The sequence below is a fragment of the Amblyomma americanum genome, chromosome 7 (genome assembly GCF_052857255.1).
Source record: "Amblyomma americanum isolate KBUSLIRL-KWMA chromosome 7, ASM5285725v1, whole genome shotgun sequence".
NCBI lineage: Eukaryota > Metazoa > Arthropoda > Arachnida > Ixodida > Ixodidae > Amblyomma > Amblyomma americanum.
This window is the reverse complement of record NC_135503.1, coordinates 65,141,557-65,213,645: the sequence shown is the minus strand read 5'-3', so window position 1 is coordinate 65,213,645 and position 72,089 is coordinate 65,141,557. Positions and strand designations below refer to the sequence as shown.

Below are 72,089 nucleotides of genomic sequence, written 5' to 3'. Positions count from 1 at the left end.
AGTGCTGAAAATAAAATCGACCGGTTTACAAGAGATGCAGGAATATGCCTACACAAACGTCCGCAAACGAAGGGAATGTGCTGATATAGGAGGAGCTATAGGATCTCCTGAATTTTTCAGGAGTTTTAAGAGCTTGGTAACATGCTTATCAATGCATTGGAGCTAAACTAGCTGCGTGATATGTTGTTTTATATCTTTAACACATGCCTAATATCTGCGCTTTAGGGCAGGCAGTAACCGCTGACCCGAAATACGGGAATGAAGTCACTAGGAATACAAGAATGGGGTGCACTGTATTTGGCAGGCACGGAAAGTTATCGCAGTTTGAATGTCATGGCGTATGAATTTGTTGAGGAAATTAATTTTTAACAGTTCTGCGTATAGTGACACTTACTATGTTAACCGATGCACGCGAAATGAAAATAATAACGACTTCCATTGAAAAAGCCACTGTATTAACGGCGCCGTTTTCCCGCTTGGAGACACCGAATCGAGGCGATTCCTGTACCCACTAATGTATCCAAGAACACGCACAAGTGAGCCAATTTGCGGAATATTGTCGTTGGAAAAAACACTGCTAAATTGTACCTTTCATTTCGTTTTTTTTCTGGTGTGGAGAAATGGGAGGACGATGGTGTCTACCTCAGAAAACTCGTTCAATGAATTACAACCATTTGTACACGAGTTACCGGCTGTCGCTTAGTTCGCCCAGCTTTGAAATTTAAAATTATTTCTACTTTTTATTTGGCACCTCCAGTTGACGCATTCGTTCACCACATTCGTTTAGATGCAGCTCATACGCTTGAGGAATTGTATTTGCTGACCCTGAAATGTGTGCATGTGAATGTTTGTGACAGAGTGACGTGAACGTCTTAAATGAAAGTCGCAGATATGATGTTGAGCTGCTCGACTTTCAAGAGCATCTTCGTCGCCTTCAAAGTCTTGTTTTAGCTACTTGGAAACTCCTTGGGTAATGATGCAATGCTCGAACGTAGACCCTAGGCTTCTATGTAAGCTTAAAGAGTCTGTAGGGAAGGCAAATTTTGCAAAAAATATTTTTTGAATTGTAGATTGCATGTGCATTCGAGCTACGTACGGAGGACATTCCGTATGTTTATTGTCTTACGAGTTTTCCGCGGGCTATATTCGTATGGTGTGGAAGAGTTCAAAGCGTCAAAATTCTACACGATGTATACGGCCTTAATATTGCTTTAGCGCGATTTTATTTACTTCTGTTTGAATTGCCGTTGTGTCTTTCTAAAAATTTTTTGTTGGATTAAGCATGGAAAGCCTTTGTAACGTTCGCCACCATTCCTAGGCGAAGTGCATTTTTTAAAAGTATTTTTTCCGTTCACCAGCAACCATAAATGGCATTTTTTCCTTTTATTATTGAAAAGTATTGCCGTTTTCATCCGCATTTCTGACTTATAGTTGATTTGTGCCTGTGCACGTCATAACGCCCAGATGTTCTTTGCTATTTGCAGGTATATAAACCAAAGCCCGAATCCAGCGATTGCTTCTCATCATGGATTCCAGCCGTTGTAGCTCTTGCTCAGAAATTAATGCAATGCCCGAAGGATCATAAAAGGCTTGAGTATCATGAACTAGCTCTTGCTCAGAAATTAAATCAGTGCCCGAAGGACCATAAAAGGCTTGAGTATCATGAACATTCCAAACATTTGGCAAATATGCTTAACGTGTTATTCGTGATCACCAGAAATAAAACCAGCATGTTTTCCTTTTCCCCCATTTTCTTCTGGTCGTATATGTGGAAGGGAAAGGGAAGGATGGAGCAATATTGCAATCGCAACTGCCTGGACCTACCAGTGAAGACAAACATCAGCAGATAATGGGCTGCAAAAATGAATATGCGGCTATCCGGCTGCTCATATTATCCACGCAAACAGTGGCAGTAGCTGGTTCCTCATCGCAACGTTCTACCTGTGCCTTATTTGGGAACTTTTTCTTCTTTTAAGTATCACCCAGGATGGCATAAAATTCTCTCATAGCCAGAGTCATCATTACGAATATGAATAGCCGCGAACCCACGATTTGGAAACCCACGTCTGGGTTGCACAGGTTCAAAAAAGGTGTTAATGCTTAATGCTAACACTAAGCTCAAAACCTCTAGCCTGCATGCAGTGAAATCTAGGCAACGCGTAAACGAGATAAGGGAACGAAAGCTAACCATACAGGAGCATTTTTGGTATTTAGTGTGCAGAAGATGCAATGAATAATTTAGAGTCCTAATGATGTCGCATGAGTGTAAGCTTTAAAGGCGCTTCAAAGTATATTTCGCCAGCCTGAGAATACCGCCTCTTATTTCGAGGCTATGGTGCTCGATCTAGTTTCGTTCCATGACTATACAACAAACTTCTGCTACGAAATTATTTGTTGCCTCTGTCAAAAGAAGAACAGCGCTTTGTTCTCTCAATATCGCGGTTTCTAAGGCAGCATTAGACGAGCAGCCAGTGAGTGGCATGTCTGTATCTTGGATGTTATCGTAGCTTCTATGGCTGGTGAGCTCGTTCCAGGGAGGCTTTTCTTAATGGGCGCCATTTGTATACGTGAAAATACTTCTTATATGATGTTAGCTTCAAATAATGAAGCAGCTTTGTGGCTTCATATAATAACCTTCCCACCTCTTGGGCTGCCTCGTGCACCCATGTAGGGATGGAAAATAAACCAAGTAAAACCCAGCAATTTAGTTTCACATGTTGTGTGCCTGGCTGGCTCCTTGTAAACTCTGAATAAACAAACAAGCTCAAGAAAAAACGATAAGCCCTAGCGATTATCAGAGGTTTAGTCCTTGTCACTGCACCAAAAAATGTTTTTAACTATGAATCACGGTCTGTACATAACAGAGAATTTTATTGCGCGCTGGGCGCTCCTGAAATTTTTTTCGCGCCACGTGATGCCGGGTGTTGTGTTCGAATTGGCACGGTTAATGTCGTCGAGCCCTATTACAAGTTCAAAAAGAATTCCAACTCCTCGTAAACAAATTCATCTATGGGACCTTCTGGTGAAACATTATGATAAGTTAACTTTACAGGGGTTCCGCAGAAAGTGACCCAAAGATGGCCGCTTCAGAGACGTCAGAACGTGCTTGTTTAGCGATTTATTGTGCCCAATGGACTACTCCGGGCTAGCGGATGCGCGCCCTGATCGTCCAGCACCGGAAATAAAGGCTGCCTGCCTCATACATAAGACAACAATTCATTTGGTATAAGGAAATCAAAAAGGGACAGCTTCGCCGTTCTGCTTGCAGAGCATCTGCTGTTTGTAGCTGAGGTGGCCGCATTCATTACAGCGGTAGGCCTTTACTCTCTTTCTCTCTCTCTCTCTCTCACACACACACACACACACACACACACACACACACACACACACACACACACACACACACACACACACACACACACACGCACGCACGCACGCGCGCACACGCACGCACGCACGCACGCGCACGCACGCGCGCGCGCGCGCGCGCGCACACACACACACACACACACACACACACACACACACACACACACACACACACACACACACACACACACACACACACACACACACACACACACACACACACACACACACACACACACACACACACACACACACACACACACACACACACACACACACACACACACACACACACACACACACACACACACACACACACACACACACACACACACACACACACACACACACACACACACACACACACACACACACACACACACACACACACACACACACACACACACACACACACACACACACACACACACACACACACACACACACACACACACACACACACACACACACACACACACACACACACACACACACACACACACACACACACACACACACACACACACACACACACACACACACACACACACACACACACACACACACACACACACACACACACACACACACACACACACACACACACACACACACACACACACACACACACACACACACACACACACACACACACACACACACACACACACACACACACACACACACACACACACACACACACACACACACACACACACACACACACACACACACACACACACACACACACACACACACACACACACACACACACACACACACACACACACACACACACACACACACACACACACACACACACACACACACACACACACACACACACACACACACACACACACACACACACACACACACACACACACACACACACACACACACACACACACACACACACACACACACAGAGTAAAAGTAAAAGCGGTCATTTAAAAAAAAAGTGGCATCTGGCGGATCGCTGTAAAGATGAGTATACATCTTTCTAGCCATTACATCGAGCTAACCAGGCACGTTTTAGTTAGACAACGTATAAACATGCGCTGTGGTTTGCGCTCCAAATAAAAAATTTCTTCTTTATAAGGTTCCAAAAAGGTGTTTGGGGTCGGCACAGTTCCCCTTTCTGTGCAATATGCAGGTATATAAGGAATGTTCCCGTATTGCTGTTCCTGATAATGCGCGATGGCCACAATGAACTTGAGTGGTCACAGATTCGCTATTTAATGACCTTTTAAAATTTCTTTGCCTTCTTCACTATCACATTCCAATTGTGCGTACTGCTTGTGCTATCGTTTCTTGCTCCCACCTTATGTAATTCGTTACTGAATGGCGCTTGAGGGAAAATAAATGCTTATTTTGAAGTTCACATTATTCTACAAGTTTACATTATTTAGAATGTCAGCCCTCTGTAATATATTAATACATATAGGAGAATTTTGAAGATTTAAGACTATAATCCTAGAACAAGGTTTAAGAGAATTTGCGGCACATAGTGCATCATAGCGTGTAGTTCTTTCGTCGTTGCGGAAAGTTGCAATCTTCTGCATTGGTGGAATGTAGTTAGAAGATTTACTTATTATTCTATTGTGCTAGCGTTTCTTCTGAAATACTGAGGTCGCAATGAAGCGATTTATATGCCTTTCCTAGGTGGTTGATCTCAGGACAAAATATGGACGTATAATTCTTTTCGTCATCCTGGTGGTTTCTGAAAAGTTGTCGCGCTCCTCAGCGCTACGTCTGTCTCCAAGCAGCCTTCAGAGCATGTGCATGAGAAAAGTACGCCTGATTTAGCTTACTTTGCCTAGCACATCGTGTCTCATTTCGCATTCGGTTCAAGGGGTCCAAGGTCAGCCTTCGTGCAAATATCAGCGAAATGGGTGATTGGGAAGGTTAGTGGTAGCGCGCCATAAAATTTTGGGACCGCTTAACACACTTGAGGAGGCAACTGTGATAGCGATGCGTTCTGGATGCATTGCGCACGGAGACGACGACATGAAATGCACAGCGCCAGGGAGTGGCATTTAACACGGCAGGCAATCGTTTGCGCCGGTAGAGTATTGCTGTCTTGCAGCAGTCATCGGAGCTGATGTGTCCGCGTCGCCGCGGGTTCAAAACCCAGGCGCGGCACAGTCGAGGGCATATATATATATATATATATATATATATATATATATATATATATATATATATATATATATATATATATATATATATATATATATATATATATATATATATTCTATTTCGGCGAGCCTAGCTGGCTGCAGAGAAACAGACAACTGGTTTTTGTGAAATTGGAAGCGATATTGCTACCGCACTTAAAACGCACCTCGGTTTTCGCAGTCTTACTATTAGAGAGATAAAGGCGATGAAGTATTGCTTACAGAAGTCCTGGGCATGTGTACAGTGCAAGAAATCCTTGGATTTTATTTATTTAGCAAGGCATTAACGCTAGGATTGAAAAAACTTCACGATGGGTACAGGCTACCCGGCTGGCAGGTCGTATAGTTCAATCCGTCGCATGCTGCAATCCAACTCCGCGTTGAGATTCTTGGAATCTCACGGCTGCGTTAGAAAGAGGTGTGTTTGATTAATCCAAGTGAGCAAATGCGCTAAAAAATGAGGTATAACTCGTGCTGCGACCATTTAATTCAGGTTTCGGCCTATCATTCGGAACACAGCCCCGCGCATGACCTTATTTGTCGCGGCTGCGCTATAGCGCCCTTCGCTGCTCGCTGCTCCAGTCAGAAAGAGAGAAAGTCACTTAACTATTCCGCGACGATGTGATGTAAGTTGGTGGCGTTGCTTTGTGCGCGGGCGCAGTGCGCCGCTTTTGGCTATAGATCGACAACTTTGTTCACCGCGCCGAGGTTAATCACGTTTTCGATATTCAAAAATTGCTATTGCCATCACTAACTCCTGGCTACAAGTCTCTAATGGCAAAGTCACAATTCTTCCCTCTCGACCTATCTATTAGGTCATGGTGTTCGCTCGAAGTGGCGGCGGGTAAGTCTCGTGAGTGCCTCAGGGGACGTGCTTCGCAGCCGGAGACGTTAGATGTACTCTCAGACATTCTGTCGGAGAGACAGTTTAAAGGCTTTCCTCGGGAAGTTATTTATTCCACTATGCACAGTACTGCTTTATATCTGCCGAAACGCGGTGGACACTCTGCTTGAAATCAAAACATTTGAAAATTGCACGGCTCCAGACGACCGCCGGACACCACACGACCACTGTCCGCCACTTCGCGGCCCCGGGACCACCTAACCATCTGCCGCTCTGACACGCGCTCGGCCGTCCCGTTGAATTCACGCCAAAACCGCCTTCTGAACCCATACATGATTCTCCGGCCATTTTTCAGAAATAAAATGCTGCAATGAAAAAGAAAAGCACACAATATCAAACACACGCACCGCTGTTAGCCGCTCAGGATAGCTAGCCAGAAAGAATAAAGAAGCGCATGGTGCCAGTCTAACCGAGCCGCCCTGTCGTCGATGCATGTTTGGACCCACTTCGAAAAATAATCCATTGCTCGCTAGCTTCAGCCGAAGAACACAAAACTCACCTGATGCGTCGTTCTGAGTCTTGAAGTATGCCGGGAACGGAATCGTACTAAAGACCGCAAGCGGAAGAAGGCTGAGTACGCGCGTGAGCGTAGAGACCCCAACAGGCTTTTTAGGCGCCAAGCTAGGCAATCGTAAGAGAAACATCGAAACGGGCCTGCCAATCAAGGCCTTTCGTTCAGTAATGCCAATCAGCTTTCGATGATACATGCGGTAGTCATGGAAATTGTATGCAATAATTATTTTGTTTTTGTAGTTAAGGTGATTTGGTGCATCTTCCTGGCTTCTTTGTAGGTATTTCTTGTAAAAATAATGCTGCACAGTAAGAAATGGTATGCAGGAAATAATGAAGTGCCGAGGTGGTGTTAGCCTGTTCAGCCGGAGATCATATGAAGATGACCTGTAACAAGATGGTAATTTTCTCTTTATACTTTTGTTTAATTTTTTTAGCACATGGCTGACAGCGTTTGTGCAGCTCTTGGCGCTTTTAACTAGTTCGATATGCACCAGCGCCTCACCGGGCTGCATAATAGGGGACGGCACTATGACGTTAATCTCCGTCGACGTTGGTTTTAAGATAGGGCTACGAACTAGTATAAAATTCGAATTTTACCTACCTTTCTCTTGCCTTCAAAACGTGCACTATTTATCTTCATTCATGTTAGTTGCCAGTTTCTCGTCCTTTCTATTCCCTATTGTAAGAGAGCACCGTCTCTTATTAAATTTTATCTTATTTTATTGTCCTGTATTGTACTGTGCTACATTGTAAGCTTAGTCCTATTGTATTGCAATCACAAAACGTGTACGGTTCTATTTTGCTCTCAATTATTCGACCGTATAGTTTTCCGTCCAAACTTTAGCCTACTGTCTCCCCAAGCTTGCAAGCTATCTCGCAATGCTATACTTAAAAAAGAAGACAGGCTAGTCGTACCAGCCTTCAGAACTTGTAGCTGCTAATGGCAGACAAAGATATGTCACACACACATACACGCACACACAAAGTTATTTCGCCAAACTTTTGATCTACTTCGGCTTCTGGTAGTATTAGGGAGAAGCCGTTTACCCGAACGTAGAATATAGAAATAGTCTATCTCCATATTAGCCTTGATGCTCACACTGCTCGAACCTTATGTTTTCATCATCATTTACATGACATAGAGGGGGGAATCTGAAATTCAATGAGAAACCTGTCTCGCTTACATTAAAAGATTAGAAGAGACGAGGAGGCGCCAATCTTCCTAATGCAGATATAATGGGCTCGCTTAGGAGCCGGGGGGTTAAGGCAACGAGCACCTGGAAGGAGGAAACAGCAGACTATCTCCTTGTTTATATCCGACACGTGTGGGCCACTAGAGGTGACCCCCTTGCAATAGATGTGTGCAGTGGCAATACGCGCGTATTACTCGCTGGTATTTCGCACCGGTTGTCTGACTAGACACGTCACCTCCTGACTTGCGGCGTGGTTGCATTTATGTCTTTTATTTTCGTACTGTCGCGGAAGGTAAGCGCAAAAAGGCGTTACCTAGTAGGCAATATTCTCTTCCTTTTTCGTGCGTGTTAACGCTGCCACGGGGCACAACCGGACAGCGCATGCGCCGTCGGAATATCTGGTACTTGAAATAAAAACACGGCGAATCTTTCTTTGAACCGATGCGGTCCCGCTGTGTCACGACATACACCGCAATCCTCAGCACTGCAAGAACTCAGCAATCCTACTCCCTGTGCTTCTGCTTTCAGCAGGTGAATATCAAAGTATTATTCACCCGTGGAATCAAAATAGTCCCGGGCGATTTTCTTTCTGGGAGTCACTCTTGTCTGAAGAAATGTTTAAAAAAAAGGAGCTGGTTTAAAAAATCAGGTAATACGGGGAGTAGTATGCCTTCTTTATGAGTAGAAGTACTCGTCAAATTGTGCACCTTACAAAAACAAGTCTCGAGGAAAGGGGGATCAACGTGCGGAACTTTTTCTTGGAAATTACGGGTGCCACTCACTCGCTGCCGCAGATAAATTCATTGTTCGCATAGGCTACGTGAATATGTTTGCGTAGGTAAGGCTGATTCTCACGCTGAAGATTTGGTTGCTGCTTCTACAGGCATTTTAAGAAGTGCAGAGCTTGAAATGAACAGTAATTGAAAGTTGTTACTGCATTAGATATTGCAGCTTCGTAGAGGAAAAGAAAAATCTAAATCATAGGTTTCTGGGGGAGAAAACGATTAATAGGGACGAAATTCGTGACGCGATCTCTTCTATGAGGGTATACATGCATTTGCTGAATGATATTTGACTAATTTCGTGTGCTGAAGTAAGCGACTTTCTTTTCTCTCTAAATGGTCTTGCATTATTCGCATTCAGAGTAATTAGCAATTGACGAATTATTATTTTATAGGTGGCAGCTGGAAGCAATCGCAGCCCTGATACATTGTACAAGTGGAAAGAGCAGAAACATGTGTCACCTTTGGCCACGGCGGCAGTGCGTATCATCTTTGAAGGTGCACCAATTAGTTTCTCGGCCGTTGCTCTCCTAACCCATGACAACGTAGAGCTGCACACGGCGTTAGACACGTTAACAGCTTCTGGAGCGAGTACAATAACCAATTTGCTCTGTCGGTGTTTTCTCATATTATCGTGTTGAAGAAAGCGTTCAGTAGTGATTAAAGAATTCCTAAAAAGCTGTTAACGTTTTTCACAGCTTCAGTCGATTAACAAGGATGCAATTTTCTTTCGAGAGATGCGCACCAATAGACCACTTTCTTTTAACATTTGCTGCTGTTCTTTACCTGATATACTGATCTGCCGCGATGGCTCAGTGTTTACGTTGCATTGATATAGCCGGAGGACCCGGGCTGAATCTCGGTAACCGCAAAAAGAAACGCAAGAGTCACGTGAGTGCTGAGCGATGTCACCGTGTGTTAACGAACCCAAAGCAGTCTAAGTTCATCCGGAGTTCTTATGCTACGGCCGTCCCTCTTAGTTCATATGTCGATCCGGGACGTTAAACATATTAATTTACAATTCACAACTTTTTCCAAGATAATAACGGTAGATCCAGCTATAAACTTGCAAAATATCTGAAAGTTTTATGTTAATAATTATTTCTTGGTCTAAAGAAATAAACTAGAGTTAACTGTTTTAGGCTGAAGTCTTTTCGACTGAGACAGATTATGGTGTTTTTACGGATTAAGGCCAAGTACGCGCCCTGACAGACATATGCACGGGTTGGTACTATGCAGAAACAAGCCAGCGATAGGCGCCACATATCAGAATCAGGGTGCGATTATCTATTTGCAGAGAATGGCCTTGTTTGAAAGATCGCATATGGCCTGCAACTTGTAAATTATTCCTAGCAGCCAGAAAGAAAAACAATAAGTCTACAGTTGGAAATATTACAGAGTGCTTGAAGAAAATTACTGTTGCTAAATTAACTGCACTGATGTTTCTAATGAGATGTTTGTGCAACTAAAAAATAGGAAAATGAAATGAAAATTGGTTTGACTATGACTATGGGTAATGACTAATGACTATGACTATACCTATTAGTAATGACGAATGCCTATGACTATGACCATTACTAATGACTAATTGCTATGACTAATGACCGGTTACGACTAATGACTATGACTCTGACCAATGACATTTAGTCATAAGTGGTTGAAGAGACTGACACCGGACGGACAGGTGTCATGGCCACGAGTATGAGCCATTAAAGGCTTTCGCCTTAGTATCAAACACACGCATCGCTGCTATCCGCTCTGGGTAGGTAGCCAGAAAGAATAAATGTGTGGTGCCACTCTACCCAAGCCGTCCTGTCGTCGACGCATGCTTGGACCGACTTCGAAGAACAAACCATTGCTCCCTAGCTTCGGCTGAGGAACACGAAACTCTCGTGCAGTGACGTTTTCAGGCTTTTCCTCATTTTCAGCGCATTACATTGCTCTCCTCCGGCGGCACTCCTCGTGTTTTGCGCGACGTGCCCTAGCTGCGTCGTGACAAGCAACCAAGCGCCTAACTCTAATAGTGAAGAAGTTAATTATCACAAATTATTTAACCAGCTTACTAGCTACCATTTTTCATGTTTCATGATGTCCGCCAAGACTTGCACATATCAGTTGGCCCCAGAAGTCGTCTTCATAGATAAAAAAAGCTTATTTTAATATTTTGTGCCGGGCTTCCAAGGCACAGCTGGTATAGACCTTGCGCTCGAGTTTACTGCGTCGTTTCAATATATATGTCCTTGATTCTTTGGCCTACCCCCATATCGTTTAAAGCAATGAAACATTTGCTTTTAGTTTGCGCAATTACAGTACCATTTTAATCATACAGCGCCTCCCACGCGGTCCGTATAGTGTGTTGTACTAAAACAGCACTTATTAGATGGTATATCAAGTGACTTACACAGCACGATGTCCACCGTTCTATCACCGATATTTCAAATAAACAGTGCGTATGAATTCCACGAAGCTATTGCTTTGTATAATGTATTTGTTTTTAGAAAAAATGGAGTGCAAATATGCAATACCTTTCAAAAGAAAATCGGTTTGCACAAATGATATTGACAGTAACCTCTGTTCCCTCTCATATGATAAAAGTTACGTGGTGATCTACTGTAGGTATTCGCAATATGCTTCAACTTTTTTTTTGCCACTTTTCCTGCGTGAGGCGAAAAAGTATTTATTCTACTATAAAGCTGGTAAAATTAGCTAATAGGCTGAAGAACACAGTCTTAAGAATCACCTCAACAGTTTTCAGATTCTCATTGTGCATTTTAGTATACGTTATACATGAATACGATTAATGACATTTAAGGATCAGCACTGCATTAGCACTCATTACTTTGGGGAAGAAACAGGTCTGCTTAGGAGCCTATCAGAGCACTATCATAAGTTCCTCTGTTGTTACCACGCAGTGGATAAGTTGTTGCACTTTCAATAGCTGAGTTATGTGTATCCAGGCTTAGTTTCTCTATATTACCGGCTTCAGTCGTTCAGTGAATCTTTAAACAAATATAAACAAAAATTTGTGAGCAGCTTAAATATTGTCTAAATTTAAATATAAATTTCCTTTACATCCGTTGATCGTAGTCAGTATAAGCATTGAGCTTCTTTGAATACTCGGTGAATCCACAAATTGGCCGCAGTTCGGGAACAAAAGTGTAACGGTCAATTTTGTAAGGAGTTCCGCAAATTTCCTGCAATAGCTATGTTGCTTTCGGGTGCTCGCAGCGTTGAAATTACCGACAAACAACGTTTCTGAGTATCCAGGCAGCGACGATTAGACAGAGTCTTCGCGGACGCGAAGTCATTGGCCCTACAACCTATAGTTTAGTTTAGTTTATGGGGGTTTAACGTCCGAAAGCTACTCAGGCTATGAGGGACGCTGTAGTGAAGCTTCTCCGAGAATTTCAACCACCTGGGGTTCTTTAACGTGCTCTGACATCACACAGTACACGGGCCTCTAGAATTTCGCCGCCATCTAAATTCGACCACCGCGGCCGGGATCGAACCCGCGTCTTTCGGGCCAGGAGCCGAGCGCCATAACCACTCAGGCACCGCGGCGGCTCCTACAACTGTTGATCCCATTCAAAATACGGTCATGTGCTGGCTTTCTCCACTGGCTATTCGTCTAATGCTCAGTCGCAGGAGTAGAGATGTCGAGAAAAAAGAGCGCTAGGCTGATCGCGGTACTATTCGTATACATTTGTGGAGACAAAATATGTCCAGAGCCATAGCCCAACAATCATAAATGACTTTCTGCGTTTTTTTAAACGCACTGTAAGGCACCTTCTAAGATTTAAGTCGTTCCAGAGCAGTATGATGTTAAATGACTGATCGCATCGTCTGCATACTCGGCAACAACAGTGCCGTCTGGTGCACCCCACTCCGTTATGCCGTCGCTGCTGTGCTTTGATTGACTGCGCGCTGTCTTTTACGAGCGTGTTGGCAACGTGCTAAACACCGTTCGCACATTTTGCACACCTACGGGACACAGACGAAACCAAATAAAAGGTTCTCGATTTTCCTATGCCCATGGTAATAAAAAAAATTGTTGCAATCGTGGACTGGTACTATAATAATTTAAGAAAATGTTGAATGTCCTGGCAGTTGCAATTAAAGCAATATTCAACCTTGCCCTTTTCTCGCCTTACGGATAACGTCAGTGAAAGGAAAACTTGAATGCGGCTTCCATCTCCCGCCATCTCGACGAATAAGCTAGACATTTATCAAGAAAGTAATGCATATTACGATCCTTCTGGGATTTTATTCAGCAATCAACAGCAGTCACAACGGCTGGAATCCATTATGCGATAGGATTGTCGGTATCAGGCTCCGGAGGAACACCTGCAAATAATAAAGAATTTCAAGGCGTTAAGTTGTCTACGGAAAGCAAGTAAAAGTAAGACGGCAATAAGGATTCAGAAAATAATAGTTTTGGATTCAGAAAATATTAGTCTTTGATACTGATGAGAACAATCGTTTTTGTCTCTTCAATGGGAAGGTAAAAGAGTTTATAAAAAGGTCGATAACTTGTCTCGAAAAATGAACGAACGTTCTAAAGTATTTGTACACTTGATGAAATGAACATGGCTGGAACTAAATCAGGAGAATAAAAATGAGAACTAAATAAAACTGACACCGAAAACAATATAACGCCATTTACATCGCGTGCGGCATTAAGACTGTTGAGCCTTTGTTGGCTACGCGATCACAGCCCAACGAAAATGTCATCTGTTTCCACTGCAAAAGCCGCCACCCACCAGAAGCCCAAGAGTGAAGTACACAACCAATCCGCAGATCTACTACCACTGCACCTCCAAATCTAAATTACTAAACAGGTCACCCAACAGAACCACGCAGCGGCAGTTAGGAATCCGCTTCGGCCCTCCAGAGTTCATCCACCGACACGAAGCCCATGAGAGGAGCCCACCATACGCAAACTCTCACCTGCTCTCTGCACGTCAGTCCCGCTGCGGCGCAGACGTGTCAGAAGAAAGGAATGAAACTTTGTCCTTCCAGAACAGCTGCTGTAGTCTCATGGCCGACGTATTAAGTAGTGTATCCATTTAGGACGTAGGGGCCTAATACGTAGTACACCAGGGTGGGAATATTCTGTACTGTACTGGCGAGTGTGGGGGCCCGCTGTCGGTTATGGCAGCCTAGGAATGCATATAAGGAATGCATCATAGGCCTGATTATTCAATTATACTGGAGCTCGAATTTATTTTTAATTTCTGATCAGCACTAGTGTCTCAATGCAAAACTGACGGCGTCTGTCTGTCGACAGTGATGCCTTCAAACCACCGGGAAGCCCATTCACCAACCACCTACCCACTGTATTCTGTCTACTGGAGGGCTTCCCACACACTCATCTCCACTCTTGTTCTCCAGAAGAGAAATTGAAAATTAGTTTTTGGGGTAAGGAAATGGCACAGTATCTGTCTCACATATCGGCTGACACCTGAGCCGCGCCGTAAGGGAAGGGATAAAGGAGGGAGCAAAAGAAGAAAGGAAGAAGGAGGCGCCGTAATGGAGGTCTCCGGAAGAGTTTCGACCCCCTGGGGATAGTTAATGTGCACTCACATCGCATAGCACACGGGCGCCTTTTCGTTACGCGTCCATCGAAGCGAATCCGCCGTGTTGGGGTTCGAGCCCTGGAACTCCGGATCAGTAGCTGAGCGCCCTAAAAACTGAGCCACCGCGGCGGGTCCAGAGGGGCTTTCCATCCCACAATTCTACCCTTCAGACGCGCCATACACAACCAACAACCTACTTCCGCCCACCTTAAGCCACCACGCACTCGAAACCAGCGCAGGAGTGACACGAAAAAAAAATAGATGACCAATGTGATTGATTCGACACCGTAAGGGTTAGCATTATTGTTCCCTCCTGACGAAGCAGCAGCAGTCGTTGAGTTTCCGATCGTGCTAGCGGGTGGGGTTATAGTCAATCATCGTGTGACATGCCACCACTTCGCTCCACTCTCCCGATGCGCTCTAGCAATCATAATCATAATGCAGCCCTCCGTGCCCCTATCTACTCTTTCCTGTCCGTCACCTGTCGCCTTCCACCCTCTCTTCGTATTTCCTCTGTAACTTTAAGTATCGCTCTCCACAAAGGAAGATTGCCCTCTTCACTTTGCCACGTGACAAACGGATGCACGGATATTTTTTTTCCAACGCAGGGGTTCTAATGATAACGCATTAAAATCATCGGTGAAACTGAAGTTAGTGATGCTGATGCTGTGGGAAAGCTAGTTGCCCCCGAGAGGCATCATCCAACGGTCCCCTCGCCCTAGGTAGGAGGCTGCCCACCAACCCAACTCGCCACTCCACCTCCACGAAAACTCAAGCGTGCGTGAAGCCTTCGCTTAGAATATGAGCTTTCATTAGCTAAAAGCATCAAAGTAATCAGCGAAGGCAAATGCGACTGCTTTCGCGCAATTGGCGCATCATAAGTTGGATGTCCTGCAATTTGTTTTTGCTTGGTAGAAAATTTCGGAGAATGGAGATTCTAATTAAGCATGCTACTCATTTCGACATAGTGTTATTTTTTTTCACTTATTAGCACCTAATTCTATACCCTGAATTTTTGTATATGTACCCAATACATCTGCCTCGTTACGCGAGACATTACTAGATGTAAATAAAAATAAAAATATCTAGAATCAACAACCCGAATGCTTTTCGCACGTACTCTGAGAGGACAAAAATATTCCAGGGGAGGATTCTCTAAGCTGTCTATTTTTCGTTATCTGTTAGGCGTCTGTTCGGCGTCTATTCGGTCCCCTGTCAGTGGTCACTCAGATAACTCGCTGCTTCCACGCGTCCGTCGCAAGCTGTCCGGCCATTGCGTGGTTGGCGACAGGACCTCACAGCAGCCAATGGCAGCCATGCAGTGGTCAGGTCCAGTCGCCTGCTGTTGGCAGATCGCTGCGATGAACCTCACCATCGCATTCAATTTCAGGCGATGGTAAGGTCCAGTGGCCGTCGCATTAATTCTGATTTTATAAGTTTTTTTTTTGTTATGTGACCAGGTTGTGTACGGATTAATTAGAATGACAGCGCTCCCTAAAAGCAGTCATGCATTTGATCGCCAATCGAAAAGTGTTGAGGCCTTCTCAAAATGTTGAATGTTATACTTACTTCTTTTCATTCCCACAACTTTCAATCCTGAACATACACGTTGCATTCGCAGTCCTTCAGAATTGCTCTGCTATTGCTTCTTTTTTATTTAGCAAAGCAATGTGAGCACGAAACTGCATTTGTTAAGGTGTTCTCGTTTGACGCAGTTACATTGAGCTAACGCCCTTTCCACTGCCTCAGTTTAGTATTCGCTTACTCACATCGTGAACGCGAAGCACGAGGGCCACATTTGACTGGCGGCGTAACACAGCGCTGGCCAGGACGGCAGACCTCGTTCTGGAAAACAAAAAGGGATGGTGCTGAAGAACGCGCACAGCACGAAGGCAAACGCCCATATAGTGGGTCTGTTCATAACTGCCTCTACCCTCTGTGAAAAGGCTTTTTATAATAATACTTTGCTAAGTAACTAATTCGGCGCAATTAAAATACTCTCAGGAGCACAAGAAGTTGCGAAACAATATGTCGTTGGTTTCACCTAGCTCCGGTGCGCCGCCTATTTAAAAAAACCTTCGTTCAAGTCACGCGAAACTCCCTGTATGCTAGTGAAAAAAATGTCATTGCGGCGCTCACCCCCTTCGTGACTGGATTCAAAACATTGTGGTGTTATGCCTTTTCGAGAGACAGTTTCTAATATATGAAGACTGAAGCCGGAGTCGCCTGCACCTTCATTAAGTGCAGTGCCTCTCTTCACTGTACAAATACTGTTCGCCAAAGCGCTCTTGTTTCGTGATGGGAACAGAGCAATATTGTTAGAAAAGCTTTAAAATAGTTGTATATTTCTCTCTTGAACTATGGTTGCTTCATTTCGAGTAGGTGCGTTTTGTTTTATATGCAGTGCTGTCTCTTTATTTACAGCTTAGACTAATCTATCCAGTGCTCATGAAAAGCTGATGTCAGCTTCGCGCCTTTCTACTTTTAACAAGAAGCGCTCATTGAGCACATTTATACTTTTATTTTAAAGAAACACTTTGCTTTGAGGATTCCAGTATCAAAGCGACGTGTGCCTTCACTCCGCTGCTGCACTGGTGTTTGATGTGCGTCAGGTAATAGGAGTTCAAGCTCAACTTTTATTTTTCTGTGCCCTTCTTAGCATCAGATTTTACCCATCGCATCCTGGCACTCCTAACGTTGTTCAGTCCAAGTATCCTGCACTGCTTCTCTTGTAATTTTACACTATTCACTAAATGCAAATCTAGTCAGTGCTCTCGGGTTGACTTCTGGTCGCTATAAAAGCAACATTGTCCGCCACTATTCTCTTCCAGGTACCCGGCAGTAGATCATACGTACTACCCTGCCAGAGTCCTGTGTCCGTTTTTAATGCGCCGTTTTTTCTTCCCACACGCCCGAATAATGTCTTCATGCTTTAGTGCCGTTTAGTGGCGCTACGCTCTAGTGTCTGAATAAGGACTGCGTAAAACATGCAGTCATCATATTTATATGAACAGCTCCATTCTGATAAGTACTTTGTAAGAGTGGCGCCCGTCAACAGAAGCACACAGAAATGGAGGGGACACTTCGCTCCGCCAGAAGTGTATGACGTGATACATTTAATGGGTTAATGCCTCTATATGCAGAATTGGTCTTTGTCTATTTATATTCATACATCCCTGGAAGTCCTCGTACCACTCCTGGCGTGTTGGTGCAGCGGTTGAGCGATGCGTCCCACCCCTTCGATGGCAGGCGCTGCCACCGGTATGGCTTCGGCAACCCGGGTTGCTCTTTCGAGCGAGCTCATGGGACCATTCAAAATTTCCTTTGATTGAACAACCCATAGGACCGTTCCTTGGTTTGAACGTCGGTGCATTAGACGATGCTTAGAACACGCTTAGAAAACGGAACAAAGGAGGCTCGCGTTCATGTTCTCGAGATCTTAGTAGTGATGGAGTTTCAGCAGTAGTTGGCGTAACCGGAAGGAAGTAGCCACAGTAGGCTCATTACCGTGGAAAGAGGAAGATGATAACGCTGACAAAACTCATCACGTGACCGGAACGCGCCATGGCAACGCACCACATTGAGAGGTCCGAATCAAGTGACATCACGTGTGGCCGAATACTTCCGCTCCCTCGTAACTCCTTCCACTGCTGTCACGGCGTCGCGAAACGCATGCCTGTACTTCGTCTTTTAGAATCAATTATTTGTCCAACACCTCGAACACATGTGCTATAGCTCAGATCGCAAGGCTTCTTGCATTTATATATCAACAACTGGGAAAGAAGTGCACTTTGAAGAGCGGGTATGGTTTAAAAATAAAAAAAGATTGAGGGCGATCGTGTGAACTGATGCGCCGAGGCTGCTGCAGCAGGCAGCACTTGAGCATTTGCCTTTTATATCTTACTGGTTGCCTTCCCTTTCCGAGTTCAAATTTGGTTTCCGTTACTTTTAATGATTAGGTCATACCAAAACCCCTCTGATGTTCGGAATCGCGAAATTTGTTGGTTTCTAGACAGAGGTCGTGTGACCTTGCGATGTCGTTATAACCTGCCCTGATGGGACACCCTGATTGGTCGACAGATGTCACGTGACCTTATGGCTTCATCACAACCTGCCCGCCGTGGTGGGGGCGGCGCTTCTAGAAGGTGGAAGGTTCAATGCTTTGCTCTAAGATGCCGGAGCCGGTGGGATGTGTATGGCGTCGCTCATTCTGGAGAGGTGGTGTGCTCCTCTGACGGGTTCCTGGTGGGTGAAGGCTTATAGAGAGGTAGCGTTGGGTGAGCGCTTCTGAACGGTGCAGGTGGGTGTAGAATGGTGGTGTGTGGAGGTGTGCGCTGGGCTTCTATCGTGGGCTCTTGGATGATGCGCGTAGGTGGCCAGTGGAGGTGGTTGGACGATTGGAAAGTGGAACTTCTGCAGGAGGGGGCTTTCTTATTTCGCTCTGACAATCGGACGCTTGAACGATCTCGAGAGTGAAGTGGGTGGGTGTGTGGGTGGATTGTGGGCTTGTATTATGGGCTTCTGTTGGTGGTGCTTCCGAAGGATGTACATTGGTAGGTGGATGGTGTGTGGCGCTACTGGATGTGACGGTTTCACTTGTTTGGTTTTATATACCAATAGAAGATTCACTCATTTGCTCTCGCATGACTGATGTAGGCTTCACTCCATTTCTTTCACTTGGCTGACGCCGCGATTTTGAGGGATAGAAGTATAACTGTGCCGCAAAAGCATTGTGTTGTTTAATTGAATACACATGCATGTTGCTCTCATATTATTTACCTTCATCTATCGTGAAATGAAACTTCTTCCACAGCTGTCACTGCATCTCGCGTTACACATTGGTAGTCGCGCTGTGAGTTTTTTGCCATGTCACGTGCGGGACGCCGTCTTTGTTGTGCTTTCGACGGCAGGGAAAGCGTACGTGCTTTCTTTGCAAAGTTAAGCGACAAAAAACTCGTCAATCTGCGAATGCCCCACATTACTTCAGTATTGAAAATTACACATTTTTTTCAATGTCTTGCGTCCATGGATGTCACCTAACGTAAAATGTCTTCACATCGAGAAAACACTACTTAATGTTGAAATCCATCGCCAACACAATAATAATAGTCGACGCATTTTCTAACTCTACTGTTACGCACGAGGAAAAACGAGTGCAATTTTAAAAAAAGTACAGATCGGCTTCTGCCGACTGCTGTCCTCTAACCTTTACTTATTAATGAAGGAATTGCATCATTACTACCTCTTCTGAAATACAGCCACGAGAGCAAAAAATCTTGCCTCTGATCTCCACTATGAGAATGGCCACGTCCACTCCGTGAGTCATACTCGCGGTATTTCGCTTCATAGCTGGTCACTCCATGGAATAAAGATTTATTGATGTACTCACACCACACCGGTGTCCACCTCCGACTCGAGGAAATCCGCCAGGACGACGCAGTGCCTCTGTCACCATCACTGCGATCGATTTAAGCCCAGAATGCATCGCCGCTTGATTCCATTCAAGGAAAAACTATGGTACACTCTTCTGTAGATTCGAAGCTTTGCGTTGTAGCTAGTGACTAAGTACCTTTCTCTATTACGACTCGTAGTCCGGTCCTTACGGTATGTCAGTTATTCACTTCGTTGCACACACCACCTTTCCCTTTTCGTTTTGGTTTTCGCATAGTTCTTACGAAAAAAGCAGCAAGCCTATAAGCAGCCAGTGCGCAGGAGGCGCCAGTTTTGATTTTACCGTTTCACACGTTCGCCTATCGGCATAAATTAAAGGAAAACATGCACGGAAGGTTTACTAATATTGCTAAAACTGCCTTAAAGGCGGCTTACTGAATTAATTCCGTGGTCAGAGCAAATCTTAAAATTGAAACCACCGCGGTTGTTCAGTCTCTTTGGTGCGCAGACCCCTAGGTTTTAGGACCCATCAGGGCCACTTAGGCGCTATTCAGGTGGTGGAAGAATACAAAAACGCCCGTTTCCTGCCCGATGTCAGTTAATGTTAAAGAACCCCGGAGTCCGGAGCTTTTCAGTACGACCTTCCTCGTAAACCGACTCGCTTCGGGAAGTTAAAACTCTTCAGCCCACAAAAAATCGTCGAATTGAAAAGTACAAAAAATGGAGATGTAATTCATACCTCTTTACCTAAGGAAGTTTTTATCCCGAGGAGACTGCATGACCAATGCAAGTAATTAGGTGTGCAATCCCTCCGATAGGTTACACGGGGACGCTTACCTGCAGGCCAGAATTTGCCTTAAACATGGCATTAGATTTCGACACACAATTTTATTATTGCTCCTTTGCGGCTGTGAATAATTATTCTCGTGCTGGATGCCTCAAGTGGTCGCGGATAATATCGAACAATGGCATATCCTGCAGTAAACTGCCATGCCACACTTTTCACATGTGGAAGGGTTCCGTGCGGTAGCGACACTAGCGTATTTTTAACAGGTACATGTCTTTCGCCATGAATTATGCAAAAACGAATTAATTTTGTCTAGCTGCACATGCTCTGGCTGAAATAAGCAATGAACGCTGTTTTTTTTTTTATCGTGCCACAAACTATTTTGCAACATAATGCGCCAATGTTCACGCGGGTTCGAGTTTTCTCACGAGGCTGTAATGTGGTGAAGTGCAGTCTATAGGTTAAATTATAGCTAAATATTGATCTCAGCATCAGGCACGGGAAAGCAACTGCTTTATAGATTTTGCTTTTCAAAACGATTAAAACTTCGTTTTAACTGATACGTGTGGTGCGAAAAATGTGAAAGAGGTTTAACGTAGTAAAACCCTCTCCTTTATGGAATCTGCGTGTGCACGCAACCGCGTTTCTCGCTCTTAATTTCCGCACCCTCTCTCCACTCGGCGGCAGCTGGCGCGACGCCCTCCTCCCATTGGCTACAGATAGTGTGACGCTTCTCCGAACTTAGTCGAGCATTCTCCCATTGGCTGCGGCTTGCGCGACTCTACTCCGAGCGAACCCGAGCTGCCCGAGTTACGCCGAGCTTCACACAAATTTATTGATTGGGGCCGCGTTAAGCGGTGCTTCCACAGTAAAAATCTAAATTCTTTTAGGATTCTTTCACAAGTACTGCGCGCTTCATCAATACTGAAATCTCGAAGGGCATAGGCCACAGAGTAATCCGGTTTCTGTTATATCCCTAGCAGCTGTTACTGCGAACTGTTCTAGTAGCGTGTTCACCGCTCCTTTAGAACAGCAAAAGGCCACGTTGTAAAGCCAGTCAGTCCTCCGCCGAAGAGGGTGCTGCCATCCCTGGTGGCCAAAGGCAGAAAATGTTTCTACGGCCTTGAATTGCGAGCGCTGCATGCGGTCGCTTGTGTCCATCAATTTTAGACTAACATTTCGTCAATCACTCATTTCACGAAATACAAATACCGAAAACTTTTTTTTCAGGGGTAAGAACAACTATTCCACAACCTCCCCAAACGCAATTTAAAACACCGTCCAGCGAACACCTCTACTTGCATAGAAAACTTTAGGTCACGAACTTCGTTCCCAATAGTCTGTTTTCGGTGCAAAGTTATGTTTAGAGTTAGTTTTGATATTTTACGTTCCGTAAAATCTGACGCTATAGCGATCAGTGCGGTACTACCCATTTGCAGCTCTGCATTGCTCGAAAGCTTTTAGCACAAGCCGGAACTTCACCGCAAGCATCAGCCTCATTTATCTCTAAGCTATTCACATAGCCTATGCAAACATTAAATTTAGTAGCAGTTGACACAAGGTAACACTTCCAACTTCAGATCAAAAGTTTTGTGCGCCCTTCCCGGTTTTGCCAGGGCTCCTGTTTTCCTAATGCGCGCTATTCGGCAAGTACTACTCATTGAGGGAGCGTGCCGCCCCTATTCACTGTGGAACTTAGAGAATAGGTCAGTGCAGTAATTTTGACATCAGTAGTTACACTCCTCATAGCTCTCTACTCCACAAAAAAAGAGTATAGTGGAATAATTTTGTTTTCAGTAGTTAATAACAGCTTCCGACTCACGTGCTGACAGCAGGGCGACCAGTAGGATTGCAGAGTTCTTCATTGTAGCGTGGTTCGTGCCACAAGGAAACGACCCCGACTAAAGGAGAAGTTCGACGTGTTTTTGTTTCAGGTACCGGACATACACATGACACATCCGCTGTCCGGTCGCGCCCCTTTGCCGAGTTTATACGCATAAAAAAAGTGCGAGAAGAATGCTTCCTCCGGGAAGGCCTTTCGGCGGTTATCTTCCGGGACAGTTAGAAAAAGAAAAAACAGAGTTGGAACCGCGCTGCAAGTCAGGAGGGGACGTTTCTAGGCAGATAAGCAGCACACCATCACTGTGCTGGTCCAATAATTAAGAGAATCCATCATAAGGAAGCAGATTTGTAACAAGGTAGTAATTGCACATTTGTATCAACCCAAGCGCAGCCACACGGCTACAGAGGAAATATATACAGGTTCCAATCAAGCTTCGTATATAAAGTAAAATTCATCCTGGTCAGAGGTTTGAACCCGGGATCACCGCCTTAGTTAGGCAGTTGCTCTACAAATCAGGCTAAAGGGGAGGTGTAGCAATTAGTAGGGTTACGGCAAATTCATCAATAACTCGAAGAGGGAACGGTGTTTCTGAGTATGTGACAAATATACTGCCACCATATATGCGCATTACGTGCATTTATTTTTCTCATTCTGAAAGCAACTTCTGTCCACCTTCATGACGGTGTGTTCAGGTGCTAGTTTGATGTACCACACTTCCGTGTGCAAAAGCCATTTTTGAATTTGAATACTCAGGTCCGTAGCGAAACGGGGGATTCTGTTCTACTCGTGTCAGAAGAGTGTCTCGATTAATTGTGGAAACGGAAATAGACCGGCAGAGAACATTCCGACGACACAGTCGTGGAAAAGATTAACAAAATTTAGCCCTAAAAGCTTGTATGTGCAAAGTTATAATGGGCTATCAGTTGGGGGTATATATAATTATGTAACTCTGAGCCCTGCCCAATGGCTTGGAGCACTCAAATGGTGCATTTTAAAGTGATGTTATTGCATCCATTGCTCTAAATTTTCTTTAAAACCTGTGTTCGTAAGAGGCTTCCAGGCTTTAAAAGAAAGTAGTGATATTTTTTTAATCGTTATACAAATAGTGATAGTTTCAAGGAAGCCCTTTTAACCGACATGTTTGCCAGAACTCGTTCTTCTCGGTTTAAAAATATTATATGATTTTATTTCATAATATTTCTTTCTCCGGCACGGAGGTTGAGCTCGGAAAATGTAAAAACTATGCAGTAATGCAAAAAAGATGTATCGTCATAAATGTTTACTTCTGGCGTAAAGTTTTGTTCTTGAGTTGCGAAATTGCGAAACTGCGAATACGTATGAGAAGAAAATAAGACAGAAATGAGTTTCTTGACATTATAACAATTTGTATTATTAGAGCATTCTTGTCAAAGGTGTATTGCACATTCTGAGGATCAAGTTTTGATAAATCACGATAACAACCGGAGACGCCCCCTAGCGGAAAACAACACCGTGCACAAATAATTGTGTCCTGTCAATGCATAAATTCGACTATTTTTTGTGTACTGCTTTTGCAATATATATATCCAGGATTTATTTATACAACAGGAGTACTTTTAAATGAACCGTCAACAAGAAACCTTTTCCGTCAGTGCCTTATTTTCGTTAAAAGTGCGTGCTGGAGGCTTTGCTAGTATTCTAAGGCATGACTTGTCTACCAGATTGAACCATAAAAATCACAGCACAATGCCAAAAACTATTGTAACACTTCTACCTGGTCCAGGAAACCGGTGGGTAACCATTGGCTGCTGTAGGTGGAAATGCAATAATCCGCCAGGCAAAGGCGACTATCGTGAAGGAAGTGAGGCAAATGCAAAAGACGCACAAAAAAAAAAAACTGCACGACGAGATCTGACCTGCAATTGATAGCATTTGAAACAAGTGTATGTACATAAACAAACGAACACCAAATGCCACAAATTCCAGTCTATGTGCCACACGGAATGCATTCCTACCGACAAGTATAAGCGAATACTTCACCCGAAACTCATTTTGTTGAGCGTATGTAATACATTCTTTTTTTTTTTTTTGCTGTGTAAAGACTGCCCGCGCTGTTGCACTTCTGGATGTAGTTATCTGAGGGCCGGGATGCGTATTTCTGCTCCGCCCAACGGCGAATATTCGTAGAAGGAATGAGTTGAGGAAAAGTGGCGAATTAAGAGATCAAGGATGACAGTTATGTTCTTAATTACGATCCATCTGGTCGCATAAACGGCTTTAGTTTTCTACTTGCAACGTTTTTAAACAAAAACTTATGAAAGATTAGTTTTAAATGGCCCGTTTTCCTGAACAATGGTAGCTGACTGGCTTGCGCGATGTCGGCGCACTCGTCTGCCTTCTTCATTCGCGAGGGCCGTCGCGTCTGCATCTCGCACGAAAGCCGCACAAGGTTTTTGCAGCAAGAGAGCTATGAAAGGCAATGGTGTTTCTGGTGCACAACGAGACAAAGTACTAGTGGAAGTCAAGAAACGGACATGTCGTTACGCTCACATTTGAAACGTTTTAGCGGAGAACATAGTTCACACATACAGGTCAATATACTTCAAACGCGTGCGGCGGGGACTGTACTTGCTAGAATCGTTTAAATATGTCAATTCGCAATGAAACAAGCTGACACAGGCATGGCTTAAGCTGTTACATTTCCTTGTTTGGATAAAGACGCCTTCCGCATGGTTTAAAGTGCGCTCATATTATCAGCGCAGACCCCTAGAGCCCGCGAGAAGCTTCAGTACACTCTCAGGAACAACCATCTAGCGGTCCCAAAGTGATAGAAGGTACTCAAAAGCGCGAAAATTCAGTAATATAAGCTCAGTGTGCACGTGAGCAAATAGACGCTAAAACAGGCCTGAGAGGTACCCAGCCGGCACTAGTCTGTGAAACGTCAAAATGAGCCTAACAGTCCGGACGTCTCAGACACTAATGCCAATCAGCTTTCCCGGATTAATGCGCTAAACCGATAAGCCTATATCTAATAACTTTTGGGGCGGACACTACCACCGCCTCATAGCGCGATTTAGGTGTCCAATGATCCGATAAGCCAGCTAAGCGCTTTTCTTTTCCAACAACCAGTGGAGGGTTTAGACTGCGAGTAAAAAAAAAAACATTAGAAATTCGCCCAATTTGCTTCGTGCAAGCGGGCCCAGGAGTCCATGAAGTGTGCCGGAAACGCGATCAAACCGCAAGCGGAAGAAGGCTGAGAGGCACGTGAGAGTAGAGACCCCAGCAGGCGTTTGAGAGGCCCAACTGGGCAGTGGCCTGCAGACGGACCTGCCACTCCAGGCTTCTCATCCGCTAATGTCAATCAGCTTTCGACGACAAATGTGACTGCCGCTCAGGTTAAATCTAGTAATAATTTGTTTTCGTGGTTAATGAGATCTGGTGTATTTTTCTAGTTTCTATTATTTCACCGGAAAAAACAGCAAGAGGGAAATGAAGTGCCGAGGTGATGGTTAGCTTGTTTATCCGGAGGTCATATGAAGGTTGATTCTAAGCCGGTGGCACTTTTGCAGTTCTTGCTGTTTTTATTGGAGACCTGCTTGCCGCTTTTAGGAACCAGTTCAGCAAAGTGCGAAGCAAGCCACTTCGCTATGCACCACAGCCTCATTGGGCAGCCCAGTAACGAACGACACTAGGACTCTAATACTCCTCGGTGTTGGTTTTAGAATAGGGCTAAGATCTATAAAGGCCCAATTTGTGGTACCTAGCTTTCTCTTGTCTTCTAAGCGTGCACCCTTTTAGCTCCGTTCATGTGAGTTGCCAGTTTCTCACCCTTTCTATTCCTTATTGAAAGAAAGCATCGTCTCTTATTAAGTTTTATCGTGTTGTATTTTGCATGGCAAATTTGATCCTATTGTATTGTACTCACAAAGCGTGCACGGTTCTATTTTGCTCCTATCATGCCAAAGGTTTGGGTACTTATTTTGCTTGTAATCATTCGACCGGGTAGTTTTACGTCCTTGCTACAGCCTGCTGTCTTCCCACGCTTGCAAACTATCTCGCCATGTAATGCTTGAAAAAAAACGCGACACGGTAGTGGTACCAGCCTTGAGAATACAAAGATATGGCGCACACACAAACAAAAGCGTTGTTTCGCCGAACCTTTGGTTTACTTTGGTCTCTGGTGGTGTTAAAGAGTAGCTCTTTGGCCGAACGTAGAAATAGTCTGCCTCCATATTAACTTTGATGCACACAGTGCTCGAACGGCATGTATTCAACATAATTTACATGACATGACGAATGCGAATCTCAAGTTAATGAGAAACGAAGCTCGCTTACATTAAAATATTAGAAGAGACAAGGAGGCGGCAATCTTCCTAATACAGCTAAAACAGCGCTCGCTTAGGAGCCGAAGGGTAAAGGTAGGACACACCTGGAGAGGGGAAATAGCATACCATCTTCTTGTTTACATCTGACACGTGCGGGCCACGAGACGTGATTCCCCTTGTAATAAATGCGTGCAATGTGGCAATGTGCGCGTATTTCTTGCTGGTATTTCGTACCGGTTGTCTGACTAGCAGCGTCACCTCCTGACTTGTGGTGGGGTTGCCATTCTGTTTTCTGCTTTCGGTCTGTGGTGCAAAGTAAGCGCGAAAGGGTTTTACGGGGGATACAATCTTTTCTTTCTTTTTCATGCATATAAACGCTGACGGGGGGCTCGACCGGACAGTGGGTGCGCCACCTGAACATCCGGCGCATAAAATAAAAACACGCCGAATCTTTCCTTGACTCAGTAGAGTCCCGCTGTGTCACAAAACACACTGCAATGAAGAGCTCAGCAGTCCTACTGGCCATGCTTCTCCTATCAGCAGGTAAGTTGCAAGCTATTAATCACTCTTGGAATCAAAATAGTTTCGGGGGCTTTATTTTTTTCAGGGAATGGACCCCGTCTGAATAACAGTTCAAGGTTACTGTACCGGTCTATGGACAAGCTCAGCAGCTAATAGGGAGAGTAGCGTGTCTTCTTTATGAGTTGAAGTTTTCGTTGAATTGTGCACCTTACAAAAACAGAAGCGCAGGAAAATGAGGAACTTTTAGTCGGAAATCGTGGGTGCCATTGACTTGCTGCCGCAGGTTAATTTTTTTGTTTGCATAGGCCAGGTGAACATGTTTGCACAGGTGAGGCTGACAGGGGCGCTGGAGATTTGGCTGCTGCTGCAAGCGTTTTGAGAAGTGCAGAGCCTCAAATGAATAGTAATTAGAAGTGGCCACCGTATTAGGTAAAGCAGTTTCGTGGATGAAAAGAAAGTCCAAATGAGAGCATTCTAGCGCCGAAAACGAATAATACGAAGGAAATTGGTGCCGCGATCTTTTCTAAGAATGTAGATGCCTTCGCTGTTACGGGACTTTATTCATTGCGTAGCTCAAGTAAGCAGCTTTCTCTTGTCTTTAAATGGTGTCGCGTTATTCGTATTCAGGGTAATTAGGAACTGACAAAGCACTATTTTAGTGGAGGCAGCTAGAAGCAGTCGAAGCGCTGCTAAATGGTGCAAGTGGAGGGCGCCGAGACACGTGCCACTTTTAACCACCAGGGTAGTGCGTATCCCTTTTGGAGATGCACCGATTAAATTCACGTGCGTTGGTCTTCTAATCGCGAAGGGCTTAACACGGTGCTAGACACGCTAACAGCTGCTGGAGAGAGCACAGTAACCAATTTGCTGTATTGGCGTTTTCCCAGATTTTTGTGTTGAAAAAATTCTGCAGCAGAGATGAAAGAATTCCAAAGAAGCTGTTATTGTTTTTTGCCGCTTCCGCCAAATAACAACAAGGATTCAATTTTCTTTTCATGAATGCATAACAACAAACCAGTTACTTTCTTTTAGCATTTGTTGCTATTCTTTACCTGATATGCGCCACCTCGCTGGCTCAGTGCTTATGGCATTCAGATACTGAGCCGGAGATACTGGGTTGAATCTCAGTAACCTAAAAAGGAAACGCAAAAGGAACCTGAGTGCTGAGCGATGACAGCGCGTTTTAACGAACCCCAAGCGCTCTAAGTTAATCCGAACTTCTTCCAGTGCGGCGTTCTTTCTTAGTCCATGTGTCGATCCCGGACGTTAAAGATCTTAGTTTACAATCTGAAACTTTTTTGCAGGATCGCAGATTTAGCTATACTCTGGCACAAAATCTGAAAGATAAATGTTGATAAATGTTTCGTAGCCTACGGGAATAAACTAGGGTGAAATGTTTTAAGCTGCAATTCCTTCGACTGGAACAAACTGCGGTGTTTTCACGTTACTTAGTGCCAAGTGCGCGCCATTATACAAATATGCACGTGTCGCTAATATGAAGAATCAGACAGCGATAGTAGCCACATATCAGTATGAGAGAACTGTCATTGATTCGCAGCGATTGGCCTTGTTATTCCAAATAGCCTGCAACATGTAATCTATTCCTTGCCGCCATAAGGGAAAATAATAAGGCCACAGGTAGAACTATTACACAGTGCTTGAAGAAAAATACTGATTTTAAGTTAACTCCACTCGATTTTATAATGAGAATTTTGCGCAGCTAATGATGTACATTTTAAATGTAAAAAACAGTGACAATCAATTTCATGTTATATATTCTGCTTTTATGATTTATTAAAATGTGATATAAAGAAGTGACATTGGGACTAAGTCCATAATGTGTCTTAAACACGGAAAAAAAGCGTTCTCTTATGCGTTGATTCTTTTTTGAATACTTTGCCTGCTTTCCTTCCGAGGTTAAAGCGAGATAAAAACGACAAAAACTGCAAAAGTAAGGGATTAAGTGAAAGCTTGATCGCTTGTAAAAAATGGAAACGTTTAAAACCAGCTCCTGAACACATCTCCGATAATTTGGAAGAGTCATCCTGTGCAGCTTGTTTTTTAATCTGGACTTAAACCTGTCGCAGCGATGGTGGCAGAGGCGCAGCGCTTTACTGGACCAATTTCTGGACTTGGTGGTGGCCGCAGGTGTGGTGTAAGTATATTATTAACCTGCATATATTGGACCGCAAAGACCAGCCAAGAATCAACCTACGGCATGTTCGAAAATCAGAAAAAATGTCACCTTTCACAAAGTAAAGATCAGAGGGGCAGTTCTTTGCTGCGGCATCCTTATTTCAGTCGATGTAAAAAGGCCCCAGCTCGTTGCGTCGGAAGGTGAACATTGCCCTTTCAGGTGCATTGTACACAGTTGTTTATACAGCTAACTTCCTTTCTTTGCCTGTTCTCTGTTCTTTCAGGCAAGATCTATGCATCTCAGAAGGTGGGGTTATGAAAAAAATAAAAGAACAACAATGATAGTGTGTGAAAAGTGTGGGCAAAGTGTGAAATACTGAAAATGAAATCTATATATGCTGGGCCTTGCCGGAAATTGTGTTTGAAAGAGGGTGAAATCCAAGATAGTGGTCATTAAGAATAAGAAAGAAGTTCTAAAAATGCTAAAAATGCAATAGCTGCTAGCACTGGCCCACCCTCGGGTTCGCAGCCGCCGCTATTACCACCAGTTTTTCAGCAAGCGTATTGAACATAATATTACGTGTCTCTGTGTGTAAGCAGCACCAATAGAAAAGAGGACATGCTACCATAATTTAACTATAGGTTGTGTCACAGGTTTAGAGCGAATCGGTCAGGATAATGTACCGACATTGATTTCTTAAGAAGTACTATGCCTTATAATCAGTAAAATATTTTAGTAACATATTTACGGAGAAGGTACCACACACACAAAAAAAAGTTACACAACAAAGTACTTTGTGAGGAAATACATGCCGCAATATAAAGACATATAAACAAAGAAGCGCAGTACGGACTGCCTGTTAGTATATATTTTTATTCACAGAACCGAATATATTAACTCTCACAACACCGGAGATTAGTTAAGACTGAAAAGCGCAGTTTTCGCTTTGTTCATCACAGGGTTTCTTGAGAGAAATAAAACATATTTGTCATTTCAACCTAACTGCAGAAATTCTAGCTGTCTTTGTTCTTGTGTGAACTGAGGCACCTCTTACACATTGGAACTGTTATGTAGGTGCTCTCAGCGGCTTTTCAAGTTTCTGGCGAGAAGTGATTACATCTCTCGACTATGCACAAAGGATGCTCCTTCTTGCGACAGTCATAGAGGGGACCGGTTTCGTCGTTTAAGCGTTTCGATTGTTATTATCGATTACTGAGAAGTAAGAGATTCATTATACAGTAGTAAATTACGCATTATCATTTAGAAAAATGGCTGTTATTTTTTCTTTCTGGGACACGGATGTTCACAATTTGTTCTGGAAGACCATTCTACTGAATGATATCCCGCGGAAAGCGGATGAAATAGATGCAAAGATTCGAACAGAAAATAGGACTTATTTGTCATTTCAACTTAAACGCAGAAATTCTAGCGGAATTTGTTCTTGTCTGAACTGAGGCTTCTCTTCCACATTGGAGCTGTGATGTCTGTGCTATCGGCGGCTTTCCACGTTTCTGGCAGGAAGTGATTACATCTCTCAATAATATGCATAAAAGATGCTCCTTCTTGCGACAGTCATAGAGGGGAGCGAATTCGTGGTTTCAGCTGGCAAAGGACAAACTAACGGGTGATCAGCAGCTCTTTGCATTCAAACACGGGACGAGTTACACAAGTCGGTCCTCGATTTATTGTCGCGTGGAATATCTGAGGTGTAATTTCAACGTGTTCTTTTGCAGCCGCACTATTAGGCTGTAGTCTAAGGTGTAGGCTGCTAAAGGTTGCAGGATGACTTTATATACATGCATTAGCAGATTAAACAGTGACACTTAATTTTTTTTCCAATATGCCGTCAGAACGAATTGGCATTATTTTTTCGCGTATGTGAACTGAATTAGTAACGACCAATATACCTCTTCGGAATACATTGGCCTTAGTTTTTTTCAGGCGAATGGCATTCGTTAACACAGGGAATAAGGTGACGGTCTTAACAAACGGGTATCAGTCACATCATCGACATCATGGAATTACTTAAATAGAAAGCCTGACTTCGGACACCTTGCTGGCTCGCAGAAAGTTGTGCGCCGAAACGGCGGGTTCTATTGTTCAAGCATAAAAAGAAAAGGAATGCGCGGTAGAACATTAAACTATTTTTTCTTTTTTTTCTCATCTCTTTTGCAGAGGGAAGTCTGCAACCCAGGACAATGGTGCGCCCAGTTGCCAGTGAAGTGCAGCATAGGTTCTTGCCCACGGATATTCGAATGTAAGTTTGAAGCTGAAACAACATAAAACCAATATTTTCTAGAATTCGTACCGTACAAGTTTATCGCTGTGCTTATCTCATTTAGCGACGAAGTTTTCAAAAATATCTTTAATTGCTAGTCTGCGACGTGAGTGGGTACTAAAAGCATAGTAAATCAAACTTTGTATGCGAGATGCTCGGCTTTAGATTACAAGTTAATTAATTTATTAGTGTTCTCTCACAGGCTTCAGGGGTCGGATCGCATTGTGAGAGGGAGATTACGTGTATAGGCAGAATGCTTGGAGCATGAGTAAAATGAGTTAAAATGCTTATTGATTGTTATTATTGATTACTGAGAAGTAAGAAATTCAATATATAGTAGTAAATTAGGCATTGTCATTTAGAACAATGGCTGTTATTTTTGCTGTAAAATTAGTTGGAACTCAGATGTTCGCAATTTGTTCTGGAAGACCATTCTAGTGAATGATATTCCGCGGCAAAGCGGATGAAATACATGCAAAGATTCGCCGAGAAACACGCACGTAGCTTGGATGATTCTTCAAGCGGCCTGACGTACAATAAGACTTGGCAAGAAGCACCGTTGAATTATTGGCAGCGTAGACTAACCAATAGGCAAATTGTGGCGATTAATCTCCGTGGTGGCAATATAGAAGGCTAGCGCGAGGATTTAATGTTTGTTACGCGCAATTGACGGCTGTAATTGCCAGTGATGAAACATGCAGCACGAATTTTAACCAATACAAGAACGTTAAATAAGCCTGAAGAGGTCACGAAACGGCTGATTTGTACTCGAGCTGTCGACGAGCAAATATTTGAAAGGTGAGCTTGCAGGAATTGGTGGTGGTTCCACTGTGACTGCAGTTCAGATACCGGAATGTGCGTGAGGCCTTGGATGTTACTTTCTGTAAATTCGTGGACCAGCTGAGGTTACTCGAAAAATGAACACCGACCATTTTCATGAACACACGATCGACACAAAGATACTAGGCAAGTAAATGAAAGAGAGTTTTTTCTGCCGAAGAATTAATTTCCATAGTTTTAACGCGAGAGCGTTACTGTTCCCAGATAAGAAAAGAACTGTCAAGCGTAAGCGTCGGTGTTGGCTTCTGCGTTGGCGAGCGATCGAAGCCTCGCAGCCGGAGCGGCCGTTTGCTCCGGCCGCTCCGACAACCTAGGTGAGCCACCTAGGTCAGGTGACCTTGTGGCGTCATCAAAACCTGCCACCGGATCGTGAGAAAAAACTACCCTGGCCGGTGGCAATTAAATTAATTACTGGCCTCCACACGTTGCTCGGGAAGAGCAACCTCCTGGGTCGCACAAACCGCACTTGTGGCAGCACCTGCCATCGCAGGGCGGTGGCGTATCGCTTAACCGCTGCACCACTGCTCCAGGAGTTGTGTCAGGACTCCCATGAATCTATTGATTGTAAAGTCGAGAATTACCAGCTCCGAATACATGGGCATTAACTCGTTAACGCTATCGCGTTAATTATTTATTACGCTTATGCGTCGCAAGCGATTGCAGGAAGGTAGTGGGAATAGAATTTCAAGTTGCCTTTACGAATAGCAATGAAATGTTCTTTATGCACGTTTCTGTGCATTCGCCTCGAAGCCGGAGTGCCAAGGCGTTTGACAACTTTGAAAAGTTTTTCTTTTTTAATGCACACAACATGCCGTTATACCATGGTGTAGATGCATTCATACAAAAAGAAAGCGAATATATGTGAAAGAGTAAGAAGTTCATCATTGTCACAGCTTGACGTAGAGGCCGGCGGCGAGCACAGGCGAGCGCAGGTGAGCACAACACAAAAGCAGGCAGGTCCGCCAGCTTCAGCGTCGTCGTAGGCGTCCGGCGATCGTGCTTCGTCTTTCTCTTCGCTACACTACCTCCCCCTATACAGAAGCATCGTCCTGATGATAACCCGATGCTACAATATGTCTGAGCTAAAGCTAGTTGCCATTGACCGAACGCTGAGAAAACGTCGGATGGTTTGTGGCGCCGAAACTCTGCATGCTGCTACTAATGGCGATGTAGTCATGCGTTTACAATCAAATATGCATCTATGAGTAAGTGAACGTGTGCATGAAGGTACGGAAACCATAAAATTAAGATGCGTATGAGCATTAAATTCATCAGAAAAAGACATAGGGTCATCATTGTCTGGAACTGACGCGAAGACAATGTGTGGGGTATTGTTTCATCAGGTACACTCTTCAACTATAGTGGGACTAAATAAAATTGAGAGTTAATGAAACGAAATTAATACCATAACGCGTTCGATACCGTAGCCTAGTCCAATGAGTCTCGGGATAGTTAATCATCAAGAACGTAAACGCCTACTTTTTGGAAAGCTAGTATTGTCGCGAGCTTATCATACCAGTTGGTTTGGTTTATGGTTTATGGGGGTTTAACGTCCCAAAGCGACTCAGGCTATGAGAGACGCCTTAGTGAAGGGCTCCGGAAATTTCGACCATCTGGGGTTCTTTAACCTGCACTGACATCGCACAGTACACAGGCCTCTAGAATTTCGCTTCCATCGAAATTCGACCGCCGCTGCCGGGATCGAACCCGCGTCTTTCGGGCCAGTAGCCGAGCGCCATAACCACTCAGCCACCGTGGCGGCTCATACCAGTTGGAGACGAATGTTTCAGGACTGTTTGGTGGTCTGTAAGAGAAGTCAAAATAATGTTTGCATGGTGGCGAGGAGATGAAAACCCGAAAACTTTCTAAAGAGGGGTAATATCTACGGGCACAGCATTTTTTCCCGCAATCAAAACCCAACCTTCTCTTCTGTCGCTCCTATCATTTTGGTCGATGGTGAAGTTATTCAGATCAGGCAAGGGCGGACATCGTCACTCCTAATTTCTTGGTTTAGCCATGTTTTGGATAGTACTAAATTGTCACATCCACAGCTAACCAGATAAGAGCAAACCTCGATCCGTTTTGGAAAAACGCGTTGTATCTTAGCGCAGGTAAAAAAGTTGTGCTCGCGCAGTGTAATTAAAATTATTATAATTATTTATTATTCGTAGATACCGCAATCACCACACGGTGATTTTAGCAGGGTGGTACAATCCTGATTTAAAACAATGGCGCGCACAAAAAAAATGCAGTGAGCACTGGTCATACAATAAAAAGCTGAGTATGAGGGCTCAATTTCTTTCCGATAGCACGTGCTTTCGAGTTACTTCTTACCTACTCTGATGATAGTGTTAAGGAGTCAGTAGTACTATCGTACGCCTAATTGCTGTCATATATTCTTTTCTTACCGACGAGGACCTTGACGAAATAAGAAATGTTCGCGCGCAGCAAACTCTGATCCTTTGAGCTTGAAACCGCAGTAGCAGACCCAGTCCACGACGAAGCGCGATTATCTTTTAGGCCTTAAATATCAACTTCAAAAGTGCCGAGTCTAGAAGAAAATCGATTGAGTTTAATATCCACGGACGCCTACCGCATTCACATCTCCTTCAAGTCACTTCGAATGATACCTTCTGGATATTCCATAATGTTTCCTGCACTTCAGTCAGCACGTCTTCAGATTTGGTTCCGGGGTTAGTTTCCTCGTCCCCTGAAACAACTTGAAGTAGGCTACTTACAGAACGTCGTGCAGTTTGAGCACATGTTTATAGGGCAAATAACCATTCTCCCGGGCACGAGACCACGAACAGGCAGCTATTCCTGCTTTTTAAAGAAGTTCAATGATCGGTGTCGCTGACCTGCAACAGTACGAACGATAAGTGCCGCATTGGCAATGCGGCGTCGTGCCCCTGGAAGCAGTCACGGGTAGTAGCATACATTCGGCGCGGCCGGCGTTGATAGTGTTATTACTGGCGGTGAATGATCCCGGCTGCCAGCCGGAGAACTGGTTATCATCCGTGGGGTCCTGCAGGTAGAGATCCTGCGTCCAGTCCCAGGGGCTGATCCGCGTTTTGAAGAGGGCAGGTGAAGACCGTGTCCGATGTCGACGAGGGGGCGATAAGATAAGGAGCAGGACAAGCTGGAACAGCACACAAGGTAAGCGCTCTATGGCACAGTAGCGCTGTGCCCTCTTAGAAGCAATCATATTCTTCACTGAAACTTAAACAATGTTCCTCAAGTGTTTGCAGCAAAAAAGCGAGAATTTGGAGAAGTGTTAAGGGGTGCTCATGCAATAACTGCTCAAATCTTAGAAGGCTGGCACAACAAGAAGGAAGCCTTTAATTTTTGACGTCTTCAGACGTATTGACTCTTTATTGCACCGGCGCCTGTATGACGCAGGGTAGCGCAATGTCACTATACGCATGATTGTTCGTTATTATTCACATTATTTTGTGTAAAAAAAAACCCTAACGGCATTTCACAGAGACAGAGACTTTAGAGAAGTAGTCAATAACCGTAATACTTATTAATAATAAAAACAAAGCATTATTTTACGCAGACTTAGAAAGAACACATCATAGCTATAATTACAGAACACCTAAACCAAAGGACAAGCAGAAACCATGATTCCAAATAACCACAGGAAACTGATCGAACAAATCGACTGTCGCAGCGTAACCTAACAGCGACTATAAATTTATGCTATACCTCGTTTCTGACATTGTTATTTTTTTTTCAGGCGTATAAAAGTACACAGCAAGCACGAAAAGAATGTCTTTCTTTCTGCCTCTTCGATGGATATTCTTATCTTTGCAGTGAAAATAAAAGACGCACTTGCAGTGATCGGCTCAATAATCAAGGATTTATATATCTGTACGCGTCCATTTGTTTTATATTTAGAGATTTTGTTCTTGTTTTGTAGCGATATAGCTAGATTATGGTAGCACTTCGAGCCTTAGCGTAGCGGCGCAGCGGCGGTGGCGCCGCCACCCTGTGGCTGCGCCGCCACACTGTCACGTGGCTGGTCACGTGGTGCGGAGCAGCTACCGGCGTCGCGGCACCGTGGATGATCACGTGGTTGATCACGTGACCAAGTTCCACTCGGCTAGCTGAAGCTATCGTTTCCTTCCAGGCTTAACCAAAGCTAAACAACCACCATTTTTTGTACTTTCTTAGCAAGATTCATGCTCATATTTTCCCCATGTACTCAACGCGGGTTCTCACTCCCAAATATGTGCGCAAAATGGGCCTACACTAGCTTCGGCTATTGCCCAACATTTGCGTGCAGTTCTGTGTACTTACACTGAAATAAAATGAGATGAATAAATTTCTGTGTAAAAAATACCGCATAAAAATGACCACTTTATTGGGTACACATGTTCTCTATGAACTAAAATAAAATAAAGCGGAGCGCCCTATTGCTATAAATTAGCTTTAAAGCCTTTTTGAGTACAGCTTCGAGCATATTTCCCGTTCACTGAATTCTTCCTCTACCCTCCTGCAGGACATTGGTTTTGCTCACTCGCAAACTGAAAATTACTCCATTCTCTTTGCTGTAAAAGTAAGTAAGCGTGTAGGCGTAAGTGTGAATAACAGTGAGGAAACCACGGAAACGGCGGCTGAACTGCTTTTCGACGCTGCCTGACGGCTACCTAGAAATATCATGCTCCTTGAGGTTTCAAACTCCAATTCTCGCTAGCCAGGAGTGAGCTCATGCGAGAACAAAAGTACAGTGCAGTGCAGTCTTCGTAATTATCGCTTCGTATCTGTAAAACAGTAGCGGTGAAAACTAGGGAGTTTTTCTTCTGACGATCATTGAAAAATGAATGTCGGTAATAAGCGGATGTGGGTGTCTTATACTTTTTAGAGATTTATTTTGAGTGCAAACACGTTTGTGAGATAAGTGCGAAAGCTACGGCCATCTATGAGCAATGGTGACGCGTATACGGCCAACATGGTTTCTATGGTGCAAATCTGCGGCCACTGCGAATCGGTGTGTGGGTGCGCTGTCACGTGGTGTGTGTGTTCAGTCTCGCAGATTTTATTTGATGGCGAAAGGATGCAGTACTTTAAAGTCAGTGTAGCCGGAACGCTCCATTCACATATTAAGCAACACTCTGTAAGACATCTATCCTTGAGTAAAGTATCTCGGTAAAAGATCTTTCATAGTTACAGCGCGAAAGCCAGAAAAGAGAACGCCGGGTTGCGTTCTATCGGCGTCTCTTGACCTAGCTTTCGCGCTGTTATTATGAAAAATCGCCACCAGCTCGCCCAACAACATGCTTTGCTGCGTAAAAGCCTCAAGAAAAGTTTAGTTATTTTCCCCTCGCTGTCCACCGATTTCCGGATGTGAGTAGGAATCGATATTGCAAAAAAAAAAAACAGGCTTCTTCCACTAGTTCCCTCCTCGCTACGGGTATACCTGCGGGGCCTGAAATCTCAACGCTGACCACGAAAGCAAGTGTTACCACAAGAAAAAAAAGAAACGGTTGGAGTATTTTTGGCAAACTTGATGAGGTGCAAATAAGACAGAAGTTACCATTGCACTAAAACTTTCTAGAGTTAAGATCACGAACATCTTTCAAACACGTACGCAGAATTTATTCGGAACGGGTGAACGAACAGTAAGTGGCGGACATGCCTTACTGGCCTACGTATTTTATGTAAGCGCTTCGCACCACATTTCACTAAATTCAGGCCGAAGCTAAAGTATATCCCGTTCGTTGCGCGTTGAGCAGGAGGCATTATCGACGAAGCGCCAGTTAAAGCGCTGATCCGCAACGTCCTGTATGCCTCCTGCGCTGTTCATCGTGGAGGGGCTTCGTCGCGTAGCCTTGCAGCAGCTCTGGCGTGTGGGCTTGCCACCTTGTTACAGGCACTACTGATGCTATTGCAACATGCTCTTCAGCACCTTACTTAGCTCAACGCCCTAAATCACGCGCAAAATTAAGGACGAGTTATTTTTTTCGCTGTGAAAAGTGATCTGTTTCGTGTTCCATGCGCGCAATATTTTCGCTCGTCGTCGTAATAAGAGATGGTTATCTAATAGGAAAATTTTTTTCAGTGGCATCATAGCAACAGGGCCAGATTTGTGCAGGAAGGTTTTGAGAATAATTTAACAATTCAAGCGCCCTGGTAGGGAATAATCTTTCCTTTCATCTACTCTGTACAAGTTGTACTTGTTCCTTGCAGGCCTTAGAGGAACGGATGATATGAGCATCCCTTTTGAGGGCGGGTGCTACAAAGCTTGTCTTTTTATACTTTACTGTTCAATCCCTTTATTCTTGGAATCCCAGGTGGCTCCGTGCAACCGACAGGAGAGCATTTCATTACTTTCCACCTTCGCACTTCTAAAGGCGCTATTAAGCAGCGTGCTCTCATGTTCGGTGGGAAACCGGTCTATAAAGGGCCAATAAATTGGCCACTAGAAATCCTGCTCATAAGAATAAAAGGTACCGAAATTAACGCTCCGTCTGTGACAAAGAGTAGAATTAGCAAAAAAAAGAACTAAAAAGAAAATTATCCAGCCCGGACCATCAACCACTGACAATGATAATTCGCATTTCAAGAGTGGTGGGTAACTTCATGCAGAAAAAAAAGCTGCTTACTTGTTTGAGGAGTAACACAACATATTTCTCATCAGTAACAAAAAAAGAACGGTCAAATTTCACTTAATAAAACATGTCTGACCTGCACAATCTACATCAAGCGCTACGTGATCAAAGCAGATTGAGAAAAGTTAAAAGATATAAAAAACTGCGGTAGCTACATCCTGCGGCCTAGACATGTGTCCGCAGGCAAGGATATAGCGCATAAGATTGTTGGCTGATGCTTTGGGTATTTTTATGCGTCGCTACTCGCCAGCCAGCTAATGAAAGTACCAATCAAAGCCAACTCATTCCCTTTCCCTTGATGGCTGTCGCTTTTTGAAGAATGCACCATGTCGGACGATTGTAGCGACACAAAGTTAAGCTCTGGATGGTAATGCCTTGGAACTAGAAACTCTAATAAAGCTTTCCTTCTATACATTCAACTGGAGCCTCTTACCTGTCCCCTTTCCCTGGCAAACCTCATCCATGAGGGTAGATAAACGGAATCCCATTCTTTCTTCCAGTTCAAGGACATTCTAACACGATGATCAAGACTGCGGAGATTACATTTCCTACGCCGTGCCACGGATATGGCATGACAGCTAAAACCTGGCACAAAAAAAATGACAGCATTGTAACGAGGCTGTAACGCGAATAATCCAGCGTTAACTGACTGTGTCGCGAAGAAATAGGGACATATTAGAACTGATATCTAAGAGCCGATGCTGTACCCGTCTGCTTCAGTTGAGGATTCAAAGAGTATATGGCGTGGCAATTTTCTAGAAGCAGTAAATGCAGAGCATGCGTAGATGACACGTCTTCTCTAGTTAGGGCAGGCAGGGCTGCCATCCAACCCGATGGAAAAAGAATGCTAGTTTTTGACCACAACGCCAAGTCGAAGGTGGCTACAGTTGGAGCTACAGTCCACGCCCTAGGGAATGCGGACGTGAGTTTGAACGCTCGCCCGATTTACACGAGACAAATGAGATGTCAAGCACGTGTTGACGTAGTGTTCGCAGGGGGCATATATGAACGGACCATGGTGAACTCCGCCTCTACTGTAGAGAATGGAACCTATACACAAACAGTCATTGTGAGCTCATCGGGACTCCTCATCCGCGCGATGATTTAAAATCATCAGAGATGTCACAGTGTCGTGGTAACCTTGAAATAACAGGAGTACTAAATGTTACATTGCCTAGTAAACAACTGATTGCAAAGGAGTGGCAAGGGTTGAAAGGAGTTGTCCACGCAGCTTGCAAATTTTCTCCAAAATCGACTTCTGAGTGGATACACAAAAATCATCGTCGTGAATTCCTGGCATGCTGCAGTGTCCTCGTAACCTGTAAATGACAAGAGTAATAAATGTAATTGTCTGGATGGAATAACAAGTTGCATGAGGCTGAAAACAACTGTCAGAGTGAGCATTTCCTCTCATGTACTTGGAATAACTCCAGCGCGCACTAGAGTAGCTGATAACTGCACTGGTGCTGTGTGCATAATTTTTTATACGTTTTTTCAGGTGTCTGACATCTTCGGCAAATGGAGGCGCCTTTGATGAACAATCTTTAAACGAACTGCTTATGCTTTCAATAAAAACGAATGTGTGGAGAGCATGTTCAATACCTCCTATTACTCATAGCCCTGAGCTTATTTCTTTTCCATTTCTCTTTCTAAACCTCTGCAGAAAATATTATAATCTGTGTTTTGTATCACTTGTACAGCAGAGGTTGCCAAAGCGCATATGGACGGCCTTGATATCTTGGAACGAGATATCCGCTTCATTTTAAAAAAGAAAATAACGAGACTGTCCAGAGAGCACCTCTGCATGCCAACAACGACGCGATTATGAGGTCAGCGGGCATCTACACCTTGTGGCCTTTAATACTTCTTTTAAATGACGGGCGTTTTTCTTACTCAAAACCCACAAATAAAGAACTTCTTAAATACAGATTTAAAGAGCTAAAGATGACTATACATATATTGCTCTATATTGAAACGCAGAAAAGGTGCCTACAGATAGGACTTCACAGATTTTTATAAAACATCTCTTCAAGACAACCTTACGAACACGTCTTTAGCTCCTAGCAGCTGGCAGAAAATGAACTACCATCAATTTGAGAGTTATCGACTTTTTGAAAGTATATCCTAGAATTATTCACAACGTTTCTTACATCGGCTGTATTTTGTTCCAGCGACCAAGCCACCACCGCATCTCATTAGCTTTAACGTTCGCCGGCTGAGCCCAAGGAATCGGGATCGATTCCTGGCCGCAGCGGTTGCATTTTGGTGCTGAAAAAATACAAATTTCATATAGCCGTTGTGCTGCTTCGACAAGTTAATCCCCAGATGCACACACACATATTGCAGCCATAGAACTTAACACCGATATGTCTTGCACAATTCAGAAAAGATTTCGTTCTCTGATACTTGAAATCGCGATGAAACTAGCTGAACCACTAATTATGTGATCGGGCTTGGTTCACATGGTTGCTCAAAGCTAGCACCACCGGCGGCTAAAGTGTTTTGCGTCTTTCAACTTAGCTAAACATGAGGAGCAGATTATTTGATATTATTTTCCGCATTCCTTTGTTAGTGTGCTATATTAGTGATCGAACAATTCCGCCATACGGTACGGCGAATAGCAGTGCGCCCAGCACAGACTGCTCGCTGAGTGCAGAAACACCATTTTAAGTATAATATAAGCTCTAAGGATGTTTTACGTTTGTTTTCGATTCGCAATACTGTTAGCAGTTTTCCCGCACCAGCTTTTTTATCGCCGGTGCAGGTCGCGAATGGAAACGTCGTTTCCCCCAAAAGTTGTTCTCTCTTCAATTTTTTGGGGGTTAACCTTGAAGCAACGTCATTGGAGGTTCAAGCGGGAATAGCCCGTTTGAAACGAAGGGGGCTTTGGGACAAAAAGAGTCGCTTCTTAGTATGTCAGTCACTGAATTGATAGTTTTTGAATTCCCAAAGCAGTGGGAGCCAGTCTTGTACATAGCTATAGTGTTGCTTTTAATTTTAAGTAATTGGGCAATGCTTTGACATGCCTTGGCAGAGCTTCCGTTAGGTGAATGTTGTCAGATATTTATGGTCCTCTAGACATGGCGAGCTTTATTTGTCAAACCTGCTTCGAAAAAACTTGAAACCTGTATTATCGTTCCGTGTGCACAATTCATGGCGGCAGCGCGGCTTAGCTTCAAAACTGCGTTTTGTTTTAGTACTGCTACAAAAGGGTTATAATTTGGTTCGGCTCAATTATATTTTTTGCACGTTATTTCAAGCGCTTGCTCTGTTCCATTCTTGCCTATAGCTGTCTTTTGGGCACATCAGCGTTCCAAATAATTTTTCGGAAGGAAGGCTTTTACTAATCCCCTGGTAGCCAGGTATTATCTATTTCTTGAGAGTGCAGAATGGATAGTACGGTATTCATCACTATTAAGTGATTTTCAAGCCACAATTATAATGCGTTTAATGTTCATTCACATTGCATGAATAGCCCATAGGCGATAGAAGACAAGTAACGCAAGGAAATAGATCTTGACAGCCTATTTTGTCAACATTTATGAAGAAAATATAAACATATTACTTTCTAACAGAAGTCACAATACTATAGAATAAGAATGCCGCCAACCTCGTCGTGAGTCATTTCGTCATGAGAAATTTATATAATTAACCACTTGGCGATCATTCGGCCAGCGCCTGTGATATGGGCAAGAAAGTCAAGGCCATTTCAGCTCACTAAATTTTCCGCTTACTAGGAACAAACGAGAATAAGCGCATGTGTCACACACGCGCTTATCTGCATTTGTTGCAGCGCTACGTGCCGTGATAAGACGCTGACTAGACGGCTGGTCGATGGTCGAGCGACGCTGGTAAAGTATTGGCCGAATGCGCACCAGAAGGTCTGACATAAAGACAATTACCTCTTCTGTGACAAGTAAATTGGAGCTCTGTTTTCTAAACACAGGCCCCGGTTTCAATAACTGGGAATTTTCAGCAGTAACCAAGAGAGAATGCTAGCGCCATGCCCGTATATTAAGTGTTGTCAAACTGTATAGACTCGACTGTCCCGGGCTCAGGAAGAGTTCGTTTAATTGCCGCGTTAATGCATGCGAGAAATACTGTATATATGAAGGTGATGCCAAACAACCAGAAGTAGGCTTGACCATTTGTGCAACGAGCCTTTCGCTTTCGTTAATTCTGTCAAACCACCAATGCATTGTAAAGGGAGCCACTTGAGTTTCATAAGAGTTTTGGGGGGCTCCAAGTAAACTAAACGAATGAGTTGATGGGGTTGTTACAGGGGATATAAAATGGGAATCCCGGACTCACCGCAACAGCGGATCACGGCAGTGTGCAGGTGTCACTTCTATTTTTCTCTCGCCACATGCGGCGGGGTGTTGTCCTCAAAGTAACTGACGCGTTGAGTGTCACGCCCCTATATTGCAAGTTGCAACTGTGCTCTCACTCCCCGCCCTTAAATGCACCCTTGGGACTTCCAGTCTAGACGTTGTGCTACGTTCACGCTACAGAGATTTCGTAGAACGTGAACAAAAGAGGGTCCTCCTCGGAGTCGTAAAAACTTGTTTACTGAGTGCCAGGAAGATCCGCACGGGTGCACCTTGAGGGACCGGATGTGGCGCCCATACGTACGGTGCTTGAAATAAAAGCTGACCGGCCCGTCCTTCTGGCAGGCATTAACGTGGTGCGAGGACCCCAAAAATGAAGAACTTGGCCGTTGTCCTGGCAGTACTCCTGCTTGCAGGTGAGAGCTGGCACATGTAAGCGAGCGATGGATATGTCCTTTGCAAAGGAAAACTGTTTTTCACTTTTTAAAGAAAAGTAAGGTATTTCGGACGTTGCTAAAATGTCGATTGGTTTACTTTCAGCGATACATCAGATTAGGCAGATGAATTGAGGGAAGAAAACGTATGGAACTTCCGCTGAAGTTAATGCAGCCAAATTTGCTGCTCTTACTGCAGTGGGTGGAGGCGTTTATAAGGTAGCCGCTATATTGTTCCACGTGATTCACAATATAGGTCTATCGGTCGAAAGCTAGCTTTTTCCTTATTAACACAACTATGCGATTTTTGGAATTCTGTCAAAAAAAGTTTCAAAATCCCTTTTCTTAGTGCGATGTGAGCGTCAAGTTCATTCATCATGACCGAAATTGTTAACCTCCTGCATCTGAGCATGTGCTCAACTTCTCTGGATCGATGATTCTTCAAGACCCTCATGCCCCAGTCGTACGGGATCATGTGATTAGATTTTTAATGCAGGAATGCATTTAACGGCTACACTTTCAGCTCTCATTGCCCGGCAATTTTTTACGGACCGACCGTCTAAACCACTATAAACATCGAGAAAATAAAATATGCGCGGTTAAGTCGGTTTCTGATCCCTGCCTAATAGGTGCCAGCAAGAAAGTGACCGCGCTACTGCGTACTGCTAGAATATCTAAGTAGACTTCAAAATACGTGCATAGAAGTTCACTTCGATTATTCGCAGTGTCAATGGTCGAGGCACAAAGATACCCTGGAAGAAGCGGAGTAGAGCGTACGGGCCCTGGTCGTCGGTGTGGTGTAAGTACTCCCTACGTTTGATGTAACGAACGCGGCATTTAATTTCGCTACTTTATGAATCCTGGGTACAGAACGCGTTGTGCGCTTTTCGATATCATATGGATTAATTCACGGCATGCGACTATCAGAGAGTGCAGTGAGACATTTGTTCTCATTTTATAACTTATGACTGCGTCTCGAAAGATGTTTTCCCCATTCATGACATTTGAGGAATGCAGTTCTATAGTAGGTGTAATGTTCTGCAGCCACAGATCGAAGTTTCAACTTTTTAGTATCAACATGGTTTTACAACTAGTATAGACTGCCGAAATGGTAGGCCTTCCTTACGGTAGTTTCGACACGATAACCTATTAGCAAAATACAGACCGGGGGCAGAGAAGCGGGGTGGTGATGGGCGGGTGCATACAAGCTTTGTTACGTTCTTTGCGTCCTTTACGTTACGCTGTTGCCCTCTTTGTGATCTTGGAGTTGTCAGCATTAAATCGTTTCGAGCACGAGGGGCATTTTCACCGATCGAATGTGTCCTCTGCTGTCTTCTCATCTTGCTTTCCGCGCCGTTCTCACCGCAAAACAGCATTTGCTTGCGGCGGAGGAACAATAAATAAATAAATTAACTCCGCTAGTGCAGACCAAACAAGGTGTACAGTGCAAAATGTTATCCTTATCACAATAAGAAACTGCTTTGTCTATTCATTTGCAGGAGCAAGTCTGCCACCTTGGAAAACGCTGCGTTGAGATGCCACTTCTGTGTAGTGGAGCGCTGTGCCTAGAGAGGTTTCACTGTGAGTACAGAATTAAATCATATATTTATCGTATTTCACCGCGTTTTTAGCAGTCGTAATAGATGCAGCAAGTTAGTTAAAATATGAAAGACGAAGCATCCCTGGGGGCAATGTTGCACGTGCCGCTTGGCACCAGATTGAGAAGATACTCTTTGACGAAGGCGATGACGATGATTCGTTTTTATGCCGCAAAAGCATTTCTGGCCAAACAGCGTCATTGCACAAAATATTTTCAACTACATGAGTAGGGCTTAAAGACCCATTTCCCAATCATTTCACCCCGAAGAAGACGAACATCAGGGCACGGGAAATATTGTTCCCACTGCATATCCGATGCGTATCTATCGGCACTTGGGATCGAACCTCGAACCTGCCGCATACAAGTCGGATGCTCAATCTACGAGGCCGTCACTGCGGTTAAAGAAAATCTGTTAACAACTGCCAAAACTGGTTTCAAGTAATTCTAATATCGCCTAGTAAGAAGAAAGCAGATGTAATTCCCAAGAGGAGGGGATTAATTAGTGCACCACGTGAACAGCTTAGCGAAGCTTCGGCTGAAAGCTTGAATCTTCAAAAGAAATTTCAACTAAGACATCGACTAGACGATGACACCTTACATGTTTAGCTAAGTGTCGTTCGTTTAAAATTACTAGTTTTATTCTCTTATTGAACATCCCCAGCCTTTAAAATAATGAAATTTTTGTGCATGGAGAATTTGCAGGATTTCACTCCGGATTTTGTGGTCGATTGATCGATTGCTGTTGTTTGTCTTTGCAGGCATATGAAAATTGGGATCAAAGAAACCTTTTGAAGAACCTCTTCTTTGCAGCCTTGTTGCATCGCGTGAGAAAGCCGGTAATGAACACTGTATGCATGCCCTTTTTTGTGAAAAACTATTAAAAACCATAAAAAAATTTTGGGAACTTTCTAGGTTTCTACAAAGAAAAATATGAATGTAAAGTGATTAGATTATCGAAACTTTAATGCCTTGTAAAACTGCGCTTACATTGTACTTTAACTAAACTTTGAGCTTATACTCAAGAAATATAGTGGAAAATCCAGTTCGACGACGCAAAAATTGGCAATTGCGATGTGCAGATCTGCTGCAGCCGACCTTGCACGCAGCAAACAAGCTTCGCAATTAGAATATTCTAAGGAACCTTTGTAGTTCTACGCCTATCCCAGCTCTGTTATGAAACGACGCCTCTAGTTCACAACATTTCTCGTCATGTACGTGCTCTTCGGTGCATGAAAACATTGATAACAAACTAGGCATGGTGCCAAGTAAACAGGTTTGCTTATGTGTTCTCTAGAGAAGACTCTGCCCGGAAAGTTTACCTGGGGAAGTTTGCCAATTCCGGTCGTTTGTTTTGTTCCTGTCCTTCATTATGCCCTCAAGTTTTAAATACCGAAAAACACGCAAGTCCACACGAATAGGACAACAAAACAGGAGTACAAAAATTTAATCGCTCTCAACTTGTTCATTCGTTTTGAGTTCAAGGATGGAGTGGAGTATTTATTTCGCCATGCCATACAATATTTGCCAGATCATTTTCGATGGCTAGGGTAACCTCATACCGTAATTACTCGATTACAACACGTACCTGACTTCTATGTGCTAGAAAGAGTGAAAAGAAAAATTCGCGCAGAAGCCTGAACCAACGATCATATCTGCTACCATGTTACGCCTCTTCGCTCTGTTAACGATTCTTCGCTGCAATTGCGACAAGCGCACTTGAAAGCAGCAGACGCGCAACAAAGCAATTAAACGGAAAGCCGTTGGAGGCAAACTCACATCAGTGCACCTTGGATTCACGCCTTCCAAACGCACAGCAATTTTCATGCATATTCTACAAGATCACTACGTAATTAGTGCCGTCACATTCGCTACAGCCTGACAGCATTCACGCCAACTGTGCTCTTGTGTGCAGTATCGGCTTTTCCATGCACACATCGCTTGGGTTAGTTTACGGCTCAAAGAAGTCGCGCCGATTATGGAATTCGACTGTCAAAGGCGCGAATGAAGGCTCAGCCAAGAAGACGTACATTTATTAATGCGTTAGCATTAGAACCCTTATGCAGCGGAAAAATTGGCTGTGGCCGTCTGTCGGTGATGAGCATCTGAGAAAGCGTAAAAAATTTGCCATAATTACGGCTTCCAGTGGGATTTGGCCGCTGCTTTAGACCACTAGGCAAAGTTTCACCTAAATAAGTGGAAGCATGTTCCCCATGCAGGAATGACTCAAATATGCTGAAGAGCTTTGCAGTGACATTTATGAACCTTATCCTGGACGCGTACCTTGGGCAACGCTCAAGTTATCTCCCGAGCATTATTTGTAGAAACGCATGTGGAAACGTCTCGGAGACGCCGCCTTAACCCGAAGGAAAGAAGTGAATACGAAGGCTGCATTGCACAAACTAGCAGTTTCCACTGACAGGGCAACCGCTGCACAATGTAGACAGCGCCATCTCTCGAAGGAAAGGAGTATGGTCTTTATGGCGAAGCCGCATACGCGTTGCATATCGAGTGCTGGAAAATTCTCGAGTGGGCGCTTTTTTTCTGGTCACTCTATCCCAGCATTACCAGGACAAAATTCTTATTGGGGACCGGTGAGCACGAGCTTTTGGTTGCAACAAAGGATGCAACACCAACGCCCTTGTTGATGATACAGGCTTTATCAAACTGTCGTTGTAATGTAAGGCCCCGGATACGTCCCCCAAATGTCCGGTGTGCATGTTAAGGTTCCGTTTCCTGTCTCGTGCATCACTGGCCTCTCAGTGTTGCGAATAGAGCCATGAAGACAGCTGTCTTGACAGTGACTGCACTTCTGCTGTCCGCAGGTAAGTCGCGCGAAGATCGCAGGGAAGGCTGATATACCACTGAAAAATAGTATTTATGTCGAGTACAAGACGCGATGTGATTGAATTTTTTTCTTGCTGGCATTATAGTCCTTTGATTCAGCAACTCACTGACGTGATGCCAGAAATTTCTCAAAAGTAGCACAGTTTCTTTCGTTCTCTGCAATTTTCGCCGTCTTAGAAAGACAATAAGCGTGTGCGGTTCATAGCTGTACCTGCGCCGTCGTCATGAGGTGAGTTTTTCCTGGAACTATTTTTATCGCCAGTATCATGCGCGAGATCATTTGTCGGTTTGATAGCGAAACAAGGTTGCTGGAATCGAGCAAACTTACATCCTTGCGAAATAGCAAGATGCATTCAAATTATATCTTCACGCACTTGACGCCATCCGTTTGTTAAAAAATGCAGCTTCAGTGTTTCTCGCCCACCTCTGTAAGGTGACTAAGAATGAAACCGCTCGAGCTCTTTATCTGTGCTTTAGGAATGTGGCAGCCTTGAAAACAACTCTCATGTAATATTCGCAGTGCTGCTGGCGAATAGCCAAGCACTTCGGAAGCACGAGGGATCTTCCGAAGGAAGCACATTTCCCGGCAGAACCGCAGGAGGAGGGTTTCCGGGTTACCAGTTTCCAGAACCAGGTGGATCATCGTATTCTGGGAGTCGCCGGTGCGGCGTAAGTACTCCATTCACCTGTGTTCACCAAAAGGCGGCTTACAAGTTATAGAAACTGGACTTTTTGATCGCGCTATAAAGGGGCTAACAGTGAAAATACTGAACGCTGAAACTGCGTAATGTAATGTACAGTTTGCTAGTAATGAGTCGAAAGTTACAGCTGGCTACAGCAACTCATAAAATAAGGCACGATTCTCAATACGGTCACCCATTGGAAAACATTTTATTGCTCAGCACTTTTCATACCTTTCGCCGAGCACGACTCCCAACAGATGAGAGCGAACCAGTCACGAACAGCACCGTGTACAATATCCTTAACCAGTTTGACCGCTTAGTTGTTGAAGCCAGCTGAAGCTACAACTCGAGCGCAATGAAAAAAGAAATTGAAAGGAAAGGTACACTGCATTTATCTAATTACACACCACACCTATGGAGCCACATATGAAAGCCGCCTATTGGCCACTTCAGACGCCGAGGCATAAATCATACATTCCTCCGGATGAAAGGCGTCACCAATAGTAAGTTTTCTCACATTAAATACGTCCTTTTTTTTTCTGACCCTCGCTAATTGTATTTCTCCTTGTTAATCGATATACAAGCTGCTTATGCCATAACTCTCGTAAGAAGAACAATTGGTGATCATTCCTGGTTTCGGCCGGCAGTATTTTGATGCTTACAAATTTGCTCAATAATAATTTTCCGTAAAGTAAATTAGTTCAAGGGAGACTACAATGACTGCCAAAGAAAGGGATGCTGACGGCGTAAATAATGTTCATGTGGCGTTTATCTGCTCTTTCCCCAGAGGAACTTCTGTCCTCCCGGACGACGTTGTGTTCAGGTGCCAGTTCGGTGCACTGCATCTCCATGCCCAACATCCATGTTTTAATGTGAGTTCCATGCCTGGCAAGTAAGACGGGTCGTGTGCTTTGCTGTTACGAAGAACTTTGTTGAGGCCTGCGAACCTGAAGGAATTGGGAGAGAGATGCAAGAAAAGACGTACGCCAGTGTTTAACATCGATCTTTGCTTTATGCGAATGGCAAAAAGTGCACAGAGTCATATCAATACCGGTGTTGTGTAGTGGCTTAACTATAAATGATAGCTCGTTCAGTTGAAATTCTCTGACGAGAAATGCAGATCGAAACAACCGTCCTTCAGGTGCCACTAGCTGATATGACAAAAAAAAATTGTGCCCGCGCCGGAAGCGCTGCTGAAACCGCGGTAAATTGAAGTTTTGAAGCAGACAAATATTCCGAAGAGACCGTTTCAGTATGTAGAAGGAGCTTATGGTGTTAATTTATTTAAAATTATTTTCTGGATTCAGCAAGATTCACGCTGTGCCAATAGACGAGTCAAGAAGCAGTGCATTGTGCTGAAAATGTAGTTTTTCCGCAAATTCTCAGTTGACGAGCCATGAAAGGCATAGAGACCACTCATGGGACTGAAGCACGGCCTGATAATTCCTTTTGATGGAAAAATGTATTCGGGTATTATAACATATTTTAGTGAGGCATCATTCAGCAACCTGTGCAGTTTTTTTTATTTTGCTATACCTACAATACATGCTATTATACTGCAGGTAGATAAATGAATCTACCTGAAAAAGGGCGTGATTGTTTTCTCTATTGTCTCTATTTCCAGACGTATGATGCTACATTGAGAGGCTTCATTGCTTGATTCCCGAAATTACAAGTGTATCCGCTGACGTAATAGCGCACTAAAGGGCAACCCGCAAGACCGACATGTACTGGACCGACATGCAGTGGACCGACATGCACTGTCATTGAATAAATGGAAGAGCATTTTGTCATTACATAAGCGCCATTTAGTAAACATCAGTGGTTTGTTCAACAGGCTCAGTGTGTCTAAGTAAAGAACAATATCCAAAATATTCTCTTCATTAGGAATTTTGTTTGCTGAACTATGGACTTGAGTCGTTTGCAAATATTTCAAGGCACGCACTTCTGCCTTCGTAGATCAGCCGTAAAATGCTCAGCAAAGCGTAGCGGGACACCTGCGACGCTTGTACATTGCGCAGAAACCTGGTAGGTAGCGATAAACATTAGCAGTGTTCAAATGTACGAAAACTTCACCTGAAGTCCGTGGCAGGTGGGTCTTCTGAGGAGATTAACTGCGCAGAATGCAGAGAATGTGTTGTTTTTACGCATGAAATGCGTCTAACTACTATTCTCTTCGAACTAAGACGAACATTGTCCGGAAACAGCGGTACATCTGAAGCAGAACATGAGGCCGAACTTATGTGAATAATCTTAAAATTTCCGTCCGGTTGGTACCCCGCAGAAGAAAGCTTTAGCATCGCATAGCATAGAGAGGGATTCGTACCAGCGGCAGCGCAAGCGGAACAACTTCGTTTCTCAGTGCCTTATGCCAGTCGGACATCGTCGCACGCTCTAGTGACACGAGTACTAGCTGGCAGCTTCTCGCGCTATATGTTAGGAGCTATTGTCTTTGTCATCGCTCATTGTATCCGCGATGACATCCGCATTTGCCAATCCCCCGCTGTAGGTATGTGCCATTAAGCCTAAGGACATCATCATCCATCGCTCATGCTTTCTTTAGGTGCCGCAAATGTTTGCTAACGGACGAGCACTATGGCGCATCAACAACGAGAGGCAGTGAGTGTGGTGCCCAGCACTTAAGCGCGGCTGAACTTCGTGGCACGTGAAGCGGCGAAGGAAGCCGAGCGCGCTGTCCATGCGTGTGAAAAACATTTAATAGTATGTTGGGTCGGCTCTGATTCCGGGAGTCCATTGGCTTTTGACGCCGCTCTTGCAAAGTTTACCTGTGAAAGCTAGTCTTCCGGGTGTGCGCTGTCTATTTAAGAAAAACGGCCCATGGCATAAGCTCCGCAAGCAGGTAAAGCAGCCAGGGTGATGTTCATTGCCCCGCAGATCGAAGAACGCAAGGGGGCAAAAGCGTGGGTGTCTTCTGCAGCCCAAAAATCTAACCATTAACCCAGTGCTGATGCCACCATCTATGAGCCGTGCTAGAAAGCGCAGCACTTTTATCAGTGACACTTACTGTCGACGACGAGATAAACTACAATTTTTTTACCATTTGCTGTGTAGAAACTAAGTGCCTGAGGCGCGAATTCGTGTCCTTTCAGTTCTGGCAATTGTGAATATTGGTGTTGAAGCAAGAGGGCGAAGAATAAGAAAGGCCGATTGTGATTGCTGGTGAATAAAAATGGTAGTAGTGTGAGGTAGTGAAAACGTCATCAAACTGCGAGAATACGTAGCCTAAACGCAGCTCACCCAATCTACAGCCCCCTCCTTCAGTCTCCCCCCCCCCCCCCCCCCCCAGATTGCCTCTGTGTTTACTATGCAGTAAATCAGCGTCTTCATAGGACAAATCTTGCTAGTTAGAAAGGAGCACTTTCTAAAACGGCAAGGTTCTGTTAACCCTTCAAATTTTTTTCTGCGACTTCTCACTCGAGCTTTATGTTAAAGACACGTTAATTTTAGTATATAGGTCTTTACTCAAAACCTTCAAAGGATTCAAACTTAGAATAGCGTTCGAATATTTTTTTTTATTTGAGCACATAACAACAGATCTCAGAAGTGATGTGTGAAAGTTGGGTGATGAGGATTCAGAGCTGCTGTTTGCGATAAAACACCTCTCACAGGGAGTGGACGCTGCAAATGACAAAAATAAAAGCCCATACCTGATGGCCAGTACCCTCAATAGAAACTGCACACTTCAGAAGTATATTTAACGGTTCGTGACGTGTTTACAGCGCTTTCAACCATCCCTAAACATTGCCGTGGCCAATGGAAATCATCCTCAGTGGTAACGGGGATGTGTTCTCATTCAGTCAATCTCGCGCAATTACATCCATGTAAGTTTAGAATTGAGACGTTCATAAGAAGGAACATGGCCGGGCAAAGAAAATTCTGTAAAATGTAGTCTATGATAAGGGCAGCTTTAAGGTTCTGATTAAAAATGTAAACTGTTGCTGCAATTAATAAAATGCTTATTAACCTAGCTTAGTTTATCACCATATAGGCGGTGGCCCTCTATGTGAAACAATTCGTGCGCAAAAAGATGATTTTGTACGCTACACACAGAGTGCTTTCAAAAATCGCGAATGCCTTATTTTGAACACTAGATATTCTGAAGATTGTGTTGGCTGCTGAGGCCTCGGCCACTTTGTTTTAAGAAAGGGAAAGATTCAGAAGCCGCAAGTTGTGGTCTTTCGAGGGCGCAGCCCCCATTGCAGCCCTCATAACACCCAGCGAAAGGGATGTACTCACAGAGTTGCATTACAGGTCTTCTCTAACATCCCTACGTGCGTCAGCGTGGCATTTCGTAGGAGCTCCCGTGTTTACCCGCAACTCAAAGCCAATGCGCCTCGGATGGGCATCAGCCATCAAGGACCTATCCTCCGAGTTGTGAGTGCTTGTTCTGATCATGAAGTCCAGGCGAGCCTAGTCGTTAATGAAGAGACTGTGGCGTTGATGTGGAATGCGGTACACATTAAACAGTTATCCATTCGTATCTAGATAGCAGGCACATGGGAAACTCTGGAAGTTTTCACCTTTCAGCAACGCTTATGATCCGTTTGGAAAAAAAAAAAGAAAGTAACGTCGCCATCAAGAGTCCGGGGTTATCTTGGAGTCCTTACAGACACCTTGAATACCAATGTGTATCTGAAGTGAGTGTGGTCGCAAAGCCAGCCTGAGAACGAGCTCCAGACGTAAGGCCAAGAAGGTTCTTGTGGCAGGCGTCTGAGGTCACTGTTATCACGGAAAGTTGGTGCTGTGTCGCATGGTATGCATGCCAATCTCGCCATGTTTATTATTATTATTATTGGTTTATTTTAAAGTGAAATACAAAAACGAAAAAAGATTTTTGCTGACCGCGGAATTTCCATCGTTACTAGAAGCACCTGAACTGCAAGCAGTGGAACGAAAGAACTGTTGTCAAGGAGAGGGGAAATTAAAGAGGGCAAGGTAGAGCGAGAGAGGACAGGGGATGGAGAGTAATACAGAGCGCTGCAAATGCGCCGCGGCTGCAACGATTGTCTTGCTCTGATATGGGCGGACACGGCGTGCGGACACGCGCGTTTGTCTATGAGTAGTTGGCAGTGATCAGGCTCACCAGCAGAAGAGTATTTAGACGCGTAGTGTTCATCACCGCGCGTGTGGGATGGCTTGACAAGCGCGCGGTCCACCGCAGACACGGTCTGCGCGCGCGAAGTGTCAGATCGCAAAAAAAAAAAAAAAACACGTGCGATGCACTGCATAGAGCCCACAGGCTCGTAACTGTTGCTGTCGCGTGGCTTGTAGCCGCGCGATGGTAGGATCGCACTCGTCCAGAGGCTGGCCGTGAGTGACAGTAGCCGGCTCCGGCTCACGCAGAGGATCATGGGCAGGGGCCTGGAGGGATCCCTGCTACAGCTACTTGTGCTGCTGCTTCGGGCGGACGTCTCGGCTGCTGCAGCTGCCCGATCCCGACGAAGACAGAGAGAAACACTTGAACAAAGCCATTCATGCCACTTAGGAGGGTAGATGTGTAGGCCAGTTGGTGAGACGTCAAGAGGCTATAAACCGCAGCACACACACGACGGAGCGTGTTTGAACAATAAGAGACGCCGACCAGTGAAAAAAGGTTCGTGCTTGACGTTTCAGCTTCCACACGGAAGCCTTGTTCATAATGAATTCATCACCAAACACGGGTCGTGTACATATGGTTGAATAATTCCTTTCCGTCGACAAACGAGGGTAGAAACTGTCCAGTGGATTGTGTAACGATTTTCACTCAGTACCAAATGCAGACAATGCACAGAGAATACGTCCTACCATTTCTTCACATCTGGAGTTTGAGCAAGACAGTGCTATCAGCGGTGCGCACTAGAAAATAGTATTGGTTCGTGGCCGCAATGCGGAGCTACGTGCGAAACAGCGTAGTTTCTTCACGTTGTGGTAAGCAGGGTGAAAATTGAAGCTCCACTTCAATGTCAAGAAAATACAGGCATCAGTTCAAAAACTCGTCTGATTGTTTTGAGATAATTGTGATCTCTAGAGCATATGAATGGAGATACCCGCTTCCTTTTCTGTCGAAAGTGCGAGCGACAAACATCGTCGTTGTGAGAAGATCGCGCCGCCTTGTCCGCGCCGTCATTTCTTACGATGCTGCAGTGGCTTGGTAGCCACGAAATGACAAGAGCAAAATACGTAACCGCTTGGAGGTAATAATGACTGCCTGCGGCTGAAAGCAGCTGTCCTGCTCAAACATTCCCTCCAGAGTATGAAATCAGCATGCATTCATATTAGTTTATGTGTGCAGTACTATTTAATGTATATTGTTTTTGTTTTTTACAGGTATGTGGCAAGTCAACTCCGGTAAGAGGTAGTACCTGATGAACGATCTTTACACGGACATTTTTGCGCTTCCAATAAAATCGGAGGTTCGCAGAGCGACGTCAGTACTGTCATTACTGATGCAGCACAGTTGTTGCCTTTCCCCTTTCATTTGTGGACTTTTTAGGAAACATTTTATTCTTTTCTGTTTCTATCATTGGCACTGCATAGGTGACAAAACAGCAAAAAAGTGGCCTTGGAATCTTGTGCACTGATTCCTGCTTGTTTATGCAAAGCAAAAATCGAGACTCGCCAGAGCACCTTTGCGTGCCAGCAACAACGCGAAGACGAGGTGAACGGGAAACTGTTAGTGTTTAAAACCCACTTTAAATAGTCCGCGCTTATTTTATACATAATCCACAATGCGTAGGACATCTTGCAAATATCTTAAGATAGGTAACCACGGCTACACACCTCTTACGCTATATCAAAGTGCCTGTAAGCCACGCAGCAAAAAGTTTATTGGGAAAAAGGTTTTAAAATGTCTCACGCAAGATAACATGAAGACCACATCTTAAGTTAAAGCAATTGGCAGAAAAATAACAGCCGTCCAGTTGACAACTACCGTCTTCTTGGAAGCACACCACAAAATAACTCCAACCATCTCCTACTTAAGTTACATTTCATTCCAGTCAGCTTCTCTCCTCGGTGAGTCAGTGGGCTCTCGCGCTCGACTGTTTAGGCATACCCAACAATTGAGGACAAAAGCATTTTTGAGCGGGAAAAGATTTGTGATCCTAATTTTTTTCATATAATGTAAGAATTCACTACAACCATCAACATGTCCGCAGATTGTTTTTTCTTATAACGTTTTTGCTATCGTCAAAAGTGTTGCCCTTTGGTTTTCTAAGGCACTCTTAATTCTTCGATGCGATCGATGGAATCACTTTAAAAGTAAGATTTCGCTACGTACAAGAATAATGGACTATTACCTTCAATATTTTCATAAAAATATGTTACAATTTATCAGTTTTAAAAATTTTTGTCCGAGAACGTTGTACATGTTAAGAAAGAATGATTCCGGCAGCGGCGCATGTATTTCGATGTAGGCGAAATACAAATAAATAATCGCCCAGACGAAGCTTTGGGACTTAAACCCGACAAGCACAAATGTATGTTCACAACGTCGAATTTACCGTCGTTACGTAAGGCAAACAAACCATCATACCACTTAGGTAAATCCAAGTTTGCATGTGCCTTCTGGAGCGTAGCAATAAAATATAAAATTGTAGTTGTTTGGTTCTGGTTAAACCTGGAGTGACGCGATAGCTACAGCTGGCCGAGTGGAACTATAGCTCAGTCGAATTGCAAAGTCAGTCTTTCGCCGCTCCGTTCCGCTGGGCGTTCCTTCTTCATCTTCGTCCCACTTGACACGGCGCATGCGCACAGCTGTTTGTTGCAGCTGTTGCGCGCCGCGCCGCCGGCAGCAGCAGCTGTTCCGCACCACGTGGTCAACGCACGTGACTAACAACGTGAACCGACCAACGGCCGTACTACGTCACCAACCACGTGACCAACCAAGTGACGAACGGCGCCGCCCGGAGCTCAAGAGGTGCCACGCTGAGGGGCCGAAGAGATGGCTTACTGTAGCTATCGCTACAATATTAGTAGCAAATTCATCAAATAACGTAGCTGTCGCAATGTAATTATCAAACATGTCTGAACGGTGCACCAAAAATTAAGCTGACGTGAGCAGTTCTAGTTCGAATGAGGGGCAATTTATTTTTGCTTTAGCATCTGAGAGTTCTTGCAAGAGTCTCGCGCCCACGTGTTCGTTAACTTTAGGGGTATTCCTTTCAATTCATTCGCATTAATGAATAGACATAGATTTCGAAGAGAGCTTACCACGATGAGCCCAGACGCGTGCGGTGTCTGCGGTCAATATCAACACCACAAGGACTTCATACCTCGATTATATTGAGACTAAAAAAAGAAGCAAGAAAAATGTGTCCCTGTACAGGCGCCAGCACCAGCGAAACAGTCCACCTTAGAAAGCATGCCGAAGGTGTGGCCAGCTGCATTTTTTATGGTTATTGTCTGGCGCCTCTGAGATCAAAGTACGTAGTTGGGCTGTAACGTCTGTGAATAAAAACTGTTTCAAACCAAGCATAATCTGTGTCAACATGGAGTAAACCAGGTTAAATTAAAAATCAACCATTTATTAGCACCCACGCAAGGGCACTGCAAGTTATAACATACGGCTACTAGATACAATACCATGAGCATTCTAGCGTGCGGCAAATAGTGAAACTTATTACTCTTAATTACCAGTTGGATCGGTTTGTATAGAGTCCAAGCGTACGCTCTAGAGCGTTCGTATGAGAACTTTACTAGGAAATACCCGGCTACAACGGTGCGCGTGCTTCGCTTAAAGTAAAAGAAAAAAAAAGGCATCCCGGAGACGGCGAGGATTTCTTTTATCGAACACACGAGGCGTTGCAAAGCGACCAAGGCGGGCAGCGGATGCTTCGCTTCCTTGTCCTGTAGTTGATATAAAAATTCTACCTCGTGTCTTGGTAGCCATTAGCTCGCTGCAGCGCCGCCAGAATACAGACTATGAAGAGCCTAGCCACTGTGCTTTCGGTGGTGCTTCTCTCGGCAGGTATGTAGGGCTCTAATAGGGAAATAAGTGTTTGTATCTCATGTCGCGTTGATGTAAAAGGCGCCGATTCACCTATAACTAAGCAAAATGTGGTAATTTACTTTTATCCTTAGTTGAGAAAAATTGAAGATCCACCATTTGGTTTTTATACATTACGCTGAAAAGGCCAGGAGGACGAGTTATATCTTATTTTACACGATGAGAGCCCAGTAATAAGCCTTCACTGCATATTAAGAAATAATGATGGTGTTCTTCCATTTGAAAGAACTTAGAGTTGCGAGAAAGGGTTTAATGACGCCACATGCGACGCTCTCAAAAGTAAAATATAGTGTTTATCGCAAGAAATCAGTTTTCCTAACTCGTCTGCTCATATTAATTAGGGTTGATATACAGGTAGCAGTTTTATCCTTCTAGTAATAACTTCGGGAAAGTCCCTGTGTTTTCAGGTTTATTTTCGCGGTTTGCTGATATGCTCAGCCGTTCCTCAGTGCGCCCTTACATCTACCACCTAAAAGTCGCTTGTTAACGTTGCTAACAGAATTACTGAAATACTGTTTGATCTACCTTTAGCAATGTTTATCCATTTTACTAACAAAAATTGGGGAAATTTCTAGAGACCCCAAAATGGCACCAGTCATAACATCAATTCAACGTCTATTGTGCTAAAAATGTCGAAGATAAAACTGCTAACCTACTGCCCACTGCAGGACCATCCACGTGAAAGGTTATTGAGTTCGTGTGTATTGCTTGGGCTACTGGCGACTCTATGGCATGCGAAAATTCATTTTAACAGCAGGAACGCAGTAATAAAGAGGCAACACTGAATTGAAACTACTACAGTACTGATAGTGGAAGCTCAGCGGTTCCCGGGAGGAGGTGGTTTTCCTGGTGGAGGTTTCTCTGGAGGACCTGGATTTCCGCGACCTGGTGGAGGACGCCGCTGCGGCGTAAGTAGTTCATAGTGTTCTGCGCAATATGTACCAAACGTTTCTGCTCAAGAGCACTGAACGTTATGAAAGTTGCGCTAGTGCCGGTGGATACAGGCGCACCACTACAGCTTTCAGCACGCCGTGTAAAATTTAGCGTGAAAGTTTAGATATTTCATGAAACCCTGCGCGGATATAATCCGAAACCGATGACGTTGTTTCCCTGATGGCGCGGCAAAAAAAATGCAGTACATGCCTGCGAAATTGGGACCCAGGTAAATAAGGTCGGTTACTGAGTAGTCTTCAGGCATCATTGACACAAATGTTAGGAGCGGAAATACATTAAGGAGAACCTCAACGCTCTAGACTAAGTCATTCAGTAATATTTTCCCATCTCTACTTCACTTCACTTCACTTTATTACCTTAAAGACCCCACTTTGGGGGTGTTACATAAGGGGTGGGAGTACAAATATGGGTTGAATATGGTTGCTTACATGATATTTATGAAATGCATATTTAAATTGTTCACAAAACTTGATTGGCAGGTGATGGCATCAACGTCGTGGGGAAGGCCATTCCAGTCTTTAGCAGTGCGAAGAAAAAAGGATGCGGAAAAAGTGACGGTGCGGGAGCGTTGGCATGACACTTGCAGTGGATGGCCGGTGCGATGAGATATGCGAGCGGGCGGTGTGATGTAGGGTGGTTGTCCGAGGGAACTGTAAAAAAACTTATGAAACAGACTAAGAGAAGCAATGCGACGACGATGGGCAAGAGTTGATAAACCTGATTGTCGTTTAAGTGGCGATACACTGATGTCGTATGAATAGGCAGAATGAATGAACCTCGTGGCGCGATTTTGGACAGATTCTAGTGAACTGATGAGATATGCTTGTTGCGGGCTCCAGATAGCAGATGCGTATTCTAGTTTTGGTCGAATGAGTGATTGGTAGGCGAGAAGTTTAATACTTTGAGGGGCGTGCCGCAGGTGACGTTTCAAAAAACCCAATGACCGGTTAGCTGATGCGACGATGTTCGTTACATGAGAGCGCCAGGAGAGATCCTGGCACAAGGTGACACCTAGGTACTTGTATGAGTATACAGATTCTAGTGGAACGTTAGCAACGGAGTAAGAGAAAATATGGGGGTTACGCCGGCGGTGAAAAGATACGAGTTTACATTTATTAGGATTAAGCGACATTAGCCAGTCATCGCACCAGGCATGCACTGTGTCAATGTCGTTTTGCAGCTGTGATTGGTCAAAGGTGTTGGAAATCGTGTGGTAAATAACGCAGTCGTCTGCAAACAGACGAACATTGCAAACCAGGTTTGAGGGTAAGTCGTTTATGTAGATTAAGAATAGGAGGGGAGCACGTACAGAACCTTGGGGTACGCCTGATGTTACTGGAAGAGGGTTGGAACTCTGGCTATTAACGAGAACAAACTGGGAGCGCTTAGAAAGGAATTCTTCGATCCACAATAAGACGTTAGGATGCAGTTTTAGCATGGTTAGTTTTAGCAGTAGACGCCTGTGGGGAACTTTATCAAATGCTTTAGCAAAGTCTAGAAAAATAGCGTCAGTTTGTAAATTTAGGTCGAGGTTAGAGTGAACGTCATGAAGAAAGACGGCCAGTTGAGTTTCACATGACAAACCCTTGCGAAACCCGTGCTGTGAGGGATGAAAGAAGTTGATAGCGTCAAGAAAGTCCATGATTTGAGAATAGATGACGTGTTCCATGATTTTGCAAGGTATGCTGGTTAATGATATCGGACGGTAATTTAAAGGAGAATCTTTGTTACCGGACTTAAAGACGGGAATGACCTTTCCCACTTTCCAGTCATCCGGAATGGAACCTGTAGAAAGCGACTGTGAAAACAATAACAATAAGTACATTGCAGAAATATTATTAGTGTTGCGCAGTATTTTGGAGTTAATTTCGTCGACGCCGGCCGATGATGAAGTTTTAAGGTGTTCAATGAGCGAGGTAATGCCGGCTTCAGAAAACGCGATAGCAGGCATGCTGGACTCTATATTGACGGTGAAAGTTGCAGTTGGTGGGTGAATTTCATTAGTGAACACAGATGAAAAGGCGTTATTAAAAATGTCAGCGCACTCAATGTCATCAGCTTCCTCTCCAGACTCTTTAGTTAGAGTGATGGTATGTGCCGGGTGCTCACTTATGACCTGCCAAAACAACGCCGTAGGGCGGCAGCTAAACATGGCTAGTCGTATAATTCGCGCTAGCTCCACCCCTTCTAGTCTGATTAAAGCCAGCGAAGTTCGTGAAGTTATTTTAAGCTAGGATGTAGCCACCGTAGCTAGCATAGAGGTTTCTGTTATACTCGTAGTTGACTGGCCTTACGAACCACCAGCATTCTAGCAGCTAACCTTCCCCAAGGCCTTGCGTTTTCCTTCTCTCTTCTCCTCTGTTTTCTCCAGGCATTAATGCCTGGGAAAACACAACTGAGATTACAAGCTCGACGGGTAACCTGAGTAGCTTTCTGAACTGTTTGTTCTGTGCTGCCCGTATTTGTTTTATTTACATGAATACCATTATGGTTTTATTTCGATTTTCGTGGCATGACTGTCGCTTATTGTTGTGCAGTTGGCAGATCCTCTACTTTGGCCGTATGATAAAGCGCCGAGTTAATCCCAGTAAGGCATTAGGCTTGGATTAAATGTACCGGCCAGCTTAAAAAAAATGAAGGTCCAGAAATGATCAATTACGGCACGATTTTTATACAAACCTCGGAGGGAGGGCTACATGCAGCAGAAGTCGATGAACCAGTGCATTCTGCACCATGGCGAATTACTAGCGAACCCACTTCCTATCTCTGTAATTGAAATATTTCTGACCGTACTCTTCTGGGTTGCCTTTTACTTATGTGCATTTGTTGAACGGATAAGGAAATGCAATATGAAACCAAGGCGTCAACATTCGCTGTCTCGCTATTTTTCGAGAGCTTTCGCTCGCTTGTTTCAACTAAAGCTAAGTGCACCAGACATTTGCAATAATTAAATATCCAACATGATGGTAGCGCTCCTGAGTGCTGCACTTTGACGTTATATAGCCTTTCATGCAACGGCATGCTCTTTTCTTGCAGTCGGAGATTTGCCACTTTGGACAGCGTTGCATTTACCAGCAAGTCTATTGTATTCGAGCTCCCTGTCCACCGATTCCTCGATGTGAGTATTACGCAGGGCGACGATGAAATCCTGACTGCTTTTAGCGAGCCAACAGCTGCAAAAAATGAGCTTGACGCGTATTGCTGCGCGGTTTTGAATCTCAATGATGACCAGGAAAGTCAAAGCATGACAGTGTTTTGGTGAATCTGATCAGGCGCAAATTCAATGCCGTTTACACGCGCGCGCCAGAGCTTTTGAGGTTAACAGGACTAAGCTTTCAGTTATGCGCGTAGGTTTTATATAACACAGACTAAACACAGACAGGTTTACAGCCGGAAATCTTTTCAATCGCAGCGCCAGTCGTTACGCTATCACACAATAAAGCTTGACCGCAACCCAGTCTGTCATATACATTGCATATTGAGTCAAATGGGTCCTTGACGAAGCTCAGCAGGATGTTCAGATTGATGTGCGTAGTCTGTGCCTGCTGCACTTTAATCGTACTGGCTCGGCAACCGCAGCCTTGGCGCAGCTCTCACCTGCTTGCTTAGTACGTGATTGTCGGTTACAGAGAAATTGCCCTTAGGTGAATGTCCTCTTCGCGGGGCCATAGTGGCGATATTAACAAGAACTTAAGAATTGAGAAATTGAGTATTCGTGACGTTGCATGGCCAGCAGAGTGATTTTAAGTTGAACATTCCGCCGTAGTGCACGGTCATCAGCTCCTCTTAGAAGCGTGCATCGATAGATGATAAGAGCATCCTCTTTGAAATGTGATGACGGTGGCCGGGTGCCGCTCAGGTTGCAATTTTATTGTTTTTTTTTCTCGAAATACGATTAGCCCGCGTATGTTTTTCAGGTGATTTCTTTATTTTTCTTCCTTCCCTTTACACATTATAAGACTGACGCTATTTATGGGCGCGATTTCTCATAGCGCGGAGGGCTGCATTTACACGGAAATGTGGCCAAAGTGCATGCTATGAATAAGAGCAAATGCCAGCCAATACAGCGCTCACTCGCCCAGCACTGTATTTCAGAGAATATAACATAAAATTTGAGAAATAAAAGAAAGGTTTTAATAAAACTTCACTTTGGTTATAGAGAAAGAACTTTTAGTTGGTGACGGCGAAAATAACTAATTTATCAGCGAAAAATAAGCCGAGAATTCACTTATTGAAATGCTGACCTTTTCAGTGACATTACTGGTGCCGCGCAGCACTGCGCAAGAGATAAATACATACGTAAATACATATACAGGTATTTTATTTTCACTGTGCGTAACCTAAATTACCTCATGCGAAAATACAACATGGGGGCGGAGGAGATTGGGGCGCGACACAAACACTTGTATGAGTAAATATTTATCAGGCACATTTAAACCCATTTGAAATATATAGCTTAAGCATCTGAAGCAAAACTATGAATGCATGTAACACAGAAAAACATGAAAAAATTAACCCAACAATTCTTGACAAAAGCGTTTTTGAAGTGGAGAAAGTTTTGAACGGAATTTTTCATATATTGTAAGATTTCACTATACCAACCAAAATATCCGCTGATGTCCCGTCGGCAGGCTTGCATTTCTTTGCTAGTGACGTTTTTGCTATCGTCAAAATCGTTCCTCATTGGTTTTTTATGGCAGTCTTCACTGTTGGACGCGAGCGATGAAAAAGCTTTAAAAGTAACATTTTGCTACACATCGGAAGACCGGACCGTTTACTGCGGTACCTTGCCATTTTTCAATATTAAAAACTTTTGTCTAAGAATGTTGGGTACGGCGCATAGCAAAACTGCACAGGAAGTACGTGCAGTAACTCATAACGCACTTGACAAAAGCATAGTGATAAACACCTCATGATTTCTCTTTATTATCATTGTTAGGGCACGAAACAATTGTACTGGTGAGGTTAATTATTTGAATATACTTAAGTCAAGCTACGCTATAACCTCAAACCTAAAACTTGCAGCAGTCCAACAGTTCAATTATCATATCTAATCACTCTTAAGAAGGCTAGTGGCTGGCGGCTTCGATATGCGTGGCTGTCACGAGGGGCATCTGCCTACAAGCTGTGGCGTGTGGACTCAGCCCTTGAGTAGCTAGCTGCCTCTGAGTGCATAATCCACCGCGCTAGCCTATTTTAGCGAGATGAAGCAATATACGCCGATAATTTAAGGCTAAAGGTGAATAAAGATCTCCTTATAGCAGTTACACTTAACAGCACGCTTTATCCCTACGCCTCCACTTGCCCCCTCCGGTGTCGCGAGGAAACATAACGTGGCAGATGCATCGACCGAGAAAGAATAACTCCGTGAGACAGTTATTAGTAGTAGACCCATTACACTTAATTCTGATATCTCGGCAATCCCTGTCGCACCAACAGAATGCAAAAGTTTTTTTTTTTTTCACCACGATTGAGAAAAAACCGGTCGCCAAGATGGCAATATTTAAAAACTATGGCAGTGAAACCTCTTCCGCTATAACTGCTGAAAAATAAAATCACTATATCTGTATTATAATGCACTGAATATCTAATTGCCTGAGCCTCAACGCACGTATCTAGTTCGCCAAATTTATGTAGTGGACTTCCTATAAGCCATCCTGCACACTCAGTTGAACGCATTTGCATTCGTGTCCAACTTTTCTTTTTCAATTTTTTGGCAGGTGTGTGATAAGCCAGGTGCGGCCGGAAGATGCCCCCTTGATGAAGCACCTGGAAGGGGACTCTGGACGCTTCCAATAAAAACGGATGTCTGCGGAGCATCGTCTGCAGGGCTATTAGCGCTGTGTCGTGCGGTGTTCTCTTCCTCTTTTTCCTTGTGAACCTTGACCTTTAATGTTATATTTTCTTTGCTTTTTAACGCTGGCACCGCAAAAGTTGCAAAACATCAAGCCGACGGCCTTCGAATCTCGCACTGAGATTCACGTTTCTTTACGTGGAAAGAAACGAGACTAGCCAGACAGCCACTCAGCATGCCAGCAACCCCGTGAATACAAGTTCCACGGCAAGCCAACTGCTGAAGAATTTAAGACTTCTTCTAGCCACCTCGCTTTAATCTCCCATACAAGCTTGACAATGAGTGAAAAGAAACAACGTGGTTCCAACTGCAGCCCTTAGCTACCAAGCAAGCCGTCCTGAACCAGAAAACTGCGTAAAATGTCAAGCTGTATATAGGAGACACGTGCCGAAAGAACGCTACTCGAATCGCAAATGACCGGTTCAATGTCGCTTAGCGTGCATAAACAGTTTCGCTCTTTCGTCTATCCCTGCTCTCTGCTGGAGCCGGTTAGAAGACGCTCAAGCGAGCCCTGTTTTGAGCAAGGTTATCAAGGCCGTCCGGAAGATGCTGCTTGCTGTTTTTATTCCTGGAGCCTGCAGTGAGGTTAAGGATGTTTGACTGGATGGTGGATGCTTCCCTCTAGCGTCTGTACGCCGAAATAAAAACGACCTCCCGCATATAAAGCCGTCCCTTGATGCCTGTGGGGCATTGAGTATTCTGTCGCAGTCCAGAAGGTACGCAACAATGAAGACTTTGCTCTTCGTACTAGCAGTCGCTCTGCTGTCAGCAGGTAAGTCATTATTAGAGCAGTGTACTTGTCTAGTCGCTTTGCCGGAAGTGCGCAGGATGGGGTTTGTTTATTTTGGTTTTATTGAGAGCCAAATGCAACAAAGCGCGTTCTTTTTTTGTCGAAGGTATATTTGACAGCTCATCGGGACTTCCAATACAGCTTGTTCCAGTGGTGAAAGGAGAAATGTCAATGCTTCCACCACGCTCGTGTTACGCGCATGATTAGGCAGGCATGCGGTTTGACGACCACTATCTTAATTAACAGGTTTCACGTTACATAAATGAGTCTTGTCTTTAAACTCGCAGCCCATTGTCGTTCTGGAAACACTACACTAAACCTTTGCAGGAAAATTACGGCAGATGAGTTCTGCCAGTGTCTCCCATGCATATGCAGGAAACTTTGCTAGGGCAGCACTATGTGAGGTATTGTCTCCAGCGCTAGGTAGTGTCAGTGTTTGGCTTTACGTTTAGTTTTAGGGAGTTTAACGTATCAAAGCGACTCAGACTAAGAAACACGCCGTAGTGTAAGACTGCGGATAATTTGGACCACCTGAGATTCTATAACATGCACTGATATCGCACAGTGCGTGCCTCTAGCATTTCGCCTGCATCGAAACGCGAACGTCGCAGCCCGGCTCGAACTCGCGTATTTCGGTTCAGCAACCGAGCACCATCACCACTGAGCCGCGGCGGCGGCTGCATTCTCAGCGTGCGTGCGTGTGCGTGTGTGTGTGTGTGTGCGCATGCGCGCGCGCTTCCGTAGGTATCTCGTAGCCTCCAAGGCTCTCGTGTCGCCATGCAGCGACGTATCATTCAACCTTCAGCGGTCGCTAGTTGCCTCGTCGGCCAGAGCGCGGCAGCAGTGCCTGGCATCGTTACTACTTTGATTAGAGTGCTTTTCTGCGTAGGGCACAGTGAAAAATTAGGGTCAACATGCTGCCAATTTAAATTTAGCGTTACATTGTGCCTTCTAGTTGTAGGCATGGTAGCCATCTCCGTCCTGATGCTAGGTGGGGCTTGATTGCGTAGACTTGATTACGGAGAGACAGAATTGGGTAGAAAAAGTGAGCTGATGCTTACCACCTTCAATGAGGCAGACAAACTTTGGAAGAGAGGAGAAGCATTAAAAAAAATAGTAAAACCATGAGCATCTGGAGAGGTGTGAAGGAGAAGTATGGCCACAAAGAACCCGAACGGCGGCTGCATGGCGCACTATGCGTGTCGAATGGATCTAGGAATTTTAGACTTCTTCCTGTCGACATATACAGAACATTTCTTTGTATCCTGTGTGCACGTGAAGCATGACTTGCTTAATGCTGCATGCTCATGCTCTTTTATTAACTGCTCGCCCACGATTCACTGGAAGTGCTGTACATTCAGTACACAGGTCACTTGTCTGTTAGGTCGTCGCTCACGAAACCATGTCTGAAAGTAACAACGTGTGAGTTAAATGTCCCCATTTTCGCGCAGGAAGGACTAGTAACGGTTGGCAGGAACAGGGCAGTAGAATGAGCGCTGCTATTAGATAAATCACAGGTATCTCACTTTTTTTTTTCAGATGATTCCAGGGAGTCGTATTAACAGGAAAATCACTGTCTAAACAGGTTATGGCTTAGTTAAAAGATTCGGCGAGATCCGTCATGTCCCTCAGGTCATCACGAAGCAGTGTATTGTGATCACTAGCGTCGACATCAAGTTCCATTTTTCTCTTTGTTTAAATAATAAAGTTTTTCCTCCTCCTTTTTCCTCTCTTTCTTCATTCTTCTTTGTCTTCTTAATCTTTCTCTTGACTTTTGTACCGCCTTTTCCTTCAATTCTTTTTGCTTCTCCTTATCTCTCGTGGTACGCTTTTGCATGTGTCTAGCATCGCAAGCCTTGGCTTCTAGATTTCAGCAACTACAGCTACAACTACAACGGGCTCCAACTACATGGCGACTTAGAGCGGGCTGCCATTAACGGCTGTCATTGTGAAAGTAGTACAAAGTACCACAGGCACGGTATATGATGTAGCACACCTGTCGTATCCCACCCAAAACGTTGAATATGCTTGCCAGATACCGCTGTACTTTTTATGTGTTGCGGTGTCCTTCGACATACGGCACATTGAGAACTCTATAAGAGAGACGAAGAGGTAACAAAGGAAAAGTGAGGGGTGACGCAGGCGTAACGACTGGTAGGCTGGAATAAGTTTGGCACAAATAATATCGGAAGCACACCAGAACGAATATATGCTGAACTTTGTATAAGTGAGCTGCTAAAACTTTTAGCTCATAAAGTGCTTTCTAGCTGTGTTTATTTGCATTAAAAGACGTGAGAAGCAGCAATTCTCTGGTGGGTGTTACTTTTCTTATAGGGTCCGCTGTGCGCACGCTATAAAATCCACCGTGCACAAAAGCTGCAATTAAAAAGCGGAAAACTCCATCTCTTGCATAAAGTACAATCGAGAAATACCAGAATTCCTGACATGCTTTGGATGCTTAGACAAAAATTTCGGCTTCCATGGAAGTGCCACTACTGCAGGTTGAAACTAAAATGTGAGTGGGCCTTGTGTAGGCACCGATCACATTTCGCACAAAAATTATTAGCTTTCTTCTTGCGTCCATTGTAAAGAAGGCAGTACGCTGTAGAATTCGATGACCCAATTATGCAACAAGGTCGGTAGAAGAGAGAGATAAGCGTATAATGCGCTCGTTGTATGGTGACCTGAGAAGCTTAGAAGGAGAATAACGAACTGAATAATTTGTATGCCACAAAGCATGGCCTTTAATTTAACAAGAACCTAAAAGCCATAACCAACTCTGAATTACCAGTCACTGCATTATCCATTTATTTCTCCTCTTTTATATGACCCTCACCAGTGTCTATGTTCAGGATACAAATGGGCGGACATTGATAAAAAATAGTCTTGATGTGAAGTAATGTGCACCGACAAGGTCATGTAACACTGAACCGAGAAACTGCTAGCAAGAATTGGAATAGAATGCCCACGGAGGCTTGCCGGAAATCTCATTCCACGCTATTCCATGCTGGTCTTCTGGTCCAAACATTAGAAGAAATTAGCTGTGGTTTAAACTTTGGTTACCCCTGGTTAGAAGCGAAGGTTTCCTTTGTATGGCTACGTTCGCAAACGCCACACACACTTGCTAACGGATTGTATGTAAAGCGTCGATGAAATTCCCGATGCCCGATGGGGAATTTTCCACCTGCCACGGTTGGCGGATTGTGATGACGTCAGTAAGTCAGAGGACATCCCATGTGACAATTGTGACGTGACTGCACTGACGCTGCCCTCTTGAAAATCTAGCGTAGTGAAGCTTTCACTTCAAAATTCAAAAAGAGGAATGAAATTTGTTCAGTGCTGCTGGTGGAAGCTCAGCGGAACAGACCTGGAGGAGGTGGATTCCCGGGCGGAGGCGGACGACCAGGCGGTGGTGGATTCCCTGAAGGACCCGGAGGCGTAAGACCGGGTGGTGGCGGATTCCCAGGAGGAGGCGGATTCCCAGCAGGCCCCGGGGGAGCACGACCAGGAGGTGGTGGATACCCAGGAGGAGGTGGCGGATTCCCTGGAGGAGGTGGCGGATTCCCTGGAGGAGGTGGCGGATTCCCTGGAGGACACGGAGGGGGCCAGCAGTGCGGCGTAAGTAAATAACTGCACTTCCTGCAGAGTATTAAAGCCACCTTCCGTTGTAGCAGGTGAACATCGACACCTGAGAAGCATGGTGGACGTACGGGTAAGTGTGGAGAGAGTGTTGAGCAGGAGGATCTGTTTGCATAAAGCCTTTCTTGCAGTTTCTTCGGCAGAAAAAACGAAGACAAGCGAGATTTCCTTAAAAATTTTCTTTGCACATTTCGGCACGCAAGTTGGCGTAAAGCACCAAATCACCAAATGCCCTCGACTGTGGCATAATGAATTAGACCGTCTAAATGCAGAGCAAATTTTAATGACAAAAACTAATCATAATCTTCTACCGCTTGCTGATAGTTGGATGCCTTGCGCGATGTTCCACATGTTGCAAGTAATTAAGTTAAGATGTTAAAGGCACAATGCTGACTATCGAGTTCCACATCAGTGCACCACGCGTTTAACTGCCTGAAGAGTGACTCCGCGTAAACGTTTGTAAAGTACTCTATTGGTCCCAGATTTGGCGCTAAATTTAAATAGATTATCGGGAGTTAACATAGCACACGTGCAAAGCCACAGGCAAAAATTTGCGGTCACCGAATAAGAAAAGAAGTCACCATTTATGGAACGCCCAAAGGTGATTAGAGGACGCACGAATTTTTTGTTATCTGTAATGCTACAAATGCGGCATTCATGCTGACTACTCAAGAAAAGAAAGAAATAAACGTAAACAAACTATATGCGTTGTGTGGCTCTGTTCTTTCACCGATTTTTTTCGATGCTTGGCCTGTATCTACTTTATTCAATTCCGCCTCTTATTTAAGTACTTTATGTAGACTCCACCCACCGTATGTTTGCACTCATTTCTTGTCACCAAACCTCATGCTGCGAACAATTTCTCACAATGAGTACGATCACACTGAGTCCTGATTTATGTTTTATGAAGGAACGCTTACTCGTGTAAGGAAATGTTTTGTACTATTGATGCACCCATATGCACATCCGGTGCGTCTTGCTCATTTCTACATTTAATTTTTTTAGTTTAATGCAAGAAATATTTTTTTTTTCCAATCGGAGTGAATCGCATATTCATATTGTGCATTTTCGCTGTATGTTACCTACAGGGCCGCGTCTGTCGTCGTGGTCAGCGTTGCGTTCCCACCGGAGTCAAGTGTGTTAGAGCGCCGTGCCCACAGGCGTACCGATGTGAGTAAGCAACCAATGCTATGTTAATGAATCGTTCGGAGTACAACTAGGCATAGAGGATGTTGAGTGTGCTGAGCAGGTTGAGTGAGTTGTGGCAGTGAACAAGTCCTAAGGAAGTAGAGAGCGCGATGACTAAACTGTTTACAAAACTTCTTATTCTACTCAAAGATCAACAACTTACAGGAATCGGTTTGAAATTATGACTGAATATTTCGACTTCGGTAATTGCCAGTTTCAAACTCTCCGCCCTGTCGTATATTTCAGATGTATAAGGACCTGTTTGGTGAGCATCAGATGTGTGGCACCCCTATTACAGTACCTTATATATGCAACTACCTGTTTCCAGCTTTGGTTTTTCTTATTGCTTGATTTTGACGTTTTTTATCTTTGAATACATGTTCGGTTTCTACTGGCTGGGAAACTTGGCTCCATTCAAATTTCCTGATAAGCTCACACTGGCTCCGAGAGTGTGCTGGCCTCTTGATCACTATCGTCGGAACTGATCTAGTCGCGTTAAACGGTGTTAAAAGGCAGCTTTAAACTCAAAATATATACTTATGATGTACACAGCAGATTAAAAAGTAGGTATTAAGCTGGTTAAAACACGCGTAGAGAGGGGGCCATGTTTTGCCGAGTGACGAGCACTGTAAGAAACATTGCATCGTGGATGTTTTATAGAGAAGCCAAGATTCTGTACCCTTCGTTAGGCCACGTGTCCAAAAGTTCGAACGTTTTGGCATTTTGAAACACTATGCAGGCTGAGCTGGATTTTTCCAGTTGCATATTTCTACGCTCTGCAGCTTAACCTCTAAGTTATTGCTTTCAGCTTTCTATTGTTCTGTGTGAAGCGTACGCTGGTACAGTAGGTGATGCTCACATAATATCGCATTATTCTTTTGTGGTCGATTATAGGCGTTAGTGGTGTCGTCGTACGTAGCAATGCTCTTCAATTCTGCGGTTTTTGTAAGGTAATACTCTCCTTGCAATAAATATTAAACGGAATTGTTATTTTTCAGGCGCGTGAAAAGAATGGCGAAGTGAACACAAGACGACTTGATAAGTATCAACACTCTTCATTTCAAGCACTGTTCAACAAAATAAAAAAGCGAGCGAGTTTTTGTTTTGTGTGGATTGTGCGACATAAAGAAGTTGACTCAACTTTTATTAAAAAAAAAACTCCTTAATTTTGATTTGTGCTCTCTGCGAGGCACTACCACTGTCATCTGTTGAAATTGTTCTATAGACTCCTAACTAAATGCATGCGGTGTGATGAAGCAAGACAGGTTGTAGTGGCAAAGAAAGACATAAGAAGATTGGGTTGTATTGTTCAAATTATAATATTTATCCTTTTTTTTGTCTGACAGTGCGAAGTAAATCTCTAGCTGTGATGAATTATATGACATCATGCATGCAAGCACCACTAGAGGGCGGAAGAGAAAAATATCATAAAGAAAAAGGAGACTAGTAATGTACTAGTCTCGCAACAGATATATCGTTTTCTCTTGCCTGACATTCCTTCTGAATCTGATTGCATCTTTCGCTTGCGAAGACCT

At 44.2% G+C, this 72,089-nt stretch overlaps 2 protein-coding genes and 2 long non-coding RNA genes across 5 annotated transcripts; 3 read left to right on the top strand and 1 right to left on the bottom strand.

Annotated features, from left to right (window-relative positions):
- Positions 1–13,178: 13,178 nt before the first annotated feature.
- LOC144097166 (uncharacterized) lies at positions 13,179–22,588 on the bottom strand. Its single transcript, XR_013306930.1, has 4 exons — positions 22,518–22,588; positions 19,907–19,974; positions 16,287–16,362; positions 13,179–13,285 (listed from the first exon to the last, which is right to left on the bottom strand). It is a non-coding gene; the product is annotated as an uncharacterized LOC144097166 (long non-coding RNA).
- Positions 22,589–27,241: 4,653 nt separating this feature from the next.
- On the top strand, positions 27,242–35,776 carry LOC144097165 (uncharacterized). The gene is made up of 4 exons (XR_013306929.1): positions 27,242–27,385; positions 29,452–29,519; positions 31,677–31,758; positions 35,651–35,776. It is a non-coding gene; the product is annotated as an uncharacterized LOC144097165 (long non-coding RNA).
- A 22,179-nt stretch (positions 35,777–57,955) lies between these two features.
- Positions 57,956–64,963, top strand: LOC144099256 (uncharacterized). The gene is made up of 4 exons (XM_077632426.1): positions 57,956–58,090; positions 58,931–59,037; positions 62,120–62,201; positions 64,804–64,963. The coding sequence occupies exons 1-4, from the start codon at positions 58,045–58,047 to the stop codon at positions 64,809–64,811; spliced, it is 243 nt and encodes an 80-aa protein (XP_077488552.1). The 5' UTR covers positions 57,956–58,044; the 3' UTR covers positions 64,812–64,963.
- A 588-nt stretch (positions 64,964–65,551) lies between these two features.
- On the top strand, positions 65,552–71,652 carry LOC144099255 (uncharacterized). Of its 2 annotated transcripts, XM_077632425.1 has the most exons (5): positions 65,552–65,709; positions 69,065–69,205; positions 69,248–69,345; positions 70,455–70,536; positions 71,553–71,652. In XM_077632425.1, the coding sequence occupies exons 1-5, from the start codon at positions 65,664–65,666 to the stop codon at positions 71,558–71,560; spliced, it is 375 nt and encodes a 124-aa protein (XP_077488551.1). In that variant the 5' UTR covers positions 65,552–65,663; the 3' UTR covers positions 71,561–71,652. The 2 variants fall into 2 exon arrangements, with proteins under 2 accessions (XP_077488551.1, XP_077488550.1); XM_077632424.1 differs by having other exon boundaries at positions 69,065–69,345.
- Positions 71,653–72,089: the final 437 nt, after the last annotated feature.

Coding starts and splice junctions, on each gene's coding strand:
- LOC144099255 (XM_077632424.1), top strand. CDS start 65,664: ATGAAGACTTTGCTCTTCGTACTAGCAGTCGCTCTGCTGTCAGCAG. Junction 65,710..69,064: donor AGTCGCTCTGCTGTCAGCAG/GTAAGTCATTAT, acceptor AAATTTGTTCAG/TGCTGCTGGTGGAAGCTCAG. Junction 69,346..70,454: donor GAGGGGGCCAGCAGTGCGGC/GTAAGTAAATAA, acceptor TGTTACCTACAG/GGCCGCGTCTGTCGTCGTGG.
- LOC144099256 (XM_077632426.1), top strand. CDS start 58,045: ATGAAGAGCCTAGCCACTGTGCTTTCGGTGGTGCTTCTCTCGGCAG. Junction 58,091..58,930: donor GGTGGTGCTTCTCTCGGCAG/GTATGTAGGGCT, acceptor AAACTACTACAG/TACTGATAGTGGAAGCTCAG. Junction 59,038..62,119: donor GTGGAGGACGCCGCTGCGGC/GTAAGTAGTTCA, acceptor CTTTTCTTGCAG/TCGGAGATTTGCCACTTTGG.